This window comes from Dendropsophus ebraccatus, chromosome 7 (assembly GCF_027789765.1).
Source record: "Dendropsophus ebraccatus isolate aDenEbr1 chromosome 7, aDenEbr1.pat, whole genome shotgun sequence".
Taxonomy (NCBI): Eukaryota; Metazoa; Chordata; class Amphibia; order Anura; family Hylidae; genus Dendropsophus; species Dendropsophus ebraccatus.
The window spans coordinates 6,313,653-6,374,772 of record NC_091460.1 but is presented as its reverse complement, the minus strand read 5'-3'; the positions used below and the strand labels follow the sequence as shown (position 1 = coordinate 6,374,772).

General features: G+C 45.3%; 2 protein-coding genes across 4 annotated transcripts; both read right to left on the bottom strand.

Moving 5' to 3' along the window:
- Nucleotides 1-377: 377 nt before the first annotated feature.
- On the bottom strand, nt 378-16,699 carry LOC138796631 (uncharacterized). The gene is made up of 5 exons (XM_069976247.1): nt 16,596-16,699; nt 6,243-6,530; nt 5,487-5,762; nt 4,052-4,159; nt 378-1,879 (listed from the first exon to the last, which is right to left on the bottom strand). The coding sequence occupies exons 2-5, from the start codon at nt 6,505-6,507 to the stop codon at nt 1,731-1,733; spliced, it is 798 nt and encodes a 265-aa protein (XP_069832348.1). The 5' UTR covers nt 6,508-6,530; nt 16,596-16,699; the 3' UTR covers nt 378-1,730.
- Nucleotides 16,700-17,875: 1,176 nt separating this feature from the next.
- LOC138797244 (carcinoembryonic antigen-related cell adhesion molecule 1-like) lies at nt 17,876-29,884 on the bottom strand. 3 transcript variants are annotated; one of them, XM_069977126.1, is made up of 5 exons: nt 29,760-29,884; nt 22,689-22,979; nt 21,502-21,777; nt 21,270-21,386; nt 17,876-19,485 (listed from the first exon to the last, which is right to left on the bottom strand). In XM_069977126.1, exons 1-5 carry the CDS (start codon nt 29,839-29,841, stop codon nt 19,190-19,192), a joined length of 1,062 nt encoding a protein of 353 aa, XP_069833227.1. In that variant the 5' UTR covers nt 29,842-29,884; the 3' UTR covers nt 17,876-19,189. The 3 variants fall into 3 exon arrangements, with proteins under 3 accessions (XP_069833227.1, XP_069833228.1, XP_069833229.1); XM_069977127.1 differs by lacking the exon at nt 29,760-29,884 and adding an exon at nt 28,636-28,794; XM_069977128.1 differs by lacking the exon at nt 29,760-29,884 and adding an exon at nt 28,608-28,690.
- Between the last annotated feature and the right edge of the window lie 31,236 nt (nt 29,885-61,120).

Below are 61,120 nucleotides of genomic sequence, written 5' to 3'. Positions count from 1 at the left end.
AGGTTTCATTATCCTACACAAGCGGGAGACCCTCCCATAGAAGGAGCACGAGAGGCTGCGTTCACACATTATGGTTGTGTTGCTGTCATTTACCATTTTTTAAAACAGTTTGTGAAATAACACAATTTAGGAAAACCAAAGCAAATCCCATCCAGAAGCATAACTGCCCCGTGTGACCAGGGCTTAAATCCACAGTGCGTTTACAATACGGAGATCATAGAAAATTTTAATTACATGAGATACATGTATATACAGCATGAGATGACCTTTATTGTGTTACTGCACAATATAGTATAAATCAGGTGATTATAAGATCCAGAACATTATATAATGAGGATTATAATATAGAAAAAAATATAATGAGGATTATGCAGCGAGGATTATAAAATAGTCAGAGCCTAAATTTCTAGTTAAAAAACCACCATACGCAGTGGTTAACATTACTCCTGTACAGTTAATTATAATGCAGTTACATCCAGTGACTCACAGGTGGCGCCTTCTGATCAGAGTTCCCCTCTTTTCTTTCCTTTTCTTCTCTATCTGGCCCAGATGTCACAATGATTTCTCGTACCTGTAAGTTATCTCTGTAGAATCTGTCACACAGACATCTTACACTCAGAACTCTTCTATCACAATCCTTACCTTCTCCCCATCCACAATGTCCCAAATTGTGATAATGCCCCCTTAAAATGTAGATGCTTCCAAATAGGTAGTTTTACCCTAGTAGGTAGATAGTTGGCTCACCAGTGGGGAGGACAGTTGCCTCCACAACACGTAGACCATTTTTTCTATTAGGTGTATAGTTCCCTCATAAAAATAGTTGTCCAATTGCTCCTTCATTAATATGCATTTGCCTCACTTATCCCCACTAGGTAGAAAGTTGTTTCCTACTAGGTGGATAGTTGCCCCTGCTAGGTAGATAAGTTTCCCCATATTATTGTCCTCCATTAGCTATATAGACGTCTTCTATATGAAACAGTTGCTCTTCACTAAGTGGGCCTCTTGGATGCCATGGGTACAGGTAATGCGGGCAGCACACAGATGACGCCATCACTATGTGTAACCTGCAATGTTCCCGCAGGGAAACTTTGGGGCTGGCAGTGACAGACAGTGTGACAACTTTCCTTTGCGCCCTGCTGCCACTGGCAACCACCAGCAGAGGACAGTGACATAGAAACACACATACTACTTGCCGCCTGAGGCAAGATACTCTTCTCACCTCATGTCAGATGTGGCCCCGAATATAGGGAATGCAATGTAATGAGAATTATATTATAAGGAGAGGCATTATAATAGTTATGATTATTACAGTATAGGAAAGAAGTATATCTACTACTAAATACTTATCTATCACCTTCTCTGAGCGATCAGTTTGCCGCACATTGTGTATACTGGACCGTTGCTGTGTGACACGTCTGGTGTGACCAGAGCCAAAGCTTATTACAACTCCTTTTAGTCTCATCCCCTATGACTTCTGCTTCCCATTTGAGCTCTCCCGATTCGTGACCCTTAGTCTCTCAGATGTGTCCATCTACCGCCCTGGTCCAGTATAGACACCAAGCAGACACAATATAACCTTATAATATACTTGCATTAATAAAAAATCGATGTGTCATCCAATTGCTTCTTGACCATAGTTGGAGGCCGTTTCATTCTCTCGCAGCTCTATAGCTGGTGTTCCATCCTCCCCACAATGACCTGGGTCTGGACGCATTGGGATCTCCTCTTCTCTAGACGGTCTTGGGTCTCTCTCTAGGGTCTGCAGAGTCTTCCGGATCGTTTATAGGAACGTTATGGTAAGACTCGCTCCTTTGTCCCACTTCTGGTGGATTCTGTGTTCTGGAATCACGGCTGCTCTGAATTTCTCTTCTTTTAAGGTCTGTCAGAAGGAGGGAAGTGTCATATTTTCTTGACTTACATGAAGGTGGATGGGATGACAGATTTACCTATGTTACACTGATGAGATATATAGAGCAGTCCCAGCTATATACTCTATTTGCTTCCAGATTGTGGCTGCACTGGTAGATGAAGGTAACGTAGGTAAGATCGACAACCGGAACACGTACACCGCTACCACTAGGTGGCACTGCCCACAATCTAACAGCAGTATCAGCTCTGGTCCTAAACTGAGATAGCAAGCAATGCCTAATAGGTGCCATGGGTGGCTGTCTGGGGCTTCAGAACAGCACATGGCTTCCCAAAGATTAGGTTGAAATTTCAGTTTTGTTGAGGTTTCTTATGCTTTAAACAAGGATGACATACATCTATAAGGACCCTGCAGATAGGTCACATGACCATGGGTATGCAGGTCCTGTTACTGTGGAAGGATGTACAGAGAGGTCACATGACCATTGGTGTGCAGTCCTGTTACTGTGGAAGGATGTACAGAGAGGTCACATCATACCTCCCAACTTTTGCAAAGAGCAAAGAGGGACATGTGCGCCGCGGTCCCCATAGCCACGCCCCCATAGCGGCCCTCCATAGCCACGCCCCCTATCGACCCTCCATAGCCACGCCTCCATAGCAACCCTTTGTAGCCACTGCCCTAAGTTACCACATGCTGCTGACTGAATAGTGCCCTATACAGTATCCAATCCCCCCCAAAATGCCCTATATAGTATCCAATCCCCCATTATAGTGCCCCACATAGTATCCAATCCCCCTCATAGTGCCCCACATAGTATCCAATGCCCCATATAGTGCTCCCCATAGTAGCCAATGCCCCCATATAGTGCCCCACATAGTAGCCTATGCCCCCATATAGTGCCCCACATAGTAGCCAATTCCCCTATATAGTGCCCCACATAGTAGCCAATCCCCATATAGTGCACCACATAGTAGCCAATGCCCCCATATATTGCCCACATAGTAGCCAATCCCCCACATAGTGCCCCACATAGTAGCCAATGCCCCCATATAGTGCCCCACATAGTATCCAATCCCCCCATATAGTGCCCCACATAGTAGCCAATCCCCCATATAGTGCCCCACATAGTAGCCAATCCCCATATAGTGCCCCACATAGTAGCCAATCCCCATATAGTGCCCCACATAGTAGCCAATCCCCATATAGTGCTCCACATAGTAGCCAATCCCCCACATAGCGCCCCACATAGTAGCCAATCCCCCCATATAGTAGCCAATGCCCCCCATATAGCGCCCCACATAGTAGCCAATCCCCCCATATAGTAGCCAATGCCCCCCATATAGCGCCCCACATAGTAGCCAATCCCACCATTTGTGTGGCCCCACCGAAAAAAAAAAACAATAAACCAGTAACTCACCTGTCCGCTGGTCCCTGCAGCTCTTCTCCCGGCAGAGCATGCGGTCCTGTCATCTTCCGGGGCGGGCAGTGGGGTATACAGACTGTGCCGGAAGTGATTCATGACAGAGGCTGCAGGTCACTTCCGGCACAGTCAGTGTCTGTATACCCCGCTGCCCGCCCCGGAGGATGATGGGAGTGCGCGCTCTGCCGGTAGAGGAGCTGCTGGGACCGGCGGACAGGTGAGTTACTGGTTTATTGTTTTTTTGGTGGGGCCACGTATAATGCGGGACACCGGGTGCCGTTCCGGGACCGCGGGACAGCACCCCCGAAAACGGGACTGTCCCGTGGAATCCGGGACAGTTGGGAGGTATGGTCACATGACCATGGGTGTATGGGATCTGCAGTGGAGTCTGTATGTAAATTCTCCTCTCTGGGATCGGTCTAAAGGGATCAGGTGGGTCAAATATTTATTTAAGGGGTCAGGACGCCTTTCAACAGGAATAGAAATCTCAGATCTAGATTTCTGGGTTCTCGAGGTCCAAAATCCCCAATTGCAATTGATTTCCAAACCAAACAGGTGGAGGAAACCTACACTCACTCTGATGGTCTCTTTGCCCCATGACCCATTATTATCCCTTATCCCCTAGATAAGTTATATGAAATAAGATGAGTCGGGAGGGGATGATGGTTCCTATAACTGATAACAAGTATCCCGCTAGTACTACACCACTCCCTGAGTTCCTGTTTTTCAAAGAAGGACATTTTACATGTGAATCAATTACTTACACTCTTTGACTGTGAAGAAAATGACTCCGATGACTATGGAGAAGACAATGAGGATGGTGATAATCCAAGCCCAAAGCGGCAATATCTCATTCCTACACTTATCATAGTCTGGAAGAGAATAAGATACCGTGGATTATGTGATACCAATATAAAGTAGATCGAACTGCGGGAAACATCTACCACCTCCACTCATTCCTCCCCTTCATACCCTAATATCCTGATACCCCCCCCCCACACACACATAATCTCCTGTCCTCTCCATACATCTCTACCCTAATCTCCTGATACCTCCTCATATACTGTCCTCTCCTCTCCATACATCTCTACCCTAATCTCCTGATACCTCCTCACATACTGTCCTCTCCATACATCTCTACCCTAATCTCCTGATACCTCCTCACATACTGTCCTCTCCTCTCCATACATCTCTACCCTAATCTCCTGATACCTCCTCACATACTGTCCTCTCCATACATCTGTACCCTAATCTCCTGATACCTCCTCACATACTGTCCTCTCCATACATCTCTACCCTAATCTCCTGATACCTCCTCATATACTGTCCTCTCCATACATCTCTACCCTAATCTCCTGATACCTCCTCACATACTGTCCTCTCCATACATCTCTACCCTAATCTCCTGATACCTCCTCACATACTGTCCTGTCCTCTCCATACATCTCTACCCTAATCTCCTGATACCTCCTCACATACTGTCCTGTCCTCTCCATACATCTCTACCCTAATCTCCTGATACCTCCTCACATACTGTCCTGTCCTCTCCATACATCTCTACCCTAATCTCCTGATACCTCCTCACATACTGTCCTGTCCTCTCCATACATCTCTACCCTAATCTCCTTATACCTCCTCACATACTGTCCTCTCCATACATCTCTACCCTAATCTCCTGATACCTCCTCACATACTGTCCCGTCCTCTCCATACATCTCTACCCTAATCTCCTGGTATCTCCTCACATACTGTCCTCTCCATACATCTCTACCCTAATCTCCTGATACCTCCTCACATACTGTCCTCTCCATACATCTCTACCCTAATCTCCTGATAGCTCTTCACTAGAGATGAGCAAACCGGGTTCGGGTTCGAGTCCATCCGAACCCGAACATTCGGCATTTGATTAGCGGGGGCTGCTGAACTTGGATAAAGCTCTAAGGTTGTCTGGAAAACATGGATACAGCCAATGACTATATCCATGTTTTCCACATAGCCTTAGGGCTTTATCCAACTTCCGCAGCCACCGCTAATCAAATGCCGAACACTCAGGTTCGGATGGACTCCAGCTGCTCCAGGTTCACTCATCTCTACTCCTCACATAATCTCTGGATAGCAGTTAGATGTTGGGGTGAAGATATGCACCAGGATCTGCAGATGTGTCAGGATACCAACCTTATACTGTAATTCTACTTTTACCTTGAGTTGGTATTTTTATCTCTGGAGATGTCTTGTTCTCTAAAACATTCCCCAGTCTACAGGTGTATGCCCCAGAAGAACCAGGATCCCAGACGTCCAGAGACAAGTAGATGGCGTTGCTCATCCTGGCGATGTTTTCAGTGATTACTTTGTCATCTTTTAAGAACGTTACATTGAGGGGACCAGCCCCCTGGATCCTGCACTCGAGGGTGATGTAACATTGGTTTCCATGTCTTGTCTCATTCACCTTCCACAGGGTGGGTTCTTGCAATGGTTCTGTAAGAGGACAATGTTGTATGATCAGACCAAGCTCTTCTTACACATTTCTGTGCACATTGTCTTCTTCCCTAGAGCTCCTCCACATTTATCCTTACATCTGTCCATGCCCCCTACATCATTATTTAACTCTTCAGGGTCTGGTTATTTGCTTCCCACCAAAATTTTCCTTTTCATTCTACGTTGAAATATAAAGATTCCACAATCTCTAATTTCTGTGACCTACTTTAACCCATTTTTCGATCCTCCCTCTCTATGATGTAATATTATTGAACGGTCAATGTGGATGACTATCACCAGCCACTCCAATGTCCACGTATATACTCTACTGTTCACACACACCTTCCCGTAAGCTATGGGGACTTCCTCAATTTACCAGGAACACTTGAGTAAACATTGCAGAGTACTTATGAGAAGATGCTGAGAGACTGGAGATACAGAATCAGGAAAACATTGGCAATGGTGACATATGGGACTCACCAATCACATAGAGCTCGATTACAGCCACGACCGTCATGTTCACCACCTGCTGATAGGTGTCACTGTCATCTTCAGTTAGGTTTCTCAGAACAAATCTGCCAATCGTTGAGTGGAACTCGGCACGTAGCTGGTATGGTGGCCGCACGCCCCCAATGCCGTGGTACGTAAGTAGAAGTCTTTGGCTGACCGTTCTCAAATCATATACAGTTCCTGCAGTGATGTTCACGGCCGGAAAAGTGATCGATGACCCAACAGCCCTGTACATCTTGTATATGAGTTCAGAATTTCCTAGAGAAAGTCACACAAAAAAAATAAGGTCATAAAACAAAACCCTAATACAGGAAGCTCTGCCATGGCCGTCTATGGAAGGCGAAGTGCAGATCATGTTGGATTTAGTCTCTTCAACCTTTGCTGACATCAGTTTAAAGGGGTTGTCCAGCGAAAATCTTTTTTCAAATCAACAGGTGATTTTTTAATAGAAGTAAATTACAAATCTATACAACTTTCTGACACCAGTTGATTTGAAAGAAAAATATTTTTGCTGGAATACCCCTTTAAATCTTTAATTCATACGCATTGTACAATGTGAGCGAAGTTAGAGATAAAACTAAGTCAAGGTTAAGAGCCAAGGTCATCAGGAAAGCAAAGTGCTCTAAAACCTCCAAGGTTAGATGGTGCAAGGAAAGAAAGGCAGGGCTATCCTGCTAACCCCTAGACAACCCAGGACGTATCGGTAAGCCATGGCCACCTGTCACCAGACGACCCTGGGCGTACCAGTACATCATTATTTCCTATGGAGCTATGAAGCGCACTCACCTCCGTGCTGTCCGATGGGTGGTTTTCTCATAGAGTCTGCTATAGGCAGGCCCTATGAGAAGATCGCAGATAGCACTGATTAATGCTATACTATGGCATAGCACTCACCAATAAATGAATGTAATAGTCCCAGGGACAATTATGGCACTAATAAAAACTAGAGATCATGGCACAAAAACATGACATCCTGTGCAGCCACGCAGGTGAAAAAATAAAACTGGTATAACTGGTAGGGGCATTTTACTAATTTTCTGTAAAATAAAACAATAGAAAAGCTATATAAACAAGCATATTGTTGTTTTCAGACTGATGTATTTACGTCATGTCAGTTTTACTGTAAAGTGCATTACATAGACACAGGAACCCCCCAAAAGTTACATAATTGCATTTTTATTCCAATTTCACCCCATAAATAATATTTTGGGGGTTCCGTCATACATTTTGTGGTAGATTGAAAGATGCCATTAAAAAGTACATCTGTTCCTAAAAAAACAACAAACCCTTACATCGCCCTGTAGACCGAGAAATAAAAGAGTCTTAGAAGGCGAGGAGGAAAAAAACAAAATGCAAAAATGAAAATTGGCACCGGGTCCATAGATAGTCAGTATGGCATGAACCCAAGGGTAACACCAGCTACAGAATGGAAGGAACACGGCACAGGAGCACAGAGCTACCAAGGATGGAAAACCATTATGGAGTCAACCCAGGGGCAATGCTGTCTTCTCAGTTTTTAGTTGCTGACATTTTGTCTGGGGTTTTGTCTTTCAGTTTCTGTTTTCGTATGTGGGTAAGAGGAGGAGTATATGGTGTATACCACACCTGGGACTTTCCACATAACAATCAGAATACACAGAACGTTAAGAACATTCTCAGAAAGCTCCCCCCATGACTTATAAGTAGACACAGCTTATAGATACTGCCAGTAACTGAGGAGCACCGCCAATGGATGGAACTAGAACCCAACCTGTGGAGTCTTATACAATGGCTGCCTCGGGAACGCTGGAAATATTCATCTTCTCACAATCTACCCTCATAGGCTTCTTCTAAATGATGTAGGAGTTTAAGGACTAAAAGAAAGAAAATGTCCAAGGACCAACATCTGGTAAGAATCAAAACAGCTCTGGTCAGATATTTATTAAAGGGCATCTCCCGGTTCTGAAAAACACGGCTGCTTTATTATAGAAACAGTGCCCGTCTTGTCCTAAGTTTGGGTGTGGCACTGCAGCTCAGTTCCATTGACATCAATAGAGTTGTAATACCACACACAGCCTGAGGACAGGGGTGGTGCTGTTTTGGCAAGAAAGTAGCTTTGTTTTTCTAATCCTGGATAACCCCTTTTAGGGTGTGTTCATACGTACAGGATCCGCAACAGATTTGATGGTGCAGATTTAAAGTTGGAGGTTCAAAGCAAATCAAATCAAATCTGGGCCATCAAATCTGCTGCGGATCCTGTACGTTTAAGGGGCACCATTAGGGGCATATCGACTGTCTCCAGCCAGAAAGAATTAAGGGATCACGAATGAGACCACAAGCACCAAGTGATCCTCAGATGTTAGTGAAATCTGACGGACCCTTGAAAAATCCTAGGAGCTTTGAAATATTCCTCGGTCTGGGATTTCTGACTTCATACAAACAATTCATCAATGATACTGGACGTGACGTCATCGGGAATTGTATACAGCCTAATAATGATACAATGGATCTAATGGAATCAGTTGTTTCATCGGTTTTGTATGTTTGGTATCAGGCAAGATGATCGGATGTCTCCAGCCATGAAGGTACGTCACTGGGTGGGCTGGAGGTTCTTGGTATATGAAGAGTTTGGGAACTGTATATGGGCTCGATATATTACATACAGGAGGAAGGTTGTCAGGCACTTTGTACTATATTAGGTAGGGTGGAGATCTCAGTTTCTCATTTTACTGCACTAAATACTGTACAAGATACCAAAGCAGTCTGCTTGTCCATCTGTTTAGGTTGAGCTATTGCAGGATGAGACAAGGGCCTACTAGGTCCAACTCCATTTTAGACACAAACCTAGTTGAGAACATACAAGAATAAGGCAAAAAAACAAAAACGTCAGAAGAGATTGTTACCTAAGAAAAGCCCACCATCTACCATTGTATTCAAAACTATTTGTTACTATTGGGTTAAGTTGGCATAGGGAACCGCCATGGGGTCCATCACTGCCCCTAACATATAACATAACCCTGACATATAGATAAACTTCTATAGACACTGGCTGCTCCAGCTACCTCCCTGTGCTCAACGATAAGGCCCCTGCACTGAGGCAGGGACCTGATCGTTTGAATGAGCTGTCAGTGTGTAACACTGACAGCTCATTCACTATATAATGCATCACAGCACAGATCATGTGCTGTAATCCATTATATATATATATATATATATATATATATATATATATACAAAAGTAAAAAAAAACTAAACATAAATTAATACATAAATAATTAAAACAAATAAATTAAATAATTAGATAAATACATAAAGAAATAATTAAAATAAATATAAATAAATATACACATTCACCATCCCCCTTTATAAATGATCCCCCTATAAATAAGATACATATATTTGGTATCACCGCGTCCGTAATGACCCTGTCTATTAACCTGCTACATTAATTATACCGCCCGATTAATGCCATAAAAAATAAATAAAAAACTAACCTAAAAAATATAGAAAAAAGCTATTAGAATGTCACATGTACCCAAAAGGTGTACCACTAAAAACGTCAGCTTATGCCGCAAAACAAAAAGCCCTCACATAACTCCATTGGCGAAAAAAAATAAAAATTTTACTGCTCTTACAATATGCAAGACACTAACGGTTTTTATAGTATAAATGCCATAAACTATAACAAAAATAATATAAAGTGGATATAACTGTAACCGTACCGACCTGACGAATAAAGATAGCATGTCATATGTAAGGTATAGTAAACGGCATACAAAAAAAACACCTCATATAAAATCAAATAAATAATGATCAGGGTGTCAGATGTCCCCCAGAATGGTACCGATGGAAATGTCGACTCATCTTACACCAATATTTTGGCACCGCAAGGCCTCTGGGACATGGTATAATGGCTATAAAAAACCCTGAAATAAAAAAGGCCCCAAAAATACACAAGGCTTCTATCATGTCTGCGGCCTGTGGATGAGTCCGGTGACGCAATGCGGCCACCTAAGGGGGATTTCTAGAAACATTGGAATAAGGGGAATACATAGTGAGTTCCATTTCTCATTTAGTATTTGCTGTTAGAGGAAAAAATGGATTCAAATGGAATACCTGCCAAAAAAATTTACATTTTAAATTTCCCCTCCAACTTGCTTAAATTTCTGCTAAACACCTAAAGGGTTAATACACTTATGAAATGTTACTTTGAATACTTTAAGGGGTGCAGTTTTTACAGTGGAGGGATTTATGGGGGTAACTAACATACAGGCCCCACAAATCTACTTCAGAACTGAACTGGTCCCTAATAAAATCAGAATTTGAAATTTTCCTGAAAATTTGAAAAATAACTGCAAAATTTTGAAGCCCTCTAACCTCCTAACAAGTAAAATGATGTTCACCAAATGACGTCACCATGAAGTAGACATGTTATAGATGTTGCAGTAATAATTAGTTCATGTGGCATGGCTATCTTTCTTAGGAAAAGAGAATTTTGAATATAAAATATTGTAAATTTTTCTAATTTTTGCGCAAATGTGTTTTTTACAAAAAACTACTGGGTGTATCAACCAAAGTATACCACAAACATAAAGAGGAATATTTCACGAAAAAACAGTCTCAGAATAACCACGATAGTTAGGAAGCATCACAAAGTTATCACTACATAAAGAGAGACAGGTCAGATTTGGAAAATAGGCCCCGGGCATTAAGGCCAAAACAGGCTGCGGAGGCAAGGGGGGGAGGGGGGTAACAGGCTGCGGAGGCAAGGGGTTAATGTTGTTCCCCTGAGACTACTGTAATCCCAATCTAACCTCAAACCCACGGTGTATGTTATTACCTCAGAACAGGGCGAACCGGAAGATTTTCCTAGATGTTCACACACATAGAGCACCGTAATCTCCACCCTACCATCCAGCCCCCCTCATATACAGTACATGACTCTATACCTATAGTTCAAATATAATTGGAGCTTCTCACCTGCAGCTGTACAGGTAATGAGCAGCAGTATAAGCAGGACCATGCGAGGCGCCATCCTGGAAAACCAGCTGATAGAATAGGCGATGTCCATCACGTGTTTAGGAAGTGATAGAATGATGTAACAGTCACATGATTCAACTCTAATTGGTTATTGCCAACGAAACGGAAATCACGACACAGTTAAAGGTGGAATCTCATTGGTTTCTAGGGGAAACTAAAACAATTCTACTACACCAGTTTGATAAATCACCCCCATTGTGCACATAGTAGTTCTCTGGCTATAGGTTGTGGCAGAGAATATACGGCATAGCAATCCCCATACCCACTATATAGAGACATGTAGTATCCCATACACACAGAACTGGGCATGCTTCTCACCTGTAGCTACATAAGTCGTGAGTAGTAGTGTAAGCAGGATCATGGGGGTCTCCATGCAGCCAATAAGACCATGTACTTTAATAATAAGCTTTCCAGCAGATTATTATATCTTCGTGTGACAATTCTTGAAAGCCATAAGATGTCACTTCCTGTTAAATAAGATGCATTTCTATTTGTGGAAATTCCCACAAACAACCATTCCGTCATCAGATAATAATTCCCTTACTGCACCACCTTGGCATTAACCACTTAATGTCCAGTCTATTTTAGGCCTTAGGGACCAACTTTTAGTTTCGTTTTTCTAGGCACAATATTTTCCCCCCACTGATGTAGCTGAATCAGAATCTGATTTGCAAGGGAACAAAATGTATTTTTTTAAAAGCAGCTTGTTATGACTGTACCTGCTGGGACCTCGGCCTGGTCTTTTAATTCATAAGGTACAACCGAGACTGCTCTTTTGCCATGAATTTGCACTCACTCTGTGTGTTATTTGCATTTGCCTGAGCTCTTTCTGAACACTGTCCTACCCCTTCTGCTCTGCTGATTGGTTCACCTGACACACCCGTCTCTTCCCTGTTGTTTTGCTTACATGATTGACATCTGGTTTCTCCACTCACTCTTGCTGGATTCTGTACCTCTGTTCCAATCACATTCTGGACTGGATCCCTGATCTCCTGTATGGACTTCCTCAGTATTAACCCTTTGCCAGCTATAAATTTTCCTTGAATCATGTTCGCGTACCTTGTATTCATGTCTGTATCTGCTATTTCTGGGTTATCCTGACCTCAGCTCTGCTACCTGACTTTTCTCTTGGATCCTGATTGTGTACCTTGTTGCCCATTTGGTTTGGACCCTGGCCTGTTGACTATCCCTTGTATGTTACTTGGTCTTGTCCGTGTTTTGTGGACTGTCATTCAGTTGCCTACAGTCAACTAGGGCTGTTTGAGGCAAGTAGGAGGGACAGTGGGCAGGGACAAGTTCAGGGTTCACAGTCTGTGTATCCTCCCCATCCCTTCCCTGTCTGAACTCCATTAAATTACATATTTGATGTAAATAAGCTGTATGTATTTCTTTATATATTTTCTTATCATTATGTTTCATACAGAATCGCAGGACTGAGCTCCTCACCCCATCAGGATATCTAGTGCCATACATCTGGAAATAATAGACTGAATCTGGTTATAAGATGGTGGAGTTACCCTTTAGGATGCCATTTTCTCCATATCCCGGCACTGTGTATCAGGTCTGTATAACGCTGCTGCCGTTGCCGGGGTTTGTTTCCTGATGTCTCTATAATAAAGCACAATCCTGTGATACACAATGCTTCTGTCTGAGTTCCTAAGAAAAGAGTCCTTAAGGGGGTGCTTAAGGTCCTTAAGGGGGAGCTGTGTACACACAGGAGACATGGTAGTGGCCAGCACTGGTGTAATCGACAGAGATGTCTCCTGTGTAATATCAGGCGTGTGACATCATCAGCACAAACTGAGAAGATGACGTCATAGAGTCCAACAACGTGTTACATAACTATCTATAAGTGTCATGTCCGAGAAGAGGTTAGTCCTAATCCGAGCCCAGCCTCCTGTCCCTGCCTACTTGGATGACCTGCCCTAAGTAGTAGTCTCCAACCGGGCGACAGTCCCTACATTAAGTGTAAGGAAGGAAGATGAAACAGTCACCAGTCTGGAGAAAGCCATGACAAATGCAAAGAAGACAGGAGAATCACAAAAGTGAAAGGTTCGGTCCAGCAGGTTCGCTGAACAGTAATGTAAAGTTCGGGTTTGTACCGAATCGAATTGTAATGAGCCACTCATTATACTCACATGTCTGTGCTCCCCTGGGGTCCTTCTTCAGTCAGGTCTCATTGTCTTCTCTGGTGAAGGCCCGCTCAGCCAATCACAAGCAGACTGGGATGAGACAACACCGCTGTCCGTGATTGGCTGAGGGGGCCTTTAACAGAGAAGAAAACGGGACCTGACAGGAGAAGAAGGACCTGGGGGAGCGCGGACAGGTAAGAATAACTTTAATTTTTTTCTGAGATGTGTGTCCACTCTTCCCAAACCTGTCCAAACTTTTCGCAAACTTCAGAACAAATCTGGGATCGAGGGCTCGGTTCTCTACTCGCTCATCTTGGGACCCATTGATATCGTCAGAGATGCAAAGGTCCTCACCCATAGACAGACGAGTGACAGAAAACGATGTACCAGCAAATATCCAATAAAATATCCAAAAGCCTATTGAGTTGAATCTATAAAAAATGTTACAGGTAAAAAAACACACAGTTTTATCACATGATGTATCAATGAAATATTTTGTTGCTAAATTGTAATCGGAGACATTAAAAAGAGGAAGGGAGAATTGGCGCCATCTAGTGGTCACTTTCATTAAGTACATTGTTACGCAGATCGCTAGAAAAAATACTTACCATTGCCCATAGAAGAGGACTATATTACAGACAATAAAGGCATAGAGCAGAACTGAATTTAAAGGGGTTATCCAGTGCTACAAAAACATGGCCACTTTTGCCCCGCTATTGTCTCCAGATTGGGTGGGGTTTGAAACTCAGTTCCATTGAAGTAAATGGAGCTTAATTGCAAACCACACCTGACCTGGAGACAAGAGAGGGAGAAAAGTGGCCGTGTTTTTGTAGCGCCGCCCCTTTAACCATGAAATCAAACTGAAAATAAGCGAGACGCTGTTAATAAATGTAAAGAAGATCTCATCTAAAGGTCATCAAATTCGGCACCCGGGTGTCCAGCTTTAGAATCGAGTCGGCTTCTCTATTGTATAAGGTAGGTTTCCAATAATATTTCTATTTAAATCTTCGATTCAAAAAAACTTTAAAATATCTGTTTGACCTTCATGGTGAATGGTTTGACCTTTCAGTGAATCTGGTGGGCCAATAGGGGTGGGGCCTAATTTGAGGCTGGTACACAAGTACACCCATCTTCATAAATGTAGCCCAATATTTTTAATCGCATTACATTGCTTACTATATTCCATGGAGAAAACGTTGTTTCTTTTTCCGATTGTTGGTAGTGGGAGACAACAGGGAGTCCCTAGGTCTGGTTTCTGCTATTGTTTTTGCTCTATTATTCATCCAGGAGGAATATCCTCATTGTTTTAATCTTGTACTTGTGCAACTTAATCTTGTCTATCTGAGCATGCCCGTTACAATCTAAGGAACTCCTCCGTGGGAACAGCCGGGAAGGGGAGGTGACAGCTTCCAGCCTGCAAAATGCAGTTTCCCGCGGAAGGTTCCCTTTATTGGGAAGTGACAACTTTTCACATCCCTTTTTAGGCCATGTTCACACAACGAATGTTTAACATAAATCACGCCTGTTGTTGCAATTTGCAACAACGTCCGTGATTAATACAAAAAATAGATTGCCATAGAAGCCAGAGGGAATCCCGGCCGGGATTCAAACCAGCTGCATGGAAAACTGACATATCAGTTTTGTGTGGCCGCTATTCATTGAATAGCGGCCACACAGACACGTCAGTTGACACAATGGAGAGTGCGGCACCAGCCGCAATCTCCATTGGGCATTATGGTGAATCGGGATGCGAGCGCACACGGATACGCCCGCATCCCAATTCAGCAAAAAATCATCCCTCCGGGATGAACTTCACTAACACCGGCCGTTCTGTGAAACAGCCAGGTCACAGAACGTCCAGTGTCATACGCTGTGTGAACTCGGCCTTAAACATAAATACAAGAAATTAACTTGCTCTGAAAATAGATGACCGGTAAACTGTAAATTTTAATTATTATTATGTAGGGGACAAAGTCTGGAATAGCCGCCACATGGTGACCCCAAATAAATAAGAGGTGGTTGATGTAGCAGCCGTACCAGACAATGTCCCCCAAAAATACATTCATGTCACCGAAGAGGAACAACTCCTTCCTCCATGACATATAAGCGAGGCAAGGTTGGTGAAAGGAAGGAGTCTCCATGCAGAGACAGGCCGCTCAGCCAATCACTAGCTGCGACGCTGTCCCGTCTCTGTCAGTGATTGGCTGAGCGGCCTGTCACTTCACAGACAGCTTCACAAGCCTCCGTGGCGTCTGTGGTGAATGGGGAACAGGTAGGAGGACACTGGGGAGTGTGGTCAGGTAAGTGTAACCCCTGGAGAGGATTTATGGGGAGCAGCGGGCACAGTGCAGGAGAGAGGCAGCCAAACTACAACTCCCATCTCTCCCTGGGGCAGTGAGCTGAGGTAAACAGGAAGTGATCAGGTACTGTGGAGAGGAAGGGGGAGAAGACAGAGACAGCGCAATGTGGTTAGCATTATCTGAGGAGACCCCAGGTGATGCAGTTATTGTCCTGAAAAACAACTTTTAAACTGGCAGCCCTGTGTCCAACGGCCGTGGCCTAGAATATCTGTGCCCTGACTTTGCCCCACCTCTCCGTCTCTCCTCCCCACCCTCCTCATCATTAGGAATGCTCCAGGCAGATTTTCTCCTATTCATCAGCTGTGTGAGTACGGTACATGGGCTGGATCGTTAAGGACCTGGGCAATGTTCAGACAGGAGAAAATGTTCTAGGGGCATTCCTAATGGTGGTGCATAGTTAGGCCACAGATATTGTAGGCCACAGCTGTTTGGCACAGGGCTGCAAGTTTAAAAGTTGTTTTTTAGGACAATAACTGCATCACCTGCTGAACTGACCCCGGGACAGATCTTGGATTATAAGCAGCTATCCGAAGGTACAAGCGGTTTGGGGGGGTCAGATTGTGGGTGAAGAGTCGCTTGAAGTACTGGTGGTGGGCTGACCCACCCCCAGTGGGAGGAAACCCCTGCCCCTCTATGATGCATTAATGGAGCCGTGTCATAGAGGAGTGAAGGTTTCCTCCCACTGGGGGTGGGTCGGCCCGCCACCAATGCTTCAGCCCAGGCCTGATGGTACATTCACTATAACAGTAGCAGTAATATCCTTAGTAATATTAGCAAGGCAGGATCTACTTGGTATGTGCTAATGGTCCAACCTTTCTAGTAGTTTCCAACAGGTGCCCATAACACAGACGTGTTCTGGAAGGGCGATCAGCTGATTGGCCAGCAGCAGTTTGGCGGAAAGTTTTGGAGCCGCATATAAGCCGTCTCTCAGCGCTGTGTCAGCAGTTCAGCGAGTCAAGAAGCAGCAAGCAACATTCTCGCCACCAGATGGCGAACTAGCTCATGCAACACTTCATTATAGGAACAACTGGAAACGACACACTTTGTTTAACCCCTTGGGTTGTTGGGATTCCAGCATGTGTATCCAGTATGTCTCTTTCTGTGATAATTTTCTTTTTAATTCTTATCCTCCATTCACAGAATTATCACAGAAAGAGACATACTGGATATGCATGCTGGAATCCCAACAACCCAAGGGGTTAAACAAAGTCTGTAGCTTCCAGTCCTTCCTATAATGAAGTGGTGCAGGAGCTAGTTCGCCATCTGGTGGAGAGAATGTACCTGACATCCTGTATGTAGAAAATAATTTAATTGTAACATAATATATAATTTAAATAGATGAAATTGTGACATGATTATGTTGGTATAAGTGGAACTTGATTTTAATGTATTTTGTCTTAGTCAAGGATTTGATATCGTTGTGAAATAGATGACGTCATGAATACTATTTAAGGCTACATTCACATTCTGTAAGAGACTGGCCGTTCCGTGACTCGGCCGGGTCACGGAACGGCTGGTCTCTAAAAAGATCATCCCGGCAGTGGAGGTCTCTTCAACAACTTCAACAACGCCCTAAGCTGGATGCATGGTTCCCTCCATGACGTAGAGCTAAGGCTAGGTTCACACTGCGTTTTCAGCATCCGTTTAACGCATCAGTTTTTTGCAAAAAACGCATGAAAAATGGATTGCAAAAAACGGATTCATTTGTGTGCATCCGTTTTTCCATTGACTTCCATTATAAAGAAAAACGGATCCGTTTTTTTTGGCGGACCAAAAAACCTTGCTGACCCTATTTTTCTGGACGTTAAAAAAAACGGATCCGTTAAACGGATGCTGAAAACGCAGTGTGAACCTAGCCTAAGACGTTAGTTAGTGTGCGTCTAAGGGTTGGCGGCACAAGGGGCTTTCCAGAAGTCTCTGCAGTCTTGTTCTATTTCTCCCAGGTTCTGTACGTCCTCATTACATATGGATGGTAACTTTTACTGGTTCTGGCCTGTTCTGACCACAACCCCAATCCACAGCTCGTAGAGCCCAGAGATCCTTGTAATGCTGTATCCAGTAACACGAGACACGGACACGTATATACAGTATGAGATAAGCTTTATTACAAGGTTCAGTAGATTATTAAAGGATATAAAAACATAAGGGTTACTATATATATGTATATAATATGAAATTCTTATACTGATCAGCACATTGCTCTACATGGCGGTACCATCCCAGGTAAAACCCTCTGAGAGTCTCAGCACAATCCATTGTCTTTGGTCGGTGAAGCGATATGACTCAATGTATAAGTGTAACTCAGGAGGAGGAAACAAGATAGATGACTATATACAGGTCTATATACACTAACTATTGTCAGCCCTATCAAAGTCATGTGACAAGCAGGTCCTTGCCCCTCTTACAGCACCTTCTCACATTGACCTAGATCGTATCCTTCTGTGTATGTCCTCACCATAGATGATGGCATGGCACCAGTATGGGGTGACACTGGACGTTATCGATATAGAGAGACAAGTAGGAAGCTTTGATACCCATAAGAAATAAGCTTTGTACATTGTACAGATCTATTCCATCTCTATGGCCAAACTCTTTTTTTTCCCCATCAGGTTATTAGTTTTGGATATCTAGAATGGTGTAATGTGTCCATGAAAACTGGAAATAAGCCAACGAGATCCAACATGATGGTAGCCCATGTAACCTACCTGACAGCAGCGTTAACGGACGCTAAGCTTTATACAACCCCTATTACGGCTTCCATCCATATTGGTGAAATGTTGGCCGAACTGGACAATTCTCTAATGTGTATGGTGGCTTCCCGACCTTCCCCGACAGAAGATGTTGGGTTAAAAAAGAACAAGTCAAGTTGGATTCCAGCCACCTAAGGCTGGCTTTACTCAAGCGTATATTGGATTCATATGCACATCTGTAGTAGGAACGCAAGGCTCGATCTAAGGAACCGAACTGACACGACCAGTGGTCGGGCCGGGATTTACTTTAGTAATACGGATGTGTACACACATCTGAAAAATACTTGTGTACGCCAGCTGTACTTGTATTTGAGGAGATAAGAGCTGTCTGGCAGCGGCATACCTAACCTCCCCCATTTAGGACACAGGAACACTCAGCCAAGCAGGACCCCCATGTGTATGGAGTGAATTGAGGAGATAGCTGTTGGACAACCACTATTCAAGCTTACAACGTCCTTATTATTAGACCACTGTCCACCCTGTAGTCAGTCCCACATATAACGCCCCGTACACATGATTTGAGTCATATCTTTGGGAATCGGCCTCCTCACTGATATGTTCCATGGGTTCTCCTGCCCCGATCCAGTATACAGTAGTCACCAACCAGGTACAATATAACCTTATAATATAATTATACTAAAAAAACTGTACAAACATCATCCATTTGCTACTGGACTATGGTCTTGGTCCGTTCCATCCACATCTACCTCCATGGTGGATGTTCCATCTTCTCCACAGTGACTTGGGTCTGGACCTCGGATGTCCTCTTCTGGAGACGGGTCTAGGCTCACAGTCACACTGTCTCTAGAACCTTCAGAGTCATTCGTAGGAACTTCCTGGTAGCCCTCCCTCCCCCGCTCCGTCTCAGATGGAGTCTCGTTACGTGATAACTCAAGTTCTGATGTCTCGTTTGATGTATTTGCAGACTCTGCTTTTCCGTTTGCTTTTAGACCTGTTAGAAGAAGGAAAGATTAACACGTTTTCATCTCACATTGTGGTTGCAATGATGACAGATCGGCTTACATTACATCAGTAGCAGTCAGTTTTGGTCCCATAGAGGTGCATGAGGCCTGAACCTTACCCCAGTATATGGAGACTTATGGATGGCAGCTTCCAAATGAATCCAATGGGTAAAAATTGTACACAATGCTTACGGAAGCGGTGGAGTCCAAAGGAGAACGATCCTAAACCCAACTAACCCTAACCTAAGCTTAGAGGGTTACTCTGTCTTGATCTTAAAGAGCTTAGATACAGTTAGATACAGGAGACCTTAGTGTAATAAACTATTTTTCATGGCAATTGGAACACTGTTTATGAAAAAATAGGAGTATGCCCCATCTTACTCTCCCCAAGTGGCTCTGTTTACTATCTAGTGGTCGTGCCAGGTTACTCCAACTCAACTCCCATTCACTTCAATGGGAGCCGAAGCTGCAGTAACCTGGCACAGTCACTATACAAGGACTGGCACCTCATTGGTAGTGTATATGCCGGAGTAATGTCGCTGTCTACTAGCTGATCAATTGGGTTTGTCCGGTGTCAGCCCCCACCAATCAGACATTGACCTATCCTTTGGATAATAGACCCAGGAAATTTGATTTGTGTATTCCGACTTATCTTCCCCTATCCACATTGCACCACCACTTTATTCATTCTCTATGGGAGCTGGTGAAGGTAGCTGAACATTGTACCCGACTATCTCAAGGAATAGAGTGATGGTGTGTGTGCCAAACTGCGACCCCATTCCAAACAAAGGAGTTGGGCTAGTTGGGTCTGTCTAACACAGTACTTAATTCCTGCAGTACTCTGGTATGGATGCCTTCTGGGCCGGGGATTGATGGATCTTAATGTTGGCTCTTCCTTCACCTTGGAGCCAATATGTCTTGAGTAGATTTAAATGAAGAAGAATTGTTGCAGAAATTTCACAACTGAAACTTGAACCCATGCATCGGTATCAACATCAAACCACTGGACTTCTGGGGGCCTCGCTCAGATTACATTAAAGAAATTTCTCCAACAAGTCGGCCACATGTGACATTACCCTTAGGCTCATTTTACTTTTAGTTAATCCCTTAAAGGGAACCTGTCACCCCCCGTGTCAAGGTGAAGGTCGCCTGACCCCCAGGTCCCGCTCCTGGAGCCGGTCCCGGGACGGAGATATCCTTGTCTGAAGCCCGGCGTGCGCTGTAGATGGGTCCGATGCCCATAGAGAATGATGGCTCAATTCATTGTCTCTGGGTGTTCCGACAAGGATATCTCTGTCCCAGGACCGGCTCTAGAAACGGGACTTGGCGAGATTGGGGTAAGTATTCGGGGCTCTAGCTGGGGGTCGGATGACCTTCACCCCGGCACGGGGGGTGACAGGTTCCCTTTAAAGGGACAACAGGTTATGTCAAATAATTGGTGAAAGGAAGGGTTAGGGTATATGTACACAGAGAAATTTTCATGAATAACTCCCCACACGCTCCCGCTTCCCTCTCTGCTGACTCCATAGACTCCATTCTATGGTCAGCGGGTTCCACTGTCCTCCCAAAAAATTAAGAAAAAATTACTCTGTGTGCATGTACCCTAACAGGGTGGGGTTAGAGATTCTCTCGCTGATGTAACGTGTTTGCCACCACCACTGCGCCATGTTGAGGAGAAACGTGTGTAACTTTCTGAGACATTTTTATCCCTCTGAGCTGTAGAGATGGATGTGTGCTAGAGACAATAACCGTCCTGCTGTAAAGGGAGACTTACATGTGTACACAACAAAGCAAAAGCCAACAGTGACTAAGGGGACAATGAAGGCAACGAAGAAGATGAGGGCGATAGTCCCGCTCCCTAGATGTGATGTTGAACTTCTACAGTCCTTGTCTGGAGGAAAAAAAAATAAGAAGGTCATATGTAGGCAACACAAGAAGAAGAATATGCTCTAGAGGTCAACTTTGGAGATAACCTTGAAATCAGCGTTTTCATCACATCCACCTACCTTGAGTGGATACTTTAACCTCTGAAGATGTCTTGTTGCCAAGAGGAGTCGACACTCTACAGGTATATCTCCCAGAAGAACCAGGATCACAACCATCCAGAGACAAGTAGGAGTTGTTGCCCATTCTGGTAATGTTCTCAGTGAAGACTTCTCCATCCTTTAGAAATGTCACATTGAATGGATCTTCTCCCTGGACTCTGCACTCCAGGAGGATGACATACTGGTCCCCATGCTTTGTCTCATTCACCTTCTGCAGAGTTGGCTCTTTCAATGGTCCTGTAAGAAGACAACGTTGTATGATCAAGCACAAAGACCAATACCAAGCTCCCCCCACTTTTACTTTTGCAGGAGGTGACACTTTTCAAACCATGGTTTACCCTGGTTCTGAGCTTGCTGATCCTGTCTACATCCCTACATATCTGGTACCTTTCTGTTCTAATGTTGAACTTGTCTCCATTTTTTGAGTATTTTTAGTTCTTTCCAATTGCCTTTACCCAATACAACCTGTCTATTAAACCTTGAACATACAGATCTCCATATCCACCAAGTCTCTGCCCAATGTGCTACGTGGCAAAGTTACAGCCAATTGGTGAATATTCACTAAGCTCTGACCTGTAGATACATACGTGGACTTGGAAAAAGAAGAGTGTGTTGGCTTCTGTGCATCCTGGTTAGGCCTATGTCATGCTGGTTGTGGTTAAAAGGTTACGGAGAACCACTTTCAGCCCATTCATCCCCACCAAAGGAGTAATGTTATTGAAAGGACAATAATAACATATCACCAACTACTTCCATGTCCATACACATAAACTGGTCAGAAACAACTGCCACAAGGGACGTAAATCAGTTTTCTTCTTGTAATATCGGCCATAGACAATAGCTTTTAGCCAAATGCTTGTTTAGCAGACAGCCATCTCTCCTGATCTTTATATACCCATGGAGACGTGACTTGTGAGGAGCCAACATGCCAAGTTCTTTTCTCTCTGACATTTGTTGTTGTCGGATCGGAGGCCACCATACGTAAAATTGTTGGTCTCCGCTATGACTTATGGACAGATTTGGTCTTCTTTAAATGTTATTGGAAGAATTGAGTTAGCATCAAATAGTATAAGGTTTGATGAGGCAACTGTGAATGCTAGGAGATATGGAATGAAGAGAACATAAAACTTTCCCAGTATAGGACTCACCAATCACATAGAGCTCTATTTCAGCCACAACCTTCATGTCCACCACCTGCTGATAGGTACCGCTGTCATTTTTTGTCAGGTTATTCAGGACAATTATGCCATTTGTTGAGTAGAACTTGGCTCGGAGTGTATATGGTTCCAGCATGTTTCCAGATCCATGGTATGCAAATAGAAGTCCTTGGCCCTCTCTTTTTAAATCATATACTGTGCTTTTAGAGATGTCCACTGGCGGGAAGGTCATCGATGACCCAACTTCCTGGTAAACTGTATGTTTTTTTATTTCAGCATTTACTAGAGAAAAAACAAAAACAAGAAGAATAAAGGTCAGAAAACTTGTTAAGTAAGAACACAAAGTGCTGCAAGTGTTTTTTCAGAAAACACTATGCACAAGCACAGCCTAAAGCATAGACCTCTGCCATGGTGGTCTATGGAGGTTAAATTGAAGATCATGTTGGGTTCAGCCTTCATCTCTATAAGTGATGCCAATGTAATTCTCCAACTCACACACAGTAGTAAAGAAGTGAGAACAAGGGTAAAACTCGCCTAGTCTCCTAATAGAATGTAAGGTACAAAACAAGTAGTGATCTATACTCATCATTGATGGAGATCTTGTATGGAACCAACCCAAGTGTAACAACTTAGTCTCCTTCTAGAATGGGAAGTAAAAGAAATTTCAGGGCTATCCTGCCAATGAATGGAACCTAGCATAGAACCAACCCAAGAATAACACCAATCTACTGTGCTACGAGAATAAAGGATCCCTCCATGGGGCTCATGAAGGGTCTGACTTATATAAGGCTTATTCCCATTTGTCACTCTCCACAGAGTCAGCAATAATAGCAAACAGGGGAGGGGACCAACTCATGAGCAGCCTCCTGAATGATCTAGGGCTGTTGGGTTTCGTTCACGGATGTTGGAGTTACTATGGCGCCATTTGTTGTGTTTCATGTACAGACCTTAGATCCTAAACACTTTGGACTTTTGTTATAAACATCTCGTAGATGACCAAGTTCCATTGTTTTCACCAAGCTTCAGGTATTACAGGGGTTTCCGGACTTACCGAGCTAACACTTCTATCTGGTTCTATCCGGCTCCACAACCTGCCCCCCCAGGCTAATAGAGGAATTTACTAGACGGTGGATCAGTGAGCCTCACACAGCAGTAGCATAGGGCCGTCTCTCCTGGACACCATATACACTGACATACTGTAAGGATCCCTCCGCTGTGTAAGCAGGACCTGGTTGCTCTAGGAGTCTTCTGTCAATAACTATTGTGTAAAAATCCTTTAGTGTACCTGTTATCATAAAAAATTTCTCACTTGACATCTCTTCTGACATAGAGATGTGTCAAAAGTTTTGATCGGTCCGGGTCTGAGTGTGCACACCTGTACAGATCGGGAGATGAGTGTGCACAAAGCACAATCATACAGATCGGGAGATGAGTGTGCACAAAGCACAATCATACAGATCGGGAGATGAGTGTGCACAAAGCACAATCATACAGATCGGGAGATGAGTGTGCACAAAGCACAATCATACAGATCGGGAGATGAGTGTGCACAAAGCACAATCATACAGATCGGGAGATGAGTGTGCACAAAGCACAATCATACAGATCGGGAGATGAGTGTGCACAAAGCACAATCATACAGATCGGGAGATGAGTGTGCACAAAGCACAATCATACAGATCGGGAGATGAGTGTACAGACCCGTACCGATAGGGAAAACGAGCGGGGAGAGGAGCAAGCTGTGTCAGTGATAAGATTCATGCTCCATAGACTTACATTAGAAGCCCGGCTCATCACATGACACAGATATGGGAAAGCGACTTGCTTAGCGCGAGACAGGGGAGAGCGGCCTCTAGTGACTGCTGCAGTGCGGCCACAAGAGCAAAGAGAAGAGGAGACCCAGGTGAGTATAAGAGTTTGTTTTTTTATGTTATATGCTATATGGGAGGGGGAGCACAGGGGAGCTATATACTACTGGGGGAGCGCACAGGAGGGCTATATGGGAGAAAGAGCACGCAGAGGGGTCTATATACTACTGGGGGAGTGCACAAGGGAGCTATATACTACTCGGGAGGCTACAGTATATACTACTTGGTAGCACACAGTGGGGTCTATATACTACTGGGGAGCACAAACTGGAGATCTATATACTACTGGCAGAGCGCACAGGGGTCTATATACTACTGGCGGAGCGCATAGGGGGTCTATATACTGCTGGGGGAGCGCACATGGGGTCTATATACTACTGGGGAAGCAACAGGGGGGCTATATACTACTGGAGGAGCAACAGGGGGCTATATACTACTGGGGGAGCAACAGGGGGGCTATATACTACTGGGGTAGTGCACAGGGGGTTTATATACTACTGAGGGAGCAACAAGGGGGCTATATACTACTGGGGAAGCAACAGGGGGGCTATATACTACTGGAGGAGCAACAGGGGGCTATATACTACTGGGGGAGCAACAGGGGGGCTATATACTACTGGGGTAGTGCACAGGGGGTTTATATACTACTGGGGGAGCAACAAGGGGGCTATATACTACTGAGGGAGTGCGCACGGGGCTATTACTATGTGGAGGCACAGCAGGGTGCGTTATTACTATATGGGGGCACAGCAGGAGACATTATTACTATATGGGGCACAGCAGGGGGCATTATTACTATATGGGGCACAGCAGGAGACATTATTACTATATGGGGCACAGCAGGGGGCATTATTACTATATGGGGCACAGCAGGGGGCATTATTACTATATGGGGCAAAGCAGCAAATCCTACATACAGGGGGCAACCCAGATACCTACTGGCTTTACAGAATTACTACTGTATGGGAGTAAGTTGCTAGAAATGTGTGGAGCCTATGATGTTTGTCTGGCAGGTTCTGAAAAGATTAATTGTGGCTGCAAGAAATCATCATGGAGGTCTGGGCCAGATGGAGAGGAAAAGGAAAGCGATGCCTCAGATCAAAGAAGACGTCTCCTGTGAGTCCCTGAATGATGATTTTTGTATTCAGTAGAACATTATTTGGTAGGAGCGCTGCACTGCTCTATGCCGTAATAACAGTAACAGTTCATGAGGAGCAGGGAGTGCACGCACTAGGTAGCAAATGTTTACAGTTTAAAAATAAAATAATCATATTAATAAAGTGAAGGGGGTACGCCGGGGCCCTGGAATTTAAAAATAACAGAAAATCTGAAGTTGTGAACTACACCTCCCAGCATGCCCTGACAGCTATAGACCTTCAGGGACTGCTGAGAATTGTAGCTTCCAGTATGTCCAACAAGATTAGATGGTATATAGTGTCTGTGCTGCAGTGACATTATATAATTTTCTCCCGTACGGTAAGTGGGCCTGTGGGCGTTGAAATGCCAGGGCCGATTTTCAGTCCCAGTCCGGCCCTGCTGTGGTGTCCGGATGACTTTAGTATAAGATGGATGAGCAGCTATAGCAGAATAATTGTGATGGATGCAGAGAAGCAGCCGACAGAACTGTGAACGCCGCTCTGGATGTATGTAACTGCAGTATAAAACATGCACCTTCAGAATTATGAATGCAGCTCTGGATGCATGTAACTTGAGTATAAAACATGTACCTTCAGAATTATAAATGCAGCTTTGGGTGTAACTTGTGTATAAGGTACAAAATGCAGTAACATCAGTAAAGTGAATACAGCTTTGAATGTGATTGGAGTCTATTTAGTTTCACATGTGTGGGTGGATGACGTCACTTCACTGGGCTGACCAATAGTGAGGCAGATATTAGAGGGAGGCAAGGCCACAGCAGAAGGTTATAAGAGGCACGTCCAGAATGTTCCACAGCACAACCCACAGTTACAAGAACAGCCTATCGTGTAACCAAATAACTGAGCTTCTGTGACGTACGGTAAGATACAACGTAGAAATACTGCCAGATACAGGATCTCTGACTATGGACACAAGCAGAACCTTCAGACTGTTACCCCAGCTGGGACCATACAGAATGGACACCCAGAGAAGACCAGAAGACCATCTCCTCTAATGGAAGAAATCCTTAGATGTTTCTGAAGACACCAGGAGATCCCATGGAATATGTGAGGCTGGCTACTCAGGGAGAACCTAATCCAGGAGATGACTTCATCAGGACACAGTGATATCATGGATTGCTAGTTCTGTATATAATATCAGTTTATTGTAGGATTGGTATCATGGTGGATGTGTCTGGCTGGACTGTGAAGGTAAGTCGCTGGGAGAAGTGGAGACATAATGGGCTGTTAGTAGAGACACTTAGGATAATGGTTCTGACTATAGGATGGGTGTGTGTGTGTGGGGGGGGGGGGGCGGTGTAATCTTAGTAGAAGGTTCAGTCATTGATATAAGATGGTGGGGTGGTCTTCTTATGACATAGACCCATCATACAAATATAGCTGTAAAATGTCTCCATGAACCTGATCATTTATTGCATTATGTTTTATTTATATAGTAAGAACCTATTGTGCAGTGCTGTACATTACATGGCAGTATAGGGTTAAGTACAAGGTAGAGAGAGAGCAATGCTGTAATTTTATATGGTTGACATTGGGTTAAATACAGACAGGGGTAGTGGTCAACCCCACGGCAGTCCCCTAATTTATCATCTACTGATATATCAGATATCAGATAGTAAAGATATATATTATTTTAACTTAAGAAAAGTCCCTTATGCAGTGGAGATGCTTTATACTCCCTGGGACACCACTGACCGAGGAATAGTGTACAGCCAGCACATTATGTACTATGACAGCAATGGCTATGCTTGCTACCGAGTCATCTCAGTCCTCTGCTATATGAATAATTCCCTTGTGACCACCCATAATGGGCTAGATAGAACACCTGGGTCTGCAGCTGTGCTGGTAAGGAGAAGTACAAAGGGGTGTGGGGGTGGGGGATGGGCGCCATGATAAATGAGAGGCGGAGTGAAACTAATCTCATAATGAAACTGAATATTGAATTCCTGTAGCTATGGTGACTGGAAACCCCCAGAGTCATTTACAGGAATGAATGAGTCATGGGAATTTCCTATAAATGATCAGTGGGCAGTGAGATCACGCTATGTATACCCCGCCCTCCTACATCATCTGAGCCTTATTATACAACAATAGTTATATAATTCATATTATTATCCTTTATATTGATTCCAATGATGAGGTGTTTATCCCCAGCATACGCTTCTGCAACCTAGGTTCTTTCATCATAAAAACTGAGACAAGGGTAGTTATAGACCCCACTGCAGTCCCCTGGTAAATATTATAACCCTGACATAGGACAAAGACATTAGACACACAGAATCTTTTACATGATGGGACACTTAGGAAAAGCCCCCTGCTCCATCTAGTCGCCCTATTAGTATTTCCCTTCTTATTATTTTAGGATAGATATATGTATACACCAGGCAGGTTACATTATGTTATTGTGGATCTACCAACCACATCTGCTGGAAGTTTCCTCCAAGCCTCTACTACTCTTTCAGTAAAGTAATATTATCTCACGTTGCTTCGGATCTTCCCCCAGATAACCTGTCTCCTCTTGTTCTAATGTTTAGTTTTATATTAAAAACTTCCCTTCTAAACCTTATTTAGTCCTTTAACATATTTAAAGGTTTCAACCATGTCCCCCCTTATACCCCACTCTAGGAAGGTCCTATATGTGATCATATCTATTGCCTACAAACACCACCCGACCCAGATACCAAAGGAAGGTATACATAGTGTACAGCCCCATCTTATGTTATATTTGAGTGATGACTAGTACTGGGACCTCAGATTTCCCATTGTAACCTAGAACCCCTGACCTATCTTATTGTAGCAGAATGAGAAGAAGCTTTGCCCAGTGAGCTGACACTTATAGCTCCCAGTTATCCCTGTGCCTAGTGAATGTTCTACGCCATACATACCAGTATACGTATAGCACGTAGGTCTCACCTGAAGCTGTGCTGGTCACGAGTAGTAGTATAAACAGGAACATGGAGGTCTCCATGCTGAAAGCGGTGAGGGGGGACGAGGGGTGAGAGGCGAGACGAGACTAATGCGATAATGAAAGTGTAAATAGGGATTTTCTTACACAGAATGAATGGAAATTCCCCAACATGTTTATGAGAATCTATACACATTTACGAGAAATGAATGAGTCATTGGAAATCCCTGCGCTGTCACCGGCTCACGCCACAGCCTGACGTCATTTCTTTTTTTGCTTTCATGTTGTAACCCCTTATAACCCTGTGCTGTATAATACTGGGAGGATAACACTATAAGGCTTCATTGCATATTGTTTTTTAGTGATACATTGTACTTCTCTTTGGGGTTTTGAGTTGGTTGGTGCGGTTTTATGCATTGAAAACAAAAAGGTAAGTTTTTTTATTTATTTATAGTGTACCTCAAATACCTTGACATGCTACACAGGTATTAATATGGCATGACTATATGGATTGGCTGGAGGGGGGGTCTTTGTATGGCACATTACATGACCCCCCGAAACACATTACCTATCTATCTTATTATATATACAGTACAATAACTGTAAATAGGTTATTATCATCCTTTGTGTATATAGCCCAGGGGTACAGGGGTAGTTATGGACCCCATGGCAGTCCCTGATAAATACCCTAATCCTGACATAGAAGACAACACTTAGACATAAAGAAATCTTTTGCACTTCAGATATTGCCCTTATACTGTAGAGAGGTTCTGTATATGACACCGATACCCCAGGGACACCACCTGCCCCGTATACGATGGCACATATATGTTACAGTGTACAGCCCCCATATTATGTGCTATTCCAGGGATGGCTGCTGCTATATACACAGTCATGTTATGACGACTGATAATGAATACATAATTAATACAATTAAGAAACTAATATTCCCGGTGATCACGGTTTTCCCTTTGTAACCTAAAATCCATGATGCACATTATTGCATCGCAATGGGGGAAACATCAGACCTCACAGTAACCCCCCCCCCCAATATATAGGTGCTACAAGTATTATATATATATATATATATATATATATACACAGCACTATATATATATAATGTGGTTCTCACCTACAGCTCCACAGGTGACAAGTAACATGAGAGCCAGGGGTATGAGGGTCTCCATACTGGTAGAGCGTGCACTCCACACCATTCCCAGGGGACAAATGACCAGACGTAAGTCATGTGACCTCCTATAGGTTGGCAAACAAAGGAAATTACCTCATACCTCGAGACGTCTTCTGCTCATTGATATAATAGAATATAACAGAATGAGTCAGAATCATGCCACCCCTTTCCTGCAGCCGCCGGACACTGACATCCTAGAATTTAACCCTTTCAGATCTGCCCAATATACCGTGCAACGAGAAGTATTCTGACTGATCATTTCCTATACAATCTCAGATTATTGAGCTTCACCAAATAATTTCTGCGTCATTCATCTCTAGGTTTTTTCTCATGATTTTTTTTGTCCCACATTTGTGTTTATAATGGATGACTATAGCCGTATATTTATATATGACGGAGACTGGGACTTTATGAAGCTCTGGTGCAGACTGGTGCAGACTGGTGCAGAGGGCTCTTCTCCACATTTATTATGCCTTTCAGACATTTTTTTTTTTGCTGCATCTGAAAAAAGGGTGTGGCCTTGGTAAATGGGGCGTGGCCTGTTCTGCAGTGTGTATCAGGTCTGTATGTTGTTACTGGTGTTTATTTCCTGATGTATTGTTAATAAGACACAATCCTGTAATAAATGTAATAAATAATATATGGGAAAAAAACACAGGAATAGCCAGATATCCCTAGCCTGATGCCAAGGGGTGCCTCCAGATGGTGATCCCCCCTCCCAATCTGGAGGCAGCCCCCTAGGTAACAGGCTAGAGATATCTGGCTATTCCCGTGTTTTTACACCCACAACCAAGGCTCCTAGGACCCTTTCTTTTTCCTGATCTCCCTGAGCTCAGTGATTTGCTGTTTTGTAAATAATAAATAATGTAATAAATAAATGATTCTTGTGTCTGATTTCTTCATAAATGAGTAATATCTGGTGAATAGGAATGTCCACATGGGGGCGCTGTGTGCACAAAGACGACAACGATAGAGGAGACATCTGAAGGCTCAAAAATAAAAATACCTGAGATGGTTACATCATATAGGAGCTGCTGCAGTGTGTTACCTGATGATACAACCATACACACACCATACAATCATACACATACCATACACACACAGACACACACCATACAATCCTATACACACCATACAACCACACACACACAGACACACACCATACAATCAAACACACACCATACAATCATACACATACCATACACACACAGACACACACCATACAACCACACACACACAGACCATACAATCAAACACACACCATACAATCATACACATACCATACAATCAAACACAGACACACACACACACACACACAAACACACCATACAACTATACTCATACCATACAATCATACACATACTATACAATCATACACATACCATACAATCATACACTCACAAGCACACACACTATACAATCATACACATACCATACACACAGACACACACCATACAATCATATACACACCATACAATAATACACATACCATACACACACAGACACACACCATACAATCATACACATACCATACACACACAGACACACACCATACAATCATATACACACCATACAATCATACACATACCATACACACACTGACACACACACACCATACAATCATACACATACCATACACACACAGACACACACCATACAATCATATACACACCATACAATCATACACATACCATACACACAGACACACACCATACAATCATATACACACCATACAACCACACACACACACAGACACACACCATACAATCATACACATACCATACACACACAGACACACACCATACAATCATATACACACCATACAATCATATACACACCATACAACCACACACACAGACACACACCATACAATCAAACACACACACCATACAATCATACACATACCATAAAATCAAACACAGACACACACACCATACAACAATACACACACCATACACATACCATACAATCATACACTCACAAACACACACACTATACAATCATACAAACACCATACAATCATACACACACATACTATACAATCGTACATATACCATACAACCATACACACACCCCCACCCCCATACAATCATACACACACCATACAATCATACACATACCATACACTCACAAACACACACACCATACAATCATACACACACATACCATACAATCGTACATATACCATACAATCATACATAAGAGAAACAGATTGCTGAACTCAGGGAGACCAGCCAAACGACAACACTGCCGGCTGCTAGTGAAAGCGCTCAATGCAGTGAAGTCCTAGGTGCATTGCCCCCTGGGAAACATGAATATGCAAAAGAGGAGTCCGTGGAGCCTCATTGACGAGTCTCAAAACACAGGACTAGCCAGATATCCCTCCGGGAAGGACCCAGCCAAGTGGCAGCTCCTGTTAGGAAACCACCAAATCCACCATATTAAGTGGCCCTATAAGTCAATGTAATGACAAGGGATAAACCAAGGCTAGGTAACCATCCACAGACAGCTGTTTCGGGGTGTTGCCCCTCATCAGTGTGGAGCAGGATTCTGGCTAGGTGGGAGCAATGCCTAGTAGAGCCATAAGAGAAACAGATCACTGATCTAAGGGAGACCAGCCAAACGACAACACTGCCGGCTGCTAGTGAAAGCGCTCAATGCAGTGAAGTCCTAGGTGCATTGCATCCTGGGAAACATGAATATGCAAAAGAGGAGTCCGTGGAGCCTCATTGAAGAGTCTCAAAACACAGGACTAGCCAGATATCCCTCCGGGAAGGACCCAGCCAAGTGGCAGCTCCTGTTAGGAAACCACCAAATCCACCATATTAAGTGGCCCTATAAGTATAATGATGAGGGGCAACACCCCGAAACAGCTGTATGTGGATGGTTACTTAGCCTTGGTTTATCCCTTGTCATTACATTGACTCATAGGGCCACTTAATATGGTGGATTTGGTGGTTTCCTAACAGGAGCTGCCACTTGGCTGGGTCCTTCCCGGAGGGATATCTGGCTAGTCCTGTGTTTTGAGACTCTTCAATGAGGCTCCACGGACTCCTCTTCTACATATACAATCATACACATACCATACAATCATACATACACCATACAATCGTACACATACCATACAATCATACATACACCATACAATCACACACACACAATACAATCATACATACACACACACCATACAATCATACACACACCATACAATCGTACACATACCATACAATCATACAGACACACACACACACCATACAATCATACACATACTTTACAATCATACACATACCATACAATCTTACATACACCATACAATCGTACACACACACACCATACAATCATACACATCATACACACACACACACCATACAATCATACACACACACCATACAATCATACACACACACCATACAATCATACACATACCATACAATCATACACACACCATACAATCGTACACATACCATACAATCATACACACACACACACGCCATACAATCATACATACACAATACAATCAAACAAACACACACACACACCATACAGTCATACAAACACCGTACAATCATACACATCATACACACACACATACCATACAATCATACACATAACATACAATCATACATACACCATACAAACACACCCCCACCCCCATACAATCATACACACACCATACAATCATACACATACCATAAAATCATACATACACCATACAATCGTACACATACCATACAATCATACACACATCATACAATCGTACACATACTATACAATCACACACACACCATACAATCAAACATAAACCATACAATCATACACACACACACACACACACCATACAATCATACATACACCATACAATCATACACATACCATACAATCATACACACACATACACCATACAATCACTCATACACCATACAATCACACACACACACACATCATAAAATCATACACACACCATAAAATCATATATACACCATACAATCATACACACACACACCATACAATCATACACATACTATAAAATCGTACACAGCATACAATCATACACACACACCATACAATCATACATACACAATACAATCAAACACACACACACACCATACAGTCATACAAACACCATACAATCATACACACACACACACCATACAATCATATACATACCATACAATCGTACACATACCATACAATCATACACCCCCCCACCCCCATACAATCATACACACACCATACAATCATACACACACGCACACACCATACAATCATACATACACCATACAATTACACACACACACACAATACAATCATACATACACACACACACAGCATAAAATCATACATACACCATACAATCATACACACACACACACCGTACAATCATACACATACTATACAATCATACACATACCATACAATCATACACACACACACACCATACAATCATACACATACTTTACAATCATACACATACTTTACAATCATACACATACCATACAATCGTACATACACCATACAATCATACACACCATACAATTATACACATACCATACAATCATACATACACCATACAATCGTACACACATCATACAATCATACACACATACCATACAATCATACACATACCATACAATCATACATACACCTTACAATCATACACTCACAAACACACACACACACACACACACACACACACCATACAATCATACATACACCATACAATCAAACACACACCCACCCCCATACAATCATACACATACCATACAATCATACATACACCATACAATCATACACTCACAAACACACACACACACACCATACAATCATACATACACCATACAATCAAACACACACCCACCCCCATACAATCATACACATACCATACAATCATACATACACCATACAATCGTACACACACTATACAATCGTACACACACCATACAATCATACACACACCATACAATCATACATACACCATACAATCATACACACACACACACACCATACAATCACACACACACACACCATACAATCATACACACACACACACACCATACAATCATACATAAACCATACAATCATACACACACACACCATACAATCATACACACACCCACCATACAATCATACATACACCATACAATCATACATACACCATACAATCACACACACACACACACCATACAATCATATATACACCATACAATCATACACACACACACACACACACACACACACACCATACAATCATACACATACTATAAAATCGTACACACCATACAATCATGCACACACCATACAATCATACACATACCATACAATAATACACACACCCTACAATCATACTGGTTTGTGATAGATGTGAGAAATGATCTTAAAATCAGGGTTGCAGTACCAGCCTACACCACTAGATATCACTCTATCAATTAGAAACTACCCAAAAATAAAATTGTATACAATAGAAAAAGACAATGGGCCTAGTTCATAAAAATACAAAGAATTTTATTATATATGATAGGTACCAATACATAAACAACATTTACAATGTAAAATGAAGTTAAAAAGTATGACCACAGTAAAAACACATATAAGACAGGTGTCAGCAATAAGATATTTTACCCATAGCAATTTTTCAATATGGGAATATATCTATAAGGTGCACAAAATCACGTACTGCCCTACTACTGCCTCTGTTTCATTCAACATATAGGCAACCAAAGCCAAATGGCCATTGTAACATTTAGAGCTTATTGCCTACAATCGTACACACACACACACCATACAATCAAACACACACACCATACAATCATACAAACACCATACAATCATACACACAAACACACCATACAATCATATACATACCATACAATCGTACACATACCATACAAACATACACCCCATACAATCATACACACACACCCACCCCCATACAATCATACACACCATACAATCATACACACACACCCACCCCCATACAATCGTACACACACCATACAATCATACACACACCATACATATACACACACAGACACACACCATACAATCATACATACACCATACAATCATTCACACACACACACACACACACACACACACTATACAATCATACACACACCATACAATTATACACATACCATACAATCGTACACACACCATACAATCGTACACACACCATACAATCATACATACACCATACAATCATACACACACCATACAATCATACACACACACACCATACAATCATACACATACAATCGTACACACACCATACAATCATACACACACACACACACCATACAATCATACACATACCATACAATCGTACACACACCATACAATCATACACACACACACACCATACAATCATACACATACCATACAATCATACATACACCATACAATCATACACATACCAACACACACACCATACAATCATACATACACCATACAATCATACACACACACACCATACAATCATACACATACCATACAATCATACACACACACACACACACACCATACAACTATACACATACCATACAATCATACACATGCTATGTTCACAACACTTTTTTTATTGCATTTTTTCAGTTTTTCTGGGTAAAATAGAAGAAATTTGCAATTTCTTGCAAATCCTTGGAAAAATTCTTTAAAAAGAAGCTACATGAGCTGAATGGCTTTGATAAGTTCTAATCCATCAGAGATACCAGCAGCAGCAGTATACAGATGTGTGGGGAGGGGAGCTGATAGGAGGGATGTGGGAGGTGATAGGTCCTCCTGTAGTGCACAGTCAGCTGACCCAGGACAGGCCACTTCATCTCACACATTAAACACTGTGATGTTCTGTGGGTCAGGGTGGTGGTCACATGACCAGGTTACAGTAATGAAACACACGGAGGCAGCTGTGCTGGGATGAAGTGGATGAAGCAGATGGCGCTATATGACGGGTGAGTGCACATAAGATGGGCAGGAAAAGAACACCCCGGAGTGCTCCTTTACCCTGACTGACAGAAGCCAGTGTCAGAACAGTCACAAAGAAATAACACAATCAGCTGTGACATCACAAAACTACACAAGGTGTCACCGGCAGCAATAATTCCCATGAGAAGAGCAGCTCCTGAGGAGTGACCGATATCCCGGAGGACGAGACACCGGATATATGAATGAGATGGGGGAATATAAAGTAACGGGTGGACAGCAAGAGTATATACCAACTGTAACACACATGCTGCCATAGTGACAGTGGTGTACGGTGGGTAGGCAGCGCTCAGGGCAAAACAGTATTGTAAGTAACCCCCATTATGCCCCTAGTACTGTAGGTAACCCCCCATGATGCCCCTAGTACTGTGGGTAATCCCCCATGATGCCCCTAGTATTATAGTAACCCCCCACCATGATGCCCCTAGTATTGTAAGTAACCCCCCATAATGCCCCTAGTTCTGTAGGTAACCCCCCCCCATGATGCCCCTAGTGTTATAGGTAATCCCCCATGATGCCCCCAGTATTGTAGGTAACCCCCCCATAATGCCCCTAGAATTGTAGGCAACCCCCCATAATGCCCCTAGTACAGTAGGTAACCCCCCATGATGCCCCCAGTATTGTAGGTAACCCCCCCATAATGCCCCTAGTACAGTAGGTAACCCCCCATAATGCCCCTAGTTCTGTAGGTAACCCCCCCATGATGCCCCTAGTATTGTAGGTGATAGAGTAATTTATCTATGTAACATCTATATATGATTAACCAGTAATTTCACTAATACATCTGATATAGGACAGCATGGGGAGGGGGTCTTGGGTACAGTATGCACACGACACCAGTTTTCTCACTCACTAGGATCAGCATATGTCTTAGGCTAAAGATATACCACGCCATGAGCTAAAACCCCTTACTATGTACAAGTCCTTGGCTACCATATTAGGCATTACCATACCTTGTCTTCTTCTAACCTATCTATGTATACGTTCAATGTTATTGGTCAACTCGTTGGAACATGCTCAGAGAGTTGGTCAAGCTTTGCTATAAATAAAGTGGGCTCACTCCACCATGGAGGAGGCATCTTCATACCACTGGTGTATGGCTGGGTCTACTCATTCTGGCCAGACATTCTCCCTTCCCCCGTACTTGGGAGGTTCGCAATTTGAAGCTCACAGACAAAGTCACCTGGGAGATCCATTTTGAGGTCTCAGTCGAAATTGCTCTAACATTTTGGAGGGGGCACCCGGATATTCCAACAGCGTACCTGAAGACGATCGCAGACGGAGCCCTGATATAAGACAACCGGGAACAGCATAAAGGCCTGCAGGTAAGATCCTTTGAAATCTTACAATGTGCTTTTCCCGCTTGTTCATATCATAGTTCCAGGTATTGTCTTTTTGTTCTGCTTTGGGATATGAAAATACCTTTGTCTGTGCAGTTTGGTATAAATGCTGTATAGTGATTGAATGAGTGAATGCTGTAAAGTGAATGCTGTAAAGTGAATGCTGTATAGTGATTGAATGAGTGGATGCTGTAAAGTGAATGCTGTAAAGTGAATGCTGTAACAAGGAGTAGATGATAGAAGGACACAGATAAGTTAGTTGGAAATTATTGGTGTGTTAGACAGTATATAGATAAGTTTGGTAACAGTTCACAACCCATTAGGTCGGGGGGATAGAAGGTCAGCACAGTCGGGATATTTATAAGAACTAGAAACCTCGGGTCTTAGCGGGGGCAAAGCATTAGCTTTGGGGTACGTAGCCTTATACGGTTACGGGGGTAGCCTCAATGTAAAGTTACGTGGTAATACGTAAGGTTTACAGGGGAGGTTACGGGATTTTAAGGGGCTTGATCAACCTCTATATCCTCTTAAGGACCCATGACGTACCGGCACGTCATGGATCACTGTCACTTAAGGACCCATGACGTGCCGGTACGTCATCCCTTTAAACGGGCGCCGCGGCCGGCCGGGTCCCGATCGGGGGAGATAGCCTGCTATAATACATAGCAGGCCATCTCTCCCTGTCGGCATGGAGGGTTGTTAACCCCCCCCATGCCGACGATCGCCGCTATTGGCTGATAAGCCCATAGCGGCGATCGGAACCTTTCCGGGCCATCGGTGGCCCGATGACCCGGAAAAAAATGGCGGTCGGTGCTGTCCGAGGACGGCACCGACCGCCATTACTGTAAAAAGTAATGGTGGTCACGGTACCACCGTCCCGATCGCCGTGAACGGCCGGCCAGCCGGCCGGCCGTTCACGGCGATCAAAGTCCCCACAAGTAATAAATACCTGCTCCGGACCCCTCAGCTACCTAGCTGAGGGGTCCGGAGCAGGTATTTGTACATTACTCACCTGTCCCGGGGTCCTGATCGGCGTCTTCCGGGTTCCCGGCGTCCTCTTCATCTTGTCGGGACTTCGGCTTCTTCCGTGAGTCCCGATCGTCTCTTTCCGGCTCCAGCGTCGTCTATTTTCGTATTTTTCCGGCTCCAGCGTCGTCTATTTTCGGATCTTGCGCTCTGCTGCCCCCTAGCGGCTGATAAGTGTAATACACGTATCAGCCACTACAGGGATGTTCAGAATGTAGTAAAAAAAAAAATTTTTTTCCCAATTTTTTTTTTTTCTATTTTCCGCACCCTATCGCCGCTGAGTGTTGATCAGCATCGCACGAAAGTGCGCTGCTAATCAGCAACTCCTCCTTTTTGGCGTAGGGTGTTTTTTTTTTATATCCTACTGCCACGGTCTGCTTATAAGTGCCGAACATAAGTGCGGCATTCATCAGCAACACCATTTTTGGCGTAGGTTTTTTTTGTATACTTACTGTAAAAAACACGTAAAAAAACACTACATTACACCACACTACATTGAATAAAGTTTTACACTACACCACTACATACCCCATATACCAATCCCCATATAAAGATGGCCCCCAGGGTGTTTTCGGTGTCGGACGCATACATTATTATTGCCTCCGACACCGAAACAGCCAGTGAGGATGAATTGGGGGGATCCTTCTTTCCTCCATTCATCCTCATCCTCCTCATCATCCAGTGACGTGTCTGGGAGTAGCGTAGCGTACGCTGCCCCCCAGACACGTCTTTTCCGCCAGTACCGTCCCAATAAGAGATGACGGTATGGCGTGAAATTCTACAAACTCTGTGAGAGTACCTCAGGGTACACTTACAGATTTAGGGTACGTGCACACTGCGGAATGGCGAAGGATAACCCTTCGTGCATTCCGCAGCTGGCACCCGCCGGCGGACTGATGCAGGGGCGCGTCTCCGCCTGTGTCATAGACTCTATCCTATGCATGGGCGGATTCCATTATCCGTCATTCCATCAACACGTTGGACGCAGAGCGGAATCCGCCCGTGCATAGAATGGAGTCTACGACACGGACGGAGACGTGCGCCTGCATCAGTCCGCCGGCGGGTGCCAACTGCGGAATGCACAAAGGGTTATCTGTCGCGATTCCGCAGTGTGCACGTACCCTTAGAGTGTATGAAGGAAGGGACACTCGAATCCAGCCGCCAGATGCCCCCCCCCCCATCCTCGGAGTTAGTGGGGAGATCGTCCGGGAACTGATCTTCCCACTGCTGGATAAAGGTCACCACCTGTACGGGGATAACTTTTATACCAGCACCCCCTCTTCCGGTCCCTCGCTGCCCGAGCTACTGTAGCTTGCGGCACGATCCGAACATATCAGAAGTAGTAATAGAGCCCTAATATTTAGCAGCCATGGAGCGGACCCAGCGCTTCTGGATATGAAGGACCCCGTATCGCACCAGGACAACATTTTCCAGGTGACGTCCCCCACACTGGAGAACAGGAGACCCCAGAAGAAGTGCAGAGTGTGGGGTAACAGGGGGATCAGGAAGGACACCATTTACCAGTGTGACACCTGTCCTGATCACCCCGGCCTCTGCATACTGGATCGCTCCAAGGCGCACCACACGTCACTGGGGTTCTACATTATCTAAATTCTGTCCCTTATTCCTATTTCAGGGGTCACCTTGGTCCAGGGATTATTCTGATGGCCATTATGGAGTCAGGAAGGAATTTTTCCCATTGATGAGGCTACTGTCGTCTGCCTCACGAGGGGTTTTTGCCTTCCTCTGGATCAACACAGGTTGAATTTGATGGACACCTGTCATTTCCAACCTTATAAACTAATAATTGGCCTAATACCCCCAAATAAATTAGAATTGTCCCTTTTCCCCAGCTAAATAGGTATGGCCGCCATTCCCATTAGAGGATGCTATGATGCAATTACAAAGCCTCTCTGCGGCCAGGACAGTAGAAACCCCCCACAAGTGACCCCATTCTGGAAACTACACCCCATAAGGAATCTAACAAGTGGGGCAGCGGGTATATGGCCCCCTGGTGACGGCCACATTTGGGACGTGAAAATGAAAAAAAATGGTATTTTTTATTTTCACGGCACATGTCCTACACATGTGCCCATCACTAGTGGGGTCCATATGCTCACTGCACCCCTTGTTAGATTCCTTATGGGGTGTAGTTTCCAGAATGGGGTCACTTGTCGGGGGTTTCTACTGTTCTGGCAGCACAGGAGCTTTGTAATTGCGACATGGCCTCCATCCCCCATTCCAGCCTCTAAATGGCGCTCTGTCCTTTTGGTGACTTGCCCTGTGCCCATATGGCAAATTATGTCCACATGTGGGGTATTTTCGTACTCAGGGGAAATTACCCTACACGTTTTGTGTTCATTTTCTTTTTTAACCCCTTGTGGAAATGGAAAAAAATCAAGGCTAGACCAACATTTAGTGTAATTTTTTTAAAATTTTTACTCTAAATCATTGATCTTGTCTTGATTTTTTCATTTTCACAAGGGGTTAAAAGATAAAAAAAACACAATGTGTAGAGCAATTTCCCCTGAGTACGGAAATACCCCACATGTGGACATAAAGCGCCATGCGGGTGCAGGGTAAGCCTCCAAAGGGAAGGTGCGCCATTTGGTTTTTGAAGGCTGGATTTGGATGGAATGGATTTCGAGGGGCCATGTTGCATTCAAAAGGCCCCTGTGTTGCCAAGACAGTTAAACCCCCCACAAGTGACCCTATTATGGAAACTACACCCCTCAAGGAATGTAACAAGGGGTGTAGTCAGCATATGGACCCCACTGGTGACGGGCACAAATGTGGAACAATGTGGCGTGAAAATGAAATATTAAATTTTTTACACTATAATGTTGGTCTAGCCTTGAATTTATCATTTTCACAAGGGGTTAAAAGAGAAAAAAACACACAAAATGTGTAGAGCAATTTCCCCCGAGTCCGTAAATACCCCACATGTGGACATAAAGCGCCATGTGGGTGCAGGGCAAGCCTCCCAAGGGAAGGAGCGCCATTTGGATTTTAGAGGTTGGATTTGGCTAGAATGGATGATGAACGCCATGTCGCATTTACAGAGCCCTTGTGCTGCCAAAACACTGTAAACCCCCCACAAGTGACCCCATTCTGGAAACTACACCCCTCAAGGAATCTAACAAGGGGTGCAGTGAGGATATGGACCCCTGGATGACGGGCACATTTGTGCCATGAAAGTGAAAAAATGAAAATTTTCACTTTCACGTCACATTTTTCCACATTTGTGCCCGTCACCAGTGGGGTCCATATGCTCACTGCACCCCTTGTTAGATTCCTTGAGGGGTGTAGTTTCCAGAATGGGGTCACTTGTGGGGGGTTTCCAGTGTCTTGGCAGCACGAGGGCTCTGTAAATGCGACATGGCCCTTGAAATCCATTCCAGTGAAATTCAGCTTCCAAAAGCCAATTGGCGCTCCTTCCCTTTGGAGGCTCGTCCTGCGCCCGCTTGGCACTTTATGTCCACATGTGGGGTATTTCCGTACTCGGGAGAAACTGTGCTACATGTTTTGTGTTTTTTTTTTCCTTTTATCCCTTTGTGAAAATGAAAAATTGAAGGCTAGAACAACATTTTAGTGTAAAAAATACTTTAGTCTTTTTTCAAGCCATATTGTTTGGAAAATCTGTGAAGCACCTGTGGGGTCCAGATGCTCACCGCACCCCTTGTTACATTCCTTGAGGGGTGTAGTTTTCTAAATGGTGTCCCTTTAGGGGTGTTTTTTAGGTTTTGGCACCCCAGAGCCTCTGCCAACCTGAAGTGGTACAGTCAAAAATGACCAAAAATAACGGAGCCATTGAAATTCACTAGGCGCTCCCTTATATCTGAGGCTTGTGGTTGCGTCAAATAGCGCAATAGGGCCACATATGGGGTATTTCTATAAACTGCAGAAATGGGGCAATCAATATTGGGGTGCATTTCTCTGGTAATAGGTTTATAATTATGAAAAATATTGGATTACAATAAAATCTCTGCACAGAAAATTAAAATTTTCAAATTTCTTACACACTTAGCTTTTATTTCTGTGACTCCCCTAAAGGGTTAAAAAACTTTCTGGATGTGCTTTTGCAGAGTTTAGGGGGTGCAGTTTCTGAAATGGGGTGCTTCGTGAGGCTTTCTAACACACAGTCCCCTCAAATACACTTTAAACCTGAACAGTTCCCTAAAAATATCTGATTTTGAAATTTTACTGAAAATTTGGAAATTTGCTGCTAATGTTTTAAGCTTCCTATTGTCTAAAAAAAATGAAATATAGTTTAATAAATGCCGCCAACATAAAGTAGACATGTTGCTAATGCTATTTAATATATAATTTATGTGGTATAACCATTTTCTGTATAAGCAGAAAAGTTTTAAAGTTGGAAAAATGCATTTTTTCACAATTTTTCACGCTATTTTGGGTTTTTTCATAAAGATTCGTTATAAGTATCGACTCCAATTTACAAGAAATGTGAAGTACAATATGTCACGAGAAAACAATCTCAGAATCAGCCGGATAGGTAAAAGCATCCCGAAGTTATTAATGAATAAAGTGACACTGGTCAAATTCATAAAATTTGCTCCGGTCCTTAAGGCCATTTCAGGCTCTGTCCTTAAGGGGTTATAGTTAACCATGAGCGCACATAGTTACACAGGTGTCCAATATGGACGGGCCATCCTCAGGAAAGGATGGGGGTTTGACTGTGGCTGAGGTAGTAAGGAAGGAAATTGGAGAAGGGGCAATAGAAGATCTTGGAAAGATACCAAAAGAAAGATGTTAGAAGTGGAACTGTGCTAGAAGTTTAGTGATGAGAAAGGAAAGAAGTGGCATGATTGGCATGAGGACGGTTGTGGCATGGAGATGTGTATGTCTGTGTGAGAGAAGTCTTTGTGCTCAGTGAGAGTTTGCAGAATGCACTGTGGGGATTGTAGTTCCAGTGATGGATGGATGAGAGAGATGTGTGTTCAGGGCCGGCTCCAGGTTTTTGTGGGCCCTTGGGCGAGAGAGCCTCAACGGGGCCCCTTTGTATAGCACACCTCGGGGCACACCTACCAAATAAAGTTTGACAAAATACCGAAAAAACGTAATTCAGTATCTCACAGGAGACGTCTTCTTTGATCTGAGGTGATCGCTCTCCGTTTCCTCTCCATCTGGCCCAGACCACCATGATGATATCTTCCAGCTACAATTCATCTCTTCAGGACCTGTCAGACAAACATCTTAGGCTCTGCACATTTCCAGCAACTTCTTTGCCTTTTTCCCACCCATAGGCTCCTATACAGTAGTAACTCCGCTGTTTGGTGTCATGTGCAGTAAAGTAAGGAGGTTTGGGGGTCCCGTGCTGTGCCCCCATATAGTAATAATGTCCCCATGCTGTGCCCCCCATATAGTAATAATGTCCACATGTTGTGCCCTCCATATACTTGTAGTAATAATGCCCTCTGTCCCCATAGTAATGTCCCTGCTCTGCCCCCATAGTAATGCCCCCTGCTCTGCCCCATAGAAATGCCCCCTTATCTGCCCCCATAGTAATGTCCCCTGCTCTGCCACATAGTAATGTCCCCTGCTCTGCCACAGAGTAATGTCCCTGCTCTGTCCCCATAGTAATGCCCCCTGCTCTGCCCCCATAGTAATGTCCCCTGCCCCCATAGTAATGCCCCCTGCTCTCCCTCAGCACAATAGAATAAAAAAATAACATACTCACTAATCCGGGCGGGGGACGGGTCCTCTTCTCCCTTGTGTGCGCCTTGTGGATCCACCAGCAGGCGTGATGACGTCATCGCTCTGCGCCTGCTGGTGAGATCGGATCCATGCTAGAATGGACTAGAATGGAGGTGCTAGAAGGAGGTCGTCCCCCTGGAGTCTGTATTCTAGCTTCTTCACCATAGAGCAGGCTAGAATGGAGTTACAATCAGGGAGCATTACATGAGGTATACCAGGGGGAACTACAACTCCCAGCGTGTCCAGCCTGTTATTATGGGAGATCAGAGGACATTACAGGAGGAGATATAATAGGACTACAACTCCCAACATGTCCAGCCTGTTATGGGAGATCAGAGGACATTACAGGAGGAGATATAATAGGACTACAACTCCCAGCATGTCCAGCCTGTTATTATGGGAGATCAGAGGACATCACAGGAGGAGGTATAAGAGCAGGACTACAACTCCCAGCATGGACACCCTGTTATTATGGGAGATCAGAGGACATTACAGGAGGAGATATAATAGGACTACAACTCCCAGCATGTCCAGCCTGTTATTATGGGAGATCAGAGGACATTACAGGAGGAGATATAATAGGACTACAACTCCCAGCGTGTCCAGCCTGTTATTATGGGAGATCAGAGGACATTACAGGAGGAGATATAATAGGACTACAACTCCCAGCGTGTCCAGCCTGTTATTATGGGAGATCAGAGGACATTACAGGAGGAGATATAATAGGACTACAACTCCCAGCGTGTCCAGCCTGTTATTATGGGAGATCAGAGGACATCACAGGAGGAGGTATAAGAGCAGGACTACAACTCCCAGCATGGACACCCTGTTATTATGGGAGATCAGAGGACATTACAGGAGGAGATATAATAGGACTACAACTCCCATCATGTCCAGCCTGTTATTATGGGAGATCAAAGGACATTACAGGAGGAGATATAATAGGACTACAACTCCCAGCATGTCCAGCCTGTTATTATGGGAGATCAGAGGACATTACAGGGGGAGATTTAAGAGGAGTACTACAACTCCCAGCATGGACAGCCTGTTATTATGGGAGATCAGAGGACATCACAGGAGGAGATAAAAGAGTAGGAGTAAAACTCACAGCATAAAGAAGGTATAAGTGAGCCCCGCCCCCTCATGTCACATGACAATGTTCACAGGTCCTTCATCCACCTGCATCCTCTCCCGTTCTCAGCCCCGCCCCCTTATGACGTCACCACAGGTCCTTCCCCAGTGCAGCAAACAGCAGGTCCTTCCCCAGCCCCTCCAGCCCTCCCCCGGACTTGGGGTCGGCAGCACCCGGCTCCTCCGGGGGTCAGTGATGCGGTGGGCGTCTGGCTCACTGCTCGGGCAAGTGTCGGGGGCCCCTTGGGCTGCCGTGGGCCCCGGCACTTGCCCGAGTATGCCGGGTGCTGACGCCAACTCTGTGTGTGTTTCTGCTGAAGTGGGGAATTGGAACCAGATACATAGGGTGGTATTACACGGGCCGAGCAGGGCCCGATAATACCTGTAAATGAGTGCCGATCTGCTAGATCGTTGCTCGTTTACTGGGCCTATTACACAGCCCGATAATCGTTTAACAAGAGCTGCAAGGACATCGTTACCGATGTCCTCGCAGCCCTTGCTAAACTGGCATACATTACCCAACCACGTTCCAGGGCTTTTCCTGCTGTCCGTTTCTCCCGGGGTCCCGTGCGCGCTCTAGCGTCACAGCGGCCTGTCAGCTGGTAGGCCGCTCAGCCAATCACAGGCCGGGATCGCCGCTGCCTGTGATTGGCTGAGCGGCCTATCAGCTGACAGGCCTCTGTGAAGCTAGAGCGCGCGGGACCCCGGGAGAAGCGGACGGCAGGAGCAGCCCTGGAACGTGGATGGGTAATGTATATCGTTAGTCACCGGCCACGCACCGCTATTACACGCAGCTGTGCGCGGTCGGCGCCAGACGAAAATAGGGTCTAACCTATATCAACGATCAGCCGATGATAGTTGTCATGACTGAAGCTTCATGTATCTTAAGATTCTTTTAAATTGGTTTATATCAAAAGAAATCCAGGTGGTGTTAGGTGTATACACATTATTCGGGTTAAAAAAATTGAATAATTCTAATCAAACAATGATGAGTTTTGTTTTTTATTACAGTTATATGACATTGAAAAAGCAATGGAGAAATGCCATTATCTGCTTATATCTTAGGATAAGGAAAAAGAAAAATTTGGCCAGGAAAATAGAATATGGTATAACTGTATAATTGATAAAACAATTTCTGTTTGGTAAACAACATATTTTGAGTATAATAATGCGCATTGTGATTTCATTTTTTAAATGAGCTATATATATATATATATATATATATATATATATATGTTATTTTTGTGTGTAGTTGTCTGATATGATGGGCCCTTGTGCGTCTTGTCTTTGTTCTCGTGCAACGTTTTATCTCTCTGTAATTAAACTTCAGTAGCAGCTAAGACGACCAGTCAGCACTTCAATGGTCAATAAGTGACTGGACAGGAGACCATTATACAATTACCCAGAACAGGGGGCGGAGACATAGAGAGGTGGGAGGAGAAAGGTGGGACATGGAAGGGAGAGTGACAGCCCCTTTACCCCTCCTGAACAGACTGTGTGACGTTACTTGGAGAGAAACAAACAGAACTCTGACAGACTTGTCTATGGACATATGTTCTTGGTGTATGTACACACAGTGTACTTGATATGTTGATAGGTTGCATTTATTTAGCTAACAATAATTTGAGATACTAATAGGATGATATATACATTTTTATATTACAAGATCAATTTGAATATATAACAACCTGAACCTCTGTCTTATTAGGTGGGCTATCCTCAGATCATGTATATGCTAACCATACAAAGCTAGGAGTACATGAATTAGCTAATAATGGTGGAAAAATCATTAATAATGCAGATTTTTGAGTTTATTTAGATTGTTCCAGTTTTATAAAGAGATACAACCCAGGATATGCTGTGACCATGGGGACTGCAGTGATACTACACCAACCACTCCCATCTGACGGTGGAGATGAAGGTACTCTCTGAGATGGGTAAGATGGCTGAAGACTATAAATGTCTATATAGAGTACAGGTACACATTGAGATTGTCCACAGTTATGGGACTATTTGGCAGAGTAGAGACTTTGTTGAGTCCTTGGGTGAACCAACCAAAGTGCAGAGTTATATTTCATCTGTTTAAGCCTTAGAGGTGCCAGAGATGACGGCCATTATAACAATTCTGGCTCTGTAGCTGGTGTCTTCCATCATGCCTGGTGACTATGTGATAAGATGTCCCTGAGATCTGGCTCTGTAGCTGGTGCCTTCCATTACGCCTGGTGACTATGTGATAAGATGTCCCTGAGATCTGGCTCTGTAGCTGGTGTCTTCCATCACGCCTGGTGACTATGTGATAAGATGTCCCTGAGATCTGGCTCTGTAGCTGGTGTCTTCCATCATGCCTGGTGACTATGTGATAAGATGTCCCTGAGATCTGGCTCTGTAGCTGGTGTCTTCCATCACGCCTGGTGACTATGTGATAAGATGTCCCTGAGATCTGGCTCTGTAGCTGGTGTCTTCCATCATGCCTGGTGACTATGTGATAAGATGTCCCTGAGATCTGGCTCTGTAGCTGGTGTCTTCCATCACGCCTGGTGACTATGTGATAAGATGTCCCTGAGATCTGGCTCTGTAGCTGGTGTCTTCCATCACGCCTGGTGACTATGTGATAAGATGTCCCTGAGATCTGGCTCTGTAGCTGGTGTCTTCCATCATGCCTGGTGACTATGTGATAAGATGTCCCTGAGATCTGGCTCTGTAGCTGGTGTCTTCCATCATGCCTGGTGACTATGTGATAAGATGTCCCTGAGATCTGGCTCTGTAGCTGGTGTCTTCCATCACGCCTGGTGACTATGTGATAAGATGTCCCTGAGATCTGGCTCTGTAGCTGGTGTCTTCCATCACGCCTGGTGACTATGTGATAAGATGTCCCTGAGATCTGGCTCTGTAGCTGGTGTCTTCCATCATGCCTGGTGACTATGTGATAAGATGTCCCTGAGATCTGGCTCTGTAGCTGGTGTCTTCCATCACGCCTGGTGACTATGTGAGGAGAAGTTTCCAGATATGTTGGTCGCCTTCAAAAGTAATTAACAACTCCACCATGGATAAAGCTAGAAGGCACTACCATCTGCAAGTGTATTTCTAAAGGAACTGCTATATGAATCTTCACGGATCCTCAGTGTCTACAGCTACAGTCTCATTGTGCTAAATAATGGACTTAATACATTATTGAGGGACAAAACGTTTATAAACCATCATGAAGTTACTACAACAATGATAATTTATTAGGTCATCAGATGTGTATATATTCTCTGATAGCTGCACAGTCTATGCTGTACATTGTTACACATACTTTACATTGTTACACATGCTTTTACATTGTTATTTGTGTTCCAAGAGGAGGAACTGATGATGTCAGATTACTGAGATATAACACTCTATGGAGAGAATCAGAATCAGTGTTATGGTGCCAATAATAGAGGAGGTTAATGCCCCATATAGAGTGAAAAACATCACAAGAGAGGGAAATCCAAGGATGGGAGATTACAGTAAGGCCTGGTCACTGGGAGTGTGAGTTCCCTTATGGTAGGGGATGTTTGGGATTAAAAGGTGAAATACAGATTCAATGGGTAATAGAGGTTGTAGTCTCTATAGGTTGGTTGAGTTGTATGACACATAACCCCAGTTGGAGATGAGACATCTTTACAAAAGTAGTTACACATCTCTTGCTTTTGCCTTTTCTGGTGAACGGTTGTGCCCTGCTCTTCAGAAGGGTATAGTAGCTGGAGAAGGTGAAGCTTAGAGGTGTGAAGTGAAATTATGGTTAAGAGGAGGAAAATGATAGAGTAATTTATCTATGTAACATCTATATATGATTAACCAGTAATTTCACTAATACATCTGATATAGGACAGCATGGGGAGGGGGTCTTGGGTACAGTATGCACACGACACCAGTTTTCTCACTCACTAGGATCAGCATATGTCTTAGGCTAAAGATATACCACGCCATGAGCTAAAACCCATTACTATGTACAAGTCCTTGTCTACCATATTAGGCGTTACCATACCTTGTCTTCTTCTAACCTATCTATGTATACGTTCAATGTTATTGGTCAACTCGTTGGAACATGCTCAGAGAGTTGGTCAAGCTTTGCTATAAATAAAGTGGGCTCACTCCACCATGGAGGAGGCATCTTCATACCACTGGTGTATGGCTGGGTCTACTCATTCTGGCCAGACATTCTCCCTTCCCCCGTACTTGGGAGGTTCGCAATTTGAAGTTCACAGACAAAGTCACCTGGGAGATCCATTTTGAGGTCTCAGTCAAAATTGCTCTAACATAGTGTCAGGACCAGTCACACCAAACACACAGAGACAGTGAGCCCTGAGCTCAGCCCCTCCCACTGTCCCTACCTAATTGCCGCAATCTGCCCTAAAATGGCAGCGGACAACTTGGCGGCGATCCCTGGCCTGGATACGTGATACAATAGACAAGACAAAACAAACAAACACAATAAGAAAGGTCAGCAATCCGGCTCACAACAGTCTGGCAGCAAAGGTACAAAATCAGGATCCAAAAGAGTAATCATATAACAGGCAATATGGTTGGGGGCAGGCAGCAAGCAAGCGAGGTCAAAAGATACTAAGCAGAATTCAGGAGAAGCACAGAAACAGAACCACAAGCAGGCAGAGACTAAGTCAATAACCGGCCAGGCACAGGCAGAAGCTGAAATCTTAAATAGGAGACCAGGAACCAAGTCCAGAAGATGATAGGAGGGACCAGCTGTCAATCACTGAGGCAAAGGCAGGTTAACCGTTACATGACCAGAGGAAACTTTGCAGCACAGACATGGGTGGGGCAGGGAAAACAATTAGCAGACCAGAAGGAATAAGACACAGTTCAGACAGGGTAAAAACAAAGGCAAACAAAACACAGAATAAATGGAATATTATGGCCAAAATTGCAGTCTCGGTCGTACCTTACGCACTGAGGACTGCGCCAAAGTTCCATTCATGACACATAAGTAACCCCCCGATGATGCCCCTAGAATTGTAGGCAACCCCCCATAATGCCCTAGAATTTTAGGTAACCCCCCTATAATGCAGTTGAAATCATTTCAGCAGAGTTCTCAGCTATACTTGCTCTTACCTACATGCTGACTCAGTCCTGCTTCCTGCTCGGCCTCCTCTGTCTCGTGCATCCCCCACTCAGTCCTTCTTCCTGTTCGGCCTCCATAGTCTCGTACATCCCCCACTCAGTCCTGCTTCCGCCTCGGCCTCCTTGGTCTCGTGCATCCCCCACTCAGTCCTGCTTCCTGCTCCGCCTTCTCGGTCTTGTGCATCCCCCACTCAGTCCTGCTTCCTGCTCCGCCTCCTTGGTCTTGTGCATCCCCCACTCAGTCCTTCTTCCTGCTCGGCCTCCCCGGTCTCGTGCACCCCCCACTCAGTCCTGCTTCCTGCTCGGTCTCCCCGGTCTCGTGCACCCCCCACTCAGTCCTTCTTCCTGTTCGGCCTCCATAGTCTCGTACATCCCCCATTTAGTCCTGCTTCCGGCTCGGCCTCCTCGGTCTCGTGCATCCCCCACTCAGTCCTGCTTCCTGCTCGGCCTCCTCGGTCTCGTGCATCCCCCACTCAGTCCTGCTTCCTGCTCCGCCTCCCTGGTCTTGTGCATCCCCCACTCAGTCCTGCTTCCTGCTCCGCCTCCTTGGTCTTGTGCATCCCCCACTCAGTCCTGCTTCCTGCTCGGCCTCCCCGGTCTCGTGCACCCCCCACTCAGTCCTGCTTCCTGCTCCGCCTCCTCGGTCTCGTGCATCCCCCACTCAGTCCTGCTTCCTGCTCCGCCTCCTCGGTCTGATGCATCCCCCACTCAGTCCTGCTTCCTGCTCCGCCTCCTCGGTCTTGTGCATCCCCCACTCAGTCCTGCTTCCTGCTCCGCCTCCTCGGTCTCGTGCATCCACCCACTCAGTCCTGCTTCGTGCTCCTCCTCCTCAGTCTCGTACATCCCCCACTCAGTCCTGCTTCCTGCTTGGCCTCCATAGTTTTGTATATCCCCCACTCAGTCCTGCTTCCGGCTCAGCCTCCTCGGTCTCGTGCATCCCCCCACTCAGTCCTGCTTCCTCCTCGGCCTCCTCGGTCTCGTGCATCCCCTACTCAGTCCTGCTTCCTGCTCCGCCTCCTCTGTCTCGTGTATCCCCCCACTCAGTACTGCTTCCGGCTCCGCCTCCTCGGTCTCGTGCATCCCCACTCAGTCCTGCTTCCTGCTCCGCCTCCTCGGTCTCGTGCACCCCCCACTCAGTCCTGCTTCCTGCTCCGGCTCCTCGGTCTCGTGCATCCCCCACTCAGTCCTGCTTCCTGCTCCGCCTCCTCGGTCTCGTCCATCCCTCCCTCAGTCCTGCTTCCTGCTCGGCCTCCTCGGTCTCGTGCATCCCCCACTCAATCCTGCTTCCTGCTCGGCCTCCTCGGTCTCGTGCATCCCCCACTCAGTCCTGCTTCCTGCTCCGCCTCCTCGGTCTCGTCCATCCCTCCCTCAGTCCTGCTTCCTGCTCTGCCTCCTCGGTCTCGTGCATCCCCCACTCAATCCTGCTTCCTGCTCGGCCTCCTTGGTCTTGTGCATCCCCCACTCAGTCCTGCCTCCTGCTCGGCCTCCTTGGTCTTGTGCATCCACCCACTCAGTCCTGCTTCCTGCTCGGCCTCATGCATCCCTCACTCAGTCCTGCTTCCTGCTCCGCCTCAGTCTCGTGCATCCCCCCACTCAGTCCTGCTTCCTGCTCGGCCTCCTCGGTCACGTGCATCCCCCACTCAGTCCTGCTTCCTGCTCGGCCTCTTCGGTCTCGTGCATTCCCCACTCAGTCCTGCTTCCGGCTCGGCCTCCTTGGTCTCGTGCATCCCCCACTCAGTCCTGCTTCCTACTCGGCCTCTTCGGTCTCGTGCATCCCCCACTCAGTCCTGCTTCCTGCTCGGCCTCCTCAGTCTCGTGCATCCCCCACTCAGTCCTGCTTCCTGCTCGGCCTCCTCTGTCTCATGCATTTCCCACTCAGTCCTGCTTCCTGTCCAGCCTCCTTGGTCTCGTGCATCCCCCACTCAGTCCTGCTTCCTGCTCCGCCTCAGTCTCGTGCATCCCCCCACTCAGTCCTGCTTCCTGCTCGGCCTCCTCGGTCTCGTGCATCCCCCCACTCAGTCCTGCTTCCTGCTCGGCCTCCTCGGTCTCGTGCATCCCCCACTCAGTCCTGCCTCCTCCTCGGCCTCCTCGGTCTCGTGCATCCCCCACTCAGTCCTGCTTCCTGCTCGGCCTCTTCGGTTTTGTGCATCCCCCACTCAGTCCTGCTTCCTGCTCCGCCTCAGTCTCGTGCATCCCCCCACTCAGTCCTGCTTCCTGCTCGGCCTCCTTGGTCTCGTGCATCCCCCACTCAGTCCTGCCTCCTGCTCGGCCTCCTTGGTCTCGTGCATCCCCCACTCAGTCCTGCTTCCTGCTCCGCCTCGTGCATCCCTCACTCAGTCCTGCTTCCTGCTCCGCCTCCTCTGTCTCGTGCATCCCCCACTCAGTCCTGCTTCCTGCTCCGCCTCCTCGATCTTGTCCATCCCTCACTCAGTCCTGCTTCCTGCTCCGCCTCCTCCGTCTCGTGCATCCCCCACTCAGTCCTGCTTCCTGCTCGGCCTCCTCAGTCTCATGCATCCCCCCACTCAGTCCTGCTTCCTGCTCGGCCTCCTCGGTCTCGTGCATCCCCCCACTCAGTCCTGCTTCCTGTTCGGCCTCCTCAGTCTCGTGCATCCCCCACTCAGTCCTGCTTCCTGCTCCGCCTCGTGCATCCCTCACTCAGTCCTGCTTCCTGCTCGGCCTCCTCTGTCTCGTGCATCCCCCACTCAGTCCTGCTTCCTGCTCCGCCTCCTCGATCTCGTCCATACCTCACTCAGTCCTGCTTCCTGCTCCGCCTCCTCCGTCTCGTGCATCCCCCACTCAGTTCTGCTTCCTGCTCGGCCTCCTCAGTCTCATGCATCCCCCACTCAGTCCTGCTTCCTGCTCGGCCTCCTCGGTCTCGTGCATCCCCCCACTCAGTCCTGCTTCCTGTTCGGCCTCCTCAGTCTCGTGCATCCCCCACTCAGTCCTGCTTCCTGCTCCGCCTCGTGCATCCCTCACTCAGTCCTGCTTCCTGCTCGGCCTCCTCTGTCTCGTGCATCCCCCACTCAGTCCTGCTTCCTGCTCCGCCTCCTCGATCTCGTCCATACCTCACTCAGTCCTGCTTCCTGCTCCGCCTCCTCCGTCTCGTGCATCCCCCACTCAGTTCTGCTTCCTGCTCGGCCTCCTCTGTCTCATGCATTTCCCACTCAGTCCTGCTTCCTGCTCGGCCTCCTCGGTCTCGTGCATCCCCCCACTCAGTCCTGCTTCCTGTTCGGCCTCCTCAGTCTCGTGCATCCCCACTCAGTCCTGCTTCCTGCTCCGCCTCAGTCTCGTGCATCCCCCCACTCAGTCCTGCTTCCTGCTCGGCCTCCTCGGTCTCGTGCATCCCCCCACTCAGTCCTTCTTCCTGCTCGGCCTCCTTGGTCTCGTGCATCCCCCACTCAGTCCTGCCTCCTGCTCGGCCTCCTTGGTCTCGTGCATCCCCCACTCAGTCCTGCTTCCTGCTCCGCCTCGTGCATCCCTCACTCAGTCCTGCTTCCTGCTCCGCCTCCTCGATCTCGTCCATCCCCCACTCAGTCCTGCTTCCTGCTCCGCCTCAGTCTCGTGCATCCCCCCACTCAGTCCTGCTTCCTGCTCGGCCTCCTCGGTCTCGTGCATCCCCCCACTCAGTCCTGCTTCCTGCTCGGCTTCCTCGGTCTCGTGCATCCCCCACTCAGTCCTGCCTCCTCCTCGGCCTCCTCGGTCTCGTGCATCCCCCACTCAGTCCTGCTTCCTGCTCGGCCTCCTCGGTCTCGTGCATCCCCCACTCAGTCCTGCTTCCTGCTCGGCCTCGGTCTCGTGCATCCCCCACTCAGTCCTTCTTCCTGCTCGGCCTCCTTGGTCTCGTGCATCCCCCACTCAGTCCTGCCTCCTGCTCGGCCTCCTTGGTCTCGTGCATCCCCCACTCAGTCCTGCTTCCTGCTCCGCCTCGTGCATCCCCCACTCAGTCCTGCTTCCTGCTCGGCCTCCTCGATCTCGTCCATCCCTCACTTAGTCCTGCTTCCTGCTCCGCCTCCTCCGTCTCGTGCACCCCCCACTCAGTCCTGCTTCCTGCTCGGCCTCCTCAGTCTCGTGCATCCCCCACTCAGTCCTGCTTCCTGCTCCGCCTCCTCGGTCTCGTGCACCCCCCACTCAGTCCTGCTTCCTGCTTGGTCTCCTCAGTCTTGTATGTCCCCCACTTAGTCCCATTTTTAGTCAAAATATAAAGTCAAAAAAATAATTTAAAAAGGTAAAAAAAATGTGTTTTTAAATAAAACTAAATGCCCATTATTCTATTTATTCCATTATTTACCCTCCCTCCCGTTTCTCAATATTTAAGTGAAAAAAATCCAAGCAGCAGTGTAAAATAACATATTGGTAAGGCTCCATGTACGATTGTCCTAATGTTTAAAATATAATATAACTTATTTCTCGTGGTAAAAAAAATGAGAAAGAATACCCACTGTCAGTATTGCTGGATTTCTCTTCCCCTCACATTGAAGAAAACACAAAATAAGTAGGAATGTAAAAGCTGTTCCTCAAAATGCCACAAAAACCACAAATCCAACATAAATGGGGTGACTTATGGTACTTTTACACGGATCGATAATTCGCCCGATCACATGATTAACAATTTTGAATGAACAATGTTTTTTTTAATAACGATCAGCGTTTAGACGGAACGATACATTGTATGGAAAAATCGTTTTGCGATTGTTTTGCGATCGTTTAACCCCTAGACGACCCAGGGCGTATAGTTACGCCATGGAAGTCTGTCCCCAGCCGACCTAGGACGTAACTGTACGCCCTGGGTGTTTCTCCCGCTATGAAGCGTGCTCCGGAGCGGAGCGCGCTTCATAGCAGGTGGGGGCCGGCTGCAATCAGCAGCCAGGACCTCACCGGTAATGACACGCTGCAGTGATCGCGCTGCCGCGTGTCATTAACCCCTTAAACGCCGCGACCGCGGCGTTTAAGTGTAAGTGACAGGGGGAGTCCCCTGTCACTTACCGACAGTGTGACTGCGGGGGTCCCGATCGGTAAAACGGGCCGCCGGAGGTCTCTCACCTGCCTCCGTGCGGTCCGATCGGCGATCTGCTGCACTAAGCCTGCACAGGCAGGCTCAATGAGCAGAGCGCCGATAACACTGATCAATGCTATGCCTATGGCATAGCATTCATCAGTGTAGAAATCAAAGTAATGTATGTAAAAGTCCCCCAAAGGGACTTCAAATGTGTAAAAAAAAAAAAGTTAAAAACACTATTACACTACCCCAAAGCCCCTCCCCCAATAAAAGTTGAAATCACCCCCCTTTCCCATTATATAAATAAAACATATAAAAATGAATAAATAGATAAACATATAATATACCGTAGCGTGCGTAATTGTCCGATCTATTAAAATATAACAAGCGTCATTGCGAACGGTAAACGGCGTACACGAAAAGAGGGGAAAAAGTGCGCGGATTACCGATTTTATGTTACATTATATATATAAAAAAATTAATAAAAAGTGATCAAAACGTCCGATCTTCACAAATATGGTATTAATAAAAACTAGAGATCATGGCGGAAAAAATGACACCCCACACAGTAGGTGAAAAACTAAAACTGTTATAAGTGTCACAATAGGCCTATTTTATTTATAATTAATTGACAAAAAAAAGGATTTCATTTAAAAAAAATATATAACATTAGAGAATCTGTGTAACCTGCATGTGGTTGTGTTCGGACTGACCTATAGAATAATAGTGTCATGTCGCTGTTACCATATAGTGCATTACGTAGACACAGGAACCCCCCAAACGTTACCATATTGCATTCTTTTTTGCGATTTCACCAATTTATATCTTCATAAATAATATATTTGGGATTCCGTCATACATGTTATGGTAAAATGAATGACGCCATTACAAAGTACAACTATTCCTGTAACAAATAAGCACTTACATGGCCTGTAGATAGAAAACTGAGAGTGCTGGAGCTCTTAGAAGGGGAGGAGGGGAAAACGGAAACACTAAGATCAAAATTTGTGCGGTCCACTGGGTCATTTTGGGCCTGGTCCTCAAAGGGTTAAGCCTATCTCACACATAGGTGAAATCGTTGAAAGACTGTTTACACTTATGGACCCCTGGACTGAAACATACTGTACAATAGATCTAAGAAAGTGTAGAGAAAAAACTAGAAAAAAAAAGGTAGGAAGATATTAATGTCACCAATAAATGTTATGAGTGAACGGGTCACCTATACTGGTATCATTATCTTTATTGTATCTCAGTAAAACATCTAGAAGCCGTGTTTATAGTAACCACTGAGAACACCATAAAAAGCTGCACAGGGCATCTCTATCCACAGGGAGTCCTGGAGTCCTCGCCCCAACACAACCATCACGGCCATACTCCATTCACAGGTCTCTTCTTATTGTCCTCGTCTAAGGCTGCGTTCACACATGCTTGATATTGCAGCTGTATGTCACCATCGGAACTCTTTACCTAATAACTTATTATGATACATTGAGCTCCAGTCACCTTCCAGATCAGAAGCAACAGCGACTTCTGAGCCAGACGTTCAGCTATTGTTGTTGATAATGATCCCCACGCGAGATGGAAATGCGCACGACCTCCATTGTGACCTTGCAGATACTCTAAGGGCGACATGTATCATCCGGCGTACGGATGAATTTTGGCGGAAAGTGGCCGATTTGCAAATAAAATATTTGCAAATCGTCACTTTCCGCCGGGTACGCCAGGGGGCGGGGAGGGGGTGTTAAGGTGGCGTTACGGGGGGGGGGCGCGGACTAAGATTCCGCGCGATTTATCATTTTTTTGGCGCTGAGATACGCCGAAAACCTACTCCACCTCTCAGGTGGCGTAGGTTTTCGGCTGTGCGCACCGGCGCGCACAGGATTTATGTAGAGGCAGTCCGCAGTCCGTAAAAAACGCTGGACTTAATAAATGTCCCCCTAACTCTTCCGGAGCTCAATGTGTCATATTAGGGAAAGAGTTCAGCCGCTGATATACAGCTGGATTATGGGCCGTATATCCTCCGTATATCAAGGACACAGCTAAGGATGACATCACTGGTCACATCTCTGACATCACAGCCAACACATGGTTTTATGTTGTTTAACGTGCTGTATGTGTTTCTTAGCAGGTTCTATGTGAGGATAACTTAGAAAGGGTTAATAAAAAAAGTGTTAAAAAATGTTAAAAACGTCCGCATTACCGCAGCATCCTCTGTTGTTGACCACAGGCGATGGGTGGGTCTCTCTGGTGGCCAGTGGAGATGAGCAAAGCGAATTCGCAACAAATTTTGAAAAGTTTCGCTTCCCCTTGACAAAGCGAATTTAGCTAACTTTGAAAAATCAAAAAAAAAAGAAACATTTTCGTTTCTGTTGATTTTTTTTTTTTTTTTTTAAATAACATAAATAGAAGGAAAATCAGCTGCATTAAATAAATGTAAACTAAAGAACTACATTAACCCCTTGCATCAAAGCCCTTTTAGTTTATATTTACTTACAACTGCAGATTTTCATTCTCGTTTTGCTACTTTTTGTTAAAAAACAAAAAACGAAACTGAAACGAAAATTTGTTTTGTGTTGATGAATTTTTGCATGTCAATGGTTTAACTTCAGTGATTCGTTTAGGTTGGATTTGTGAATTTCCCAGCGCTTCGCTCATCTCTCGTTGCCAGCCATGATGACAGCTGGAGCTGCGGACCAATCGCTGGCGTTCCATGTTCTCCCAGCGAGGGGCGTCTCTTACTGACACGGTCACCAATGTTCTCTTCTTCCTGGTTGCTGCCCCTGGTATGTGATTGGGCGGCGGCATGACTTCCGGGGTAGACCGGACCTGTGTTCTTGTCTCTGTTTCTGATTTGGCCCTGTTGGTTCTTCTCCCGCCGGTTTTGTTGCTTTGCTTATTTGTTCTCTTTTAACCCTTGGCTGTAAGACTCTCTCCCTGCCCTGACTCCCTCATACATTTAGGCTATGTTCACACTACGTATGAGACTGGCTGTTCCGGTACTAGCGCGGCCCGCATCAGAACCTCCCACAGCACACAATGAAGCAAGTGGCCGCAGCCGCTCGCTTCATTGTGTGAACTGACAGAGCTTTCTGTGGCCACAATTTACTGAATTGCAGGCCGCAGAAAAGTGACATGTCAGTTCTTTGTGGGTCCGCACGGGATCCCGTCCGGAGCGTATACAATGGGTATATGCTCCGGCTGGGATCCCATAGAAATGTAGGCAATGTTACACACTGCATAAAGTACGGCTGTTGTTGCCAAAGGCAACAACAGCCGTACTTTTACGTAGTGTGAACATAGCCTTACAGCGTAGGGATGTCACCTGGTGGAGGTCTGTCAGCAGAACAGGCTGGGTTATTCCACCTGGACTGGACATCACCCCCCCCCCCCCCCCAACCCTTTCATATTTTTCAAATAAAAAAGTAAGCTTAAGTAGAAATACACAAATGTGATACTGTCTCATGCCCAATAGCCCAAAATAATAATAAAAAAAAGTATATATATATATATATATATATATTATATATATATATATATATATGTATATCGCGACCAAAAAGTCCTATCTGAACCGAAATTGCACTGATGAAAACTGCAGATGACAAAAATTGAGCCTCATACATGGAAAAATATCAACATTAAGTCTCTATACACAACCTAAGAAGAAATAGCATGGAGGACATTATAAAGCAGTGTTAAGCAGTGTAAGGCCCCATTCACACGTCCGTGTCAGTTTTTACTGTCAGGAAATCCTGATCAGGAGACCTCAAATGTCATCAGGAATATATCAGGATTTCCTGACAGTAATCCGTTTTTACCATCAGGAAACCATCAGGAAACCATCAGGAAAAACCTTCAGGATTTCCTGATGAGATAATATGGTCTAGTATGCCAACATAAATCACAGGTACGTGTACCTCGATGGCCACAGGCTGCAGAACTACAACTCCCATCATGGCCTGTCAGCAAGGCATGATGGGAGTTGTACATCTGCAACCTGGATGGCCACAGACTGCAGAACTACAACTCCCATCATGGCCTGCCAGCAGAGGGTCAGATGAGAGAGAGCCGGAGTTCCGGTGGTGAGTGGCGGCGGCGGCGGCACGGGGGGGCGGGAGGTGGTTAGGCGGCGGGGGGGATCTGCACCGGTGCGTTGCGATGGGGGGGGGGTGTGCGGGTGATCGGACGGCGGCCGTGGCTGGCTCTCTACCAGTCCGGAATCGCGGGCACTTTCCTGATATACATAAGGAAAATGCCTGTGATTCCGGCGCTCCCATAGACTTCTATGGGGGCGTCCGTGCCGGATTTCCGGACGAAAATAGGACAGGATCTAAAAAATCCAGTCCTATTTTCCGGAACGGACACCCTTCCGGAAAAATCCGGAAGGGTGTCCGTGTCTAATGTTAGCCTATGAGTCCGGAAATCCGTCTGGATTTCCTGATAGGAAATCCGGACAGATTTTCCGGACGTGTGAAGGGGGCCTTAGTTGTGAATCACACACAGGAGGTCTTACATGTACACCTGTGTAGTCTCTTTCCAGTTTCTCTATTTGTCCTCTGATTTCTGGACTCCCTCCTCACCCCTCCCCTCTCCATAGACTTATTATAGAGTCCATCTCTTACAATCAGTCAAAATAAACACTGAGGCTATGTTCACATTACGTGAACATCCGGCCGTTCCGTGACACCGGCCGGGTCACGGAACGGCCAGTCTTAGGCTATGTTCTCACAACGTAAAACTACGGCCGGAGTTTTGCGGGGTGGAACATAGCCTATCTTCTGTGCGTCGCTGGAAATAAGTGACATGTCAGTTTTCTGCGTCCGGAATTCACTGAATTCCGACCGCAGAAAGACCTGTCAGTTCACACAGTGAAGCAAGCGGCTCCGTGCACTCTGTGCTATGGGAAGCTCTGATGCGGGCGTGCGCTGATGCGCTCGCATCAGAGCTCCGCGGACGGAAAGATCACCTGGCCGGACAGAATGGCCGGATGTTCACGTAATGTGAACATAGCCTCA

What these genes read in the sequence shown, in the direction of transcription:
- LOC138797244 (XM_069977126.1), bottom strand. Translation starts at nt 29,841, where the DNA reads ATGGTGTGGAGTGCACGCTCTACCAGTATGGAGACCCTCATACCCCTG. An exon ending in TGTCACCTGTGGAGCTGTAG is followed by an intron (nt 22,980 to 29,759) that starts GTGAGAACCACA and finishes TTTTTTCTCTAG; the next exon opens with TAAATGCTGAAATAAAAAAA. An exon ending in TTGCTTTGTTGTGTACACAT is followed by an intron (nt 19,486 to 21,269) that starts GTAAGTCTCCCT and finishes TTCTTCTAACAG; the next exon opens with GTCTAAAAGCAAACGGAAAA.
- LOC138796631 (XM_069976247.1), bottom strand. Translation starts at nt 6,507, where the DNA reads ATGTACAGGGCTGTTGGGTCATCGATCACTTTTCCGGCCGTGAACATC. An exon ending in AATCGAGCTCTATGTGATTG is followed by an intron (nt 5,763 to 6,242) that starts GTGAGTCCCATA and finishes GTCCTCTTACAG; the next exon opens with AACCATTGCAAGAACCCACC. An exon ending in TTTCTTCACAGTCAAAGAGT is followed by an intron (nt 1,880 to 4,051) that starts GTAAGTAATTGA and finishes TCCTTCTGACAG; the next exon opens with ACCTTAAAAGAAGAGAAATT.